Consider the following 72,089-nt stretch of genomic DNA (forward strand, 5'->3'; position numbering starts at 1 on the left):
ATTTTTAACACTATTTTTTCCCCCTATGATGAGGTTCTCTTCTGTACTTATTTTACCTTTGTGTCATCTTTCAATCCCTTACCCATCTGCTTTTTTCTTTTAAGAGATGAACTCCCACTGAACCCCTCAAGCATAGACTAACCTCCAAGGGCTGTTTCCATTATGTATAGTATTAACATCTTCAAATTAACAAAGCAAGCACATGCCATGTTCATAACTCCACCCTGCACAAATCTCATCATGTACAAACACCGTATTTTATGGCATATACTAAAGACATTAACAATTCTGCACACAAAGGAGATAATATAACATTGATTATAGATTTTACAGTTCTTATAGGAGATACTTTTTAATTCTTGTATATTTAAAACATAGGCACAGTTGAGAAAATGTGACACATGCAGAAAGAAAGAAAAGGAAATGAATGCTGTGGTGATACTTGTTCCTCTGGCAAGTACCTCCTAGGAGGTAAGTCATTAAAAGTAGAACATAAAGAAGGTCTCACTGATACAACATCCATGGAGTCTGCTTTTTTACAAATGACAAATAAACCTGTAAGTTGTATCTGCAACCACTGTCTTGGAAAATAACTTGGCTATATTCATCCTGTCAGTTCCAACACTGTACTTTTTTTAAAGGTAGGAGGGGAATGGATGTTTTTATAAGCTGGAGCTGTTTTGTTGAAGTCAGACCTCCACAGAAGAGTAACAAAATGCTCTCATTAGCTTTTTGCTCTAAATTATTATGAATCATTGATATTTACTACTATGCAATGGCTAACATCTGGATTCCAGATCCTCTGATGGTTCATCCACTTTGACAGGGTTTCCTGTCAGCATAATTTCTTGCTTTGGAGTGGAAACTATAATTCTGTAGCTGAAAAAAATTATTCAGAAACATCTGACATTTGTAGATTTCTTTTTATTAGATAAACATAAAAATCTACAGTTTTTCATTGAACAGTTCTCATTTGTTACAAATATAAACAGTTCTAATAAAAATTAATGTTATGAATAGCCTTAGTTCTGTGGTGGGCTTTGTGCAGGAACTTAAGTTATAATGTTTTCCTATTCTAGTGTGAGGCTATTTATCACTCTATCAGAAGAAAATAAAGTTTTCTTCTGCCTGTATTTTGAAGTAATATGCACTGGTCATGAACTTCATTTTGTGCACAGTTTTGTCAGTTTAAAAAAATATTTACTCATAGTAGTCTTCATGTATCACTCTCAATAAATGACTGAAGTACTTATCCTCCAAATCCTCAGTTGTACAAATATTCCTCAGTAATACTCACAGACCAGTTGACTTCAGTTAGCATTGTAGGTGGAAGCCTGCTAACTTGCTGCTTGCATTGAACCAGCAAAAACCACACACTTATGGAACGAAAATGTCCACAGAATAAGTCAGGAAATGTAATTCTCAGGAAAAGGGAGGTTTCTCATCTTGGAAAAATCTGCTAATACAGAAATCTTAATATGATGGAGGTATTTATCCACATACCAGACACAGGAGAGAATTTGTGAGTTTTGAAATAATGTCTGATACAACTTTTTAGAATATGCTTTGTTTTACACATAGCATTTTTAGTCTCCAAGAGAGTTTGTATCTGTTGAAGTGTTTTTATTCTAGCAGATGATAAATTAGAGGAGTAGACAAGAGGTAAGGAGAGATTGATTCTTTGTATAACACTGGCCACTTAATATCTACATGTCTGATTCTCCCTCAAGGGAACTTCATTTCTTGGTTTTGTGTCCACTCCATTTTCTTTAGGGAAGAAATAATCTTAGTTATTGTCCACTTTGAAATGCTTATCCCAAGACTTCTAGAAAAGCTCATCTTTCCCACCTCCTTCCCTAGTCCCATCCTTAATTGCTAAACTTAGGTTGATTAAGGTGGAATAAAGCAATTCAGCCACATAAACTGTGGGTAAAGCAGCAGTATGATCCACATGTGAAGTGAACGTGGTCCAGCCTATGTGATTAATAGCTTGATTCAGCCAGGGCAAGACACCTATGTGAGGTAGAGATAATTCTGATAATTTTAAACTGCCTTTCCTAGGTTGACAGCCGGCTTACTCCATTATTTCTAATCATCTTCCATACTGTAGCTATGCTGTGCATTTTAAGTTAAACAGCAACAACATGCCAATTAAGTTTCTGCAGACTGTATGATCTGAACACCCTACAGATCCTTAGCTTTTTCAAAGTAGGTCCGTGTATACAGGTTTTGTTTGATCTCTGGTTCATGTCAACCTGGTTTTGAAACACACCTTAACTAGAAAGGTATTTCTTTATGATATCTTAGTTTTCAGGAATGCAGTCTATAATGGGGGAAGGGAAGTTCATGCAGTGATCTTCCTTCAGATATATTTATTCTTGCATTAAGGTAGAAAGCATACATTCCTCAGTTGTATTTTCTCCCATACCTATCTATTTTAACTTTTATGATCATAAAGAACATTGCCTTGAGCCTTACTTTAAATTTAGTATTTTTATGCCTGATTATATATTATACATAATAGTATTTACTGATTGCATCATAAAAAGGTGATGTGCAAAACTACACCTCTTGTACACAGCTAAGAAAGAGTGATCTAGTCCTGAGGAAAGCTTTAGGGTAGTGCAGTGCAAGTAATAAGCAATAGGAAGTATGAGTGCAGAACTATTACATATCCTTGCAGATAATGGAAGGGGATATAAGCCAACCCTCCTGTCTCCATATCAGATACCAGGACCCAAGTACACTCATACTTAAGAAATTGTCCATCAGATGGGTTTGTTCCTAGCAAACTGTGGACTCCACAATGCAGAGAATGTCAGGAGTAGGCATTGTATTAGGTTGAACATGTCCTGGGAATCTTCCAAACCAGGAAGTAAACACAGTGACTGAAGTCTGGGGACTTCTCACCATCACAAAAACATTTGAGCTCAAAATCCCACTGCATTTTGGCACAAAACACTGAAGATAGCTTACACAGGCTTAACTTGCCCTCAGAGTAGCACAACTGCTTTGATGACAGTGGAGAACCTGAGATACCAACTTGTTGTGAAGAAAGAGGAAAACTTGTCACACAATTTCTGATAAAGATGGAAGACGCGGCAAGGAACACAGCTGAAAAATGCAGTGTGTCAACACGCAACCAAAAGAAACAGAGTTAGATATGAAACACTTTTATAACAAGCTGACTACTGACAACGATACAGAAAGTAGGTGACAGCATTTCAAAGTCAAGACATTCTACATACTTGTTGATGTGTTTACAACATAGATGAAAGAGCAGTTTCAAGATTGCGCAGAGAAATGCAGGCTGACACATTGACACTGATAAAGTTTTTAAAACATCTTCTCATATAAAGGCACAAAGAAAACTTTATAATTTGCATATTTAGTCCAGCTATTCACTAATCAGCCCTTTCACATATTAATTCAGATCATATAAACTTACTGGTTAATTTTTTGTAGGATACTCAGGATATATAAATTCAAATATATGAAGAAAATATGGATTAGGCAGTGGACTGTATCCACAGAAGAACTCAGGATGCCACCGTGCTTTATATGTCCTTTTTTTGGAAGGTGGTGATGTGTTTTCTACTGGAATGTCCCGTGGAAAATTGAAAGTCTTGGTTTCCTGTAGAATTCTGGGGAAGACTTGGGAACATACAGAGTCTAGCAAGTCACTACAAAATATACAGTGTGCTTTGTTCTTCCTTCATACATTTCAGACAGCATTATACCATTCATTCAAGACCCCTTCCTTTTTTATGAAGGGATTTCAATCCATATAAAGAGGGCCCAAAAGAAAGCTGGAGAGGGACTTTTCACAAGGGTATGTAGTGATAGGACAAGGGGCAAACACCTTTAAGCTGACAGAGGGGAGATTTAGATTAGATATTAGACAGAAGTTCTTCTTTGTGAGGGTGGTGAGGCCCTGGCACAGGATGCCCAGAGAGGCTGTGGCTGCCCCATTCCTGGCAGTGTTCAAGGCCAGGTTGAACAGGGCTTGGAGCAATCTGGTCTAGTGGAAGGTGTCCCTGCCCATGGCAGGGGTTGGAACTGGTTGAGCTTCAAGGTCCTGTCCAACACCCATTGTGGAAGCATTCTATGATCTCCCACCTTCTGAGTGAAAATTCCAATTACTCAGTCACTGGGTTTTGTGGGCCAGGATTCTCAGCTTTATCAGGGTAAAAGCATTTGAAATGGTATGGAATAATTAAGCCTTATATAGAAAAGGTACATATATGCCAACACTATCATAGGGCTCCCAAAAAATCACCTGAGTTGGAAGACACCCTCAGCCCCCAACCAAATCACGACGTTCCCCAGGGCTACAGGAGAATATAGTCATGTGCACTCTTGGCCAGTTATTCAATTCATGAAAAGGAACCCAACCAAATACCCACTATGAGCAAGCAAAGCATTTTTAGTAACATCAGTGATGTATGGATAACATTTGCAAGGAGACCCTAAAGGTCAAATCAATATTTAAAAGTGGAAAATGTAATTTGTTCACATTCTGGTAACACTGGGTTGCAGGAGTGGATTTTATATAACTTTTAAAACTCTTTTAGTATGAAAAAAAAAGATTAAGAACTGATACTTTTAACAGAAGTCACAAGTACAAAACAGATCTTTTGCAAATCATAACTTAAAAAGTTAGTATGGTCAGTTTTAACCTAAACTGTTGCTGTAGCATCACAAAGTGTTAGAAGGTGTGGGGTGTGGGTGTTTACTAGCATTCATTACTTCAAACTCATTTAAGCAACTATTTTCCTGTAAAGCTAGAATTGCAACCTCTAGGCAAATAACTTTAACATTTGGTCTTCATGAGCTAGCTACAGAATACCTAGTGAGAAAAAAGATGCATTTCTTTGTGAAGAGAAGTGTTACTTTATCGCTTGAGAAGTTGCTGATAGCACTGTCTTGATAGTCAGATAGTATTTTAATTAAACAGATATAAAAATAAATTTCACTCTTGTCACTTTATTTTAGTTCTTGCTTTTCTTTTGGCTTTACCTCTACAGAGGCAGAGTTGTAAGACCAGGGAGGTCCTAAAAATCTCCAACATGAGCTCCTTCATGTAAAAAGCCATTAAATTTTACCTCATCACCCCTGTTTTGAGACCTGTAACTTTTCTCTCCACCCTTTTGTTTCTTCCAAAGTGTGACCTTTGGCCTTTATTCACAGTCTGTGCATAGACTGTGAAAGCAGAGGGATTTGAGGCAGAAATACTTCCTTGGGCAATAGAAGTGGCAACAGCAGGAGTCCCAAGGAAAACAAAGTGTTAGGATAAATCTCCTCAAAAAGAAATCACAGTGCCAAGCTATTCCTCCCAGCTATACATACATATAGGGAAGAATCTTAACCACCAGCACATGAAGCACAGAATATGGATCTACAGAACTTTAGAATTAAACACACAGTATTCACTAAAAATAACAGTAATTTTTTTCTAATGGGTGAAATGTTCTGGAGTGTTAAGACATAAGCCCAGTGTTCATGCAATTTTAGAGCACATTTATTGTGTTGCCAGTCAGCACACTGTATCTGAGAGCTCTGCTAGGCAGGTCTAACCACTGCTTTCCAGATGCCAAGGAGAGCAAGAAACACAAGGCAGTTATAATGCAGCTATCATAGAACAGTTTGTGTTGGAAAGGCCCTTAGAATCATCCAGTTCCAACCCCCTGCCACAGGCAGGCAAGCCTCAACTAAACTGTGTTCCCAAGGCTCTGTCCAACCTGACCTTGAACACTGCCAGGGATGGGGCATTTACTACTTTTTTTTGGCAACCTGTGCCAGTGCCTCACCACCCTCAGAGTAAAGAACTTCTTCCTTATATCTAACCTGAACTTCCTCTGTTTCAGTTTGAGCCCATCACCCCTTCTCCTGTCACTGCAGCCCCGATGAAGAGTCCTTCTCCAGCATCCTTGTAGCCCCCTTCAGATACTGGAAGCTGCTCTGAGGTGTCCATGTAGCTTCTCCAGGCCGAACAGCCCCAATTTTCTCAGCCTGTCTTCATATGGGAGGTGCTTTAGTCCCTGATCATCCTTATGGCCTCCTCTGGCCTTGCTCCAACTACCACCACAATACAAACCATACAATGAAACAGTAGGTATTAGTTCAGTGGGGGAGGTTTACTCAGTAACGAAAAAACATGCAAACCACCAAACGAAAGAAAAATAAAAAATCCCTTACAAACCTACCCAAACCAGTAACAACAACAGCCACCAAGCAAAAAAGCCCCCAAAACAACAAAGCAGCATAGGGAAAGGCTCTGAGAGTGGCTGAGACTCCTGGAAGAAGGCAACTGAATCTCAACTTTGATAGCACCTGCCTTGGTCAGTTCCTAAAGAAAGATTCGGTCCCATTTACTTGCAGGTATTTTGTGCTTCAGAAGTCCATTCTTATTTCCTCAGATGCATTCCAAGCTTGTCGACAGGGTCATTACTGTTTCATCTGTTCCACGAAGACTAAAGGGAATTCACAGTGGTCTTCCATGGAAACTTTCTGCTTTGTCATTAGCTCATGGGGTGGGCATTGTGTGTATTTTAAGAGTTGAAAATACAGCTTGGGTGTCACCTTGTCTTTCCTATCTGACACTGAAAACAGAAAACATGCCTCCAGTACTAAATACAGAGCAACATATATTGGAAACTAAGAAATACAAAGACACATGCTAGTACACATAGCTCTAAGAGCAAACACTAATCTACAGCAGTAATCTTTGGGAACAAGAGAGCAGCAAAACCCCCTCTTTGGTATCAGCACTGCTGCATGTCCAGACCAAAAAAAGTGTTCAACCATTACCCCTTTCCTGATAATTCAGCAGTTGTACAATGTGTCACTGAAATACAAGGAATTCGAAGAATTCAGACTGAGTTCCCAGTAACTGCCACATCACTTTCTCTGGTAGTAATTTTAACTGTTATAACTGCTGATTCCTTTGATGATTTCTGGGAATCCCACAGGCATTATCACAGAAGTGTGAGATTTAAAGATAAATGATCCTAGCACTGGGAAGTCTGGTTGGCTTTGGTTTTACACTTGAACAATTTGGCACAGATTCAAGGTGATGCTTGAGACATTTACCTTAACATTCTGCTTTACTCTGTTAGAACTGCCATCTTTCTGTTGAAGACCATGTCACTTGATGTGGTGGAATAGGACAGAATCAGCTCTGTTCTCTAGACCAAGAGGACAGCTTTCATGCTGACAGAGAACAGGGAAATAAAAGCTAGTGAAATACCATGATCATCATTAATGTGACACAGGAATTACCTAAACTCTAATAACTCCAACTGCTTTTAAAATAGCCAGTTGTTTTGCGACTTTCCATCAAAACCTTCAGCAAAGGTGGCAGGTATCTCCAAGTGGAATATTCTGATGGTAAAAATTTAGCAGAACATGGCTTTGCTTTAACAACATTTCGGTAATTTCCAATTCATTCATTACAGTCTTATAGAAAAACCACATAAAATGAGATTTTGCAGGTACAGCTTTTTAAATTTCAATTATATTTTTGCATTATCTTCATTTTTTCCTAGTTTTAATTTAATAGCAGAAATCTTGGCAATGTTATTTGCTTATTATCCTTAACATGATGACTTATAGAGCTGGACAGCATGTAGCATATATCTGAAGTCATATAAAGTTGAAATTTACATGAAATAGTATTTTTTAATGTTACATTTTGACATTATGCTAAGAACTGTTGACCATATATTTGGAAAGGATTAAAAAATATTCACTAAATTGGGGGAGAGGGACATGCTGCTTACCAAATTTCTACTGGATAGCCACAGCATTTCAAGTAACTGCTATTTTAAGCATCAAAACCCACAAGAAATATCTATAGGAATATTGAGAAAAGAAAAAACCCTGATGTTAAATACAGAAGATGCTTCTGCATTTTATTAATAATTGTTACATTAAGCCACACTTCTAGGTTAATAATCCACCAGTTCTTGGGAAAAAGAAAATATTTCAATCATATACATTCAGTTTTTCTGGTTTCAAATGAATTCTTTTCAAAGAAGGTAACAGTTAACACTACAGAGGGATTTTTGCCGCTTCGCAATGCTATAGTTCTGAAACACTAGCTAGAAATAGGACTTCAAGGCAGTGGTGGGAAGCATAAGATGAGTTCAGGAGCTTTCTGTGATTCTGCGCCCATTGAATCATTAGTACTTCTGAAACTCAAGAAAACTGGGTATTGTGTAAGATAGCTTGAGGGAACAGCTTCAGAACATTAAAATACAGTCCACAGGCAGTTTTCTAAAAGAACTCCCTTTTCCATAGTTCTGTCCTCCTTTTTAATATTTTAAGCTACATGCCTTAAGTGGTATATGTATTACTTTCCTTTCAGTATACGATTTCTTAAGACTGCTTTGGTCTGGGGGCCTCAGCGCTGCTGTCTGCTCAGTCCATGGGGACCTCAGCACACCTCTGCTACGGCGGCTGCTGCTGTGCAGGGTAGAGCACAGCTTCCTTTGTATGCACTGCTTCCTTCTGCATGGGGTATGGAACACTTCTCTTACAAGCTGTGGGGCTTTGTTCTTGTGTTCATAGCTCTTCAGAGCCAAAAGTATAGTAGGCACATGGAAAATACCAGACAGTACCACTGCTGCTTGTCATTAATTGGTGAACTGAGTGGTTAATTTTACCTCTGTTACACTGTTGTAAACAAGGAGTAAACACAGTCTGGTCTATAATGCTAAACTAAGATAAAATACACATAAAGAAGAGTAGCTAAAGCCTGGAGTTTGGGGCAGGAAGGTAGAAGCTTTTAGAGATTTACAATTTTAATTGTTCTTTTAAGCAGTGGAAGTTGGAGGCAATTTCCTGCTGTTCATGAGTGGGGGCAAAGACTGAAACCATACCAGTCACTTCATCATGGGAGGGGTGGGCTTAGAAAGGCTTGCTGGTTTTGTTTGGCTGTCTGTAAAAATCATCTGTAGGGGGTTTCTGGCAAGCAACAAGAATGAAAGAGCTCAAGTTTAAGCACAAATGTGTCATTTCTTTTGGTTTTAAGGTAGTAAAACCTTGTGTTTTCACATATGCATAAGCTAAATAGCAGACAAGTGGACACAGTTTTACTAGCATGCAAAACCACATTCTCACATCAGTGACAGCTTCAAAAAGTAATATAAATCCTACAAGTATGAAGGTATGATCAGAAAAGTTTCATGCAAAGTCAGTTTTCCTGCTTACTGATTCTGGGACCTGATTCTCCTCTTTATCCCTCCTTTTTACACCACTGATGCCACAATATGGAAAACAAGAATACTAACACTGTAAAAAAAAACCCTAAATATTTTTAAATGAGCATCAGTGGGTAGAATGTAGACAGAGTTCACAGTTTCAAATTGTCATAAAATACTGTACAGTTCAAGCAATAGTGCACAGTATCATGCTTTCCTAGAACGATCTTTTAATTTAACGAATTTAACCTTGCTAAAGCAGAATGCAGATGTGAAACAGGTAAATACTCATAGAACATACACAGGAGAAGTTCAGCAGTATTAAAGGACTGTAATAGTAACAACAGTGGAACAATGAAATTACAATTGCTTAGAAACAGTGTAAGAGTCAAAATCTAGCCTTTTGCATCATTTTAAATGAAAGCCTGCATGTATGTCATTAGATCATATTGAAAGTGACATTAACAGGATTCAGCCAATGAAGTTGTACTGATATATATGGAAGACAGGGCCAAATTCTACCTGAGCTTATATTATACATGCAGTGCTTATTTTGTTTTGCTCTATTCTGACCTACTGGTTGCCTCTGTCATCTGTGATGCTGACTTCATCCTTGACCCCAGCTTTCTTCCACTCCCTGTATCTCCTATTGCTGGATCTTACTGCTCTCATTGCTTTGGCCATCTATTTTGCTACCTTAATTCTATCCTCACTGGAATCTTTCATTAAGAAATCTGATTAAAGTTATAATTGAAGCTATTTGCTTTCCTAATTGAAAATTCTTGTATTTTGACCTTAATGGTTCTCAGTATAAACATCCAGCAGAAACATAAAAATTGATCCACTTAAGCCACATAAGTGTAAAAATAAGACCATTTTCATCATCAGCTATCCCTACCAGCTCTTCATTGATTTAAAAATCTGTTAGAAAGTGCCTTTCCTTTGTTTCTTCCATGGGTTTTCTTGGGACTTCCTTTTCATCTAAAAGCTTGACTTTCCATTCCACTTCTCCTTAGGAAGTAACTTTCATCAGAGCTGTGCGGATACCAAATGCTGTCAGGTAAGAGATAGCATTGCACACAAGTTCATTTGCATTGTGTGTACACAAATGCAGATAAAGTCAGTGGCAGATATGGTCCCATTGGTCAGTGCTATGCAAGAGTACACTGGAATAAACAAACCATCCATGACAATACCCCTGTGTCTAAAGGGTGTATTTCGGATGGAGAAAAAAAAAAAACCCACACAAAAGGAAAATAGGGTTTCAGTTGAGAAGGAGTGGTTAGGACACAAAGCCTGTGGCTACAAGAATGCCGAATTTAATAATATAATAAAGGGATTGTGATGGTATTAATCTCAGCCTTTCTCCTGGCACAAAAAGCAGCATTCATAGGGGAGGGGGCCATTACAGTTGCCTTATTTCTTTTCCCTTACTCATAAATCTCTGAAGGAAGACACCCTGCTAAGTTGTATGCTTCCACAACAGCTTAAAGATCCTTGTGACTTGGACAAACATGAGGACTTCTCAGCTTTCCCCAGCAATTCCAAATTAAAGCTATAATGTTCCTGGGAGTTTCCCCCACATTCCCGATTAGCACCATTCTCCATTCTATCCTTTACCAACATTGTTTATGGAAACTGCTCCTAAGCTGCTTCTGCTATGAAAAAAATCACCTCACTTTTTGCAGTCCTTCCATCGTGTCCTACTTCTTTCGCAGTTGTCTTCAAGCTTCATACAATAATACCTGTTTCTGAGCAACTCTTTGTATTTTGCTACAAATCCCAGTTAACAGAGACACAAAAGAGAATAAGACTGCTGTGACAGTGAGCAACATCTGAAGAGTGCCATGGACTTGCACAAATGTCAGCTTGCTACCACATTTGTAGGGAAACCAGTGACATCTCAGCACCTCATGTTTGTTGAGTACATAAGCTAGTCACTAGGTAGCTGCAGCTCATATGGACAAAGGGTGAACAGCCACCATTGTCTCCCTTACTGCCCTTTCAGGGATGCTAGTAGCAAGTCCATTTCCAGCTAGGCAGAAGAACTCAAATACCTCCCTGTGTTATTCATAAATTCATTTCAGTTGTGTTCTTAACATTAGGTATTTTAGAAATGCCTGTTGGACAACAGTATCCCAGCTTTCTTGGGGCTTGCTGTTTTCTTAAACAGTGACATTACTTTTGATCTATTTAATCATTTCCATGTTTTGTGGCTATAACAGGGAGCAGTTTGCACATTGCATGTTCAGCTCACACATTGCTGGAGCAGGTTTGCATTCCACAGAGTGAAGAACAAAACTAAAAATCAGAATGTAATCCTAAAAATCCTACCATGGAAAGGTCATGTGCAGCCAAACCCTCCACTTGGAGCATGACCACACCAAGGTACAGCACTGAAGTGTTCCCTCACAGAAGATATGATCCACAAACTCCAAAAATGATGTGTGGGAGGACTTCTGGAAAAACTAACATACTACACACCACCCTGCAGAAACATCCTGATGACAGAAAGCAGGCAAGCAGATTCAGGCAAGGCAACATAACACAGTAAGGTTTTCTCAGTTAGTTTCTATACTTAGAGGGATGTTAGAAACTGTGGCATTTGAGACTCAAAAGAGTTAATTTTTCATTTAAAAATGACCATCCTGCCTATTTAACATGCAGCCATATGTGCTGCTTCTTATCTGTCTGGAGAGGGCTAGTCTCATACACCCAAGCATGTAACTTGACAGTAAGGGAAGCGTGGCTCCCATTTATTTGCCAGGGGCCACAGTAGACTAAAAAGATGGCATGCTTTTCCATGCAGGGAGGAGAAGAAAGAGCAGCCTCCCCTCATATCACATCTGTGCTAGAACCCACACAGGGCCTTCTGTATTTTGACACAGAGCTTCACCTGGATGGAAGCCACAGTAAACTTTAACATTTTCCTCTACCAGTCCATAGATGTTGCCATCTTTTCACACAATTAGAAAGTCAGCTCATTATAGTTTTTCATATCATAACAATAAGCTTGTAGCTGAAAGTAAAGAAAAAGGAAAAAAATCTCAGACAATTCTCTTTAAAAATAAATGAATCAGTCAAGTAATAGGAAACTACTCACAAGAGAATGCATCCTTGGAGTTTAATACAGAACAAGCTCTGCAGTGCACCAGTACACACCTAAGTAATGCCTTTCCAAGGCATGCTATCCTCTCACTGAAGGAAAGAAAAGGCTACAATATCCAAGCTCAATAACTGTTATCCCTACAGTAGCTGATAGGCACTGCAGTAGTATTGGAGACAGCTAAGTTAGAGGTATGACTACTGTTAGCACAAGCAGACTGCAGGAAATTAGTTGCCCCAGGGAAAAACTGAAGTGGCAACAGAGGCAAGCTACAAGTATATCACAACCCTGACTAATTGTTCTTATTTACTGCTGAGCTGGTAAAGCCTAAAAATCATGTTACTTAGCTGCCTATGCCAGGATATACAGTTCCTAATTTAAATTCCTGCATTTTTAGCCCTTGGCCAACTGACCTGGGAGTTTGAACCAGAAATACACAGTTACATGCAAAGAGAGAGGTGCGAGGCTGGAAACATGCAGGTCAAGACCTACCTGTCCAGAAGGTTTTCATGGTGAATCTCTGCTGTACATCTCTGTAATGAAGGAGAGAAGTGATGGAGAGAGGAGTACTGGATTTTTAATTCACTAAAATCCAGCTATAGTAATAGTCTTGTGAGGGCACATCAAAAAGTGGCAGCTGTCTTCATGCTGGGAGGGATCCCCAGTGTAAGCAGAACCTCACCAGCCCCAACCAGGGGCAGCCCTCAGGACCTATCTGAGGCCTCCCTGGGCACAGGACACCCAAGGCATCAACCTGTAGGTTGTCACATGTCCAGGCAAGGCTGTGGAGAGCAGGAAACCAGCACTGTTCCAGCATCACCAAAGCAGAGTAATGGTCCTGATCTGGGCTTAAATAGGGTCCTGGGCAGGGTGGGAAGAGGTCCCAGGTGGGGCTGATCAGGGCTGATGAGGCCCATCAGTGCCTCCAGGGCCCTGGCAAGTCCAAATGCACGCAGCCGCTTCCAACAAAAATGGAGGGTGAAAAATCAACATTTCCCTGGTTTCCTCCCTTTGCAGAGCTAGGAATAAGATTCCCATTCATTTCAGTAGTCAGAATTAGCATCTGTCCTCTCCCAGAGGTGGCAAGTTAGGAACTGCTTATGAATTTTTGGACCAGTATCTTATCCCTTCCATTCAGGCCCACAAAATGATGTAATGTGCAGGTTAACAACTCGTGTCTCAACATTCAGTATGTACTGAATTCCATAGGTGAAACTGTACTTGAAGAATACTGCGTGCACATTTTCAGAACTCACTCTACATTTAATTCTGGCCCTACTAGAATACTGCACATAGTCTGCATTATTTTCTAGATGACATACAAGCTGGTTTAATTTTCAGTTTGAAATGGGGGCATCAGACATACCAAAATTCACATTGCACTGCAAGCTTTTTTTTCTGCTCCTTTTGCTACCTTTTTCTTTGTAAATAAAGCTTCCTAACATGTCCTAGGGGTTAGAATTGGAGTCTACTTTCAAAGAGAATTTTGGTTTTGGCATATCAAATGTCTGTAGCCTTAAAAATTTGCTATTCTTGGCTATAATGCTGTTACAGACACCTCAGCAAACCAGACATTTATACTTGTTTTACTTCTTGTTTTGCCTCTGCTTATTGTGAATAATTGTGAACAATACCATGAACAGGCAGCAAATAGATACTGTTAAAGGAACAACAGTATTACACTGTTGTCTAGAAGTTTTAGTTCTGTATTCCACATGCAGAAGATTAAAGAGTCTGCAGAAAAATGTTTACTGTAATGCCTGTTTTTTAAATCAACTCCTGAAGTGAGAGTGCTTCAGTGTTGATTCTTCTTCAGAAATGAATGCAGTGAGTACTTTAGGGTTAGTGCTTTCAGGACTTAATTTTATCAACGAAATCTGTGGTTTTCCAAGATGTCATAAACAGTGGTTATTTTAGGCCTTTTGTAATGCTAACCATTGTGTGAACATGTGTAAAGTAGCACAGAATTAACATACATGATTAAACCTTGCTCTATCCAGCATTAGGTTCATGATGACTATGCAGAGTTGAACATTTTTGGCACATCCTTTGCCTTCCTGATTCTGTTGACCAAACAAGGATCCTAAGGTGCCACAGCACCGGGTATCTCATGACTGTATTGCTCTGTAGGTCTCATGTTTCAACTCCACAGGGAGAATTCAGAGCCAGTATTTCAAAAAGTGCCTATTTTAACTGCAGTATAGGGACCTAACTTGGACAAAGCAATTTACACAAACTTAAGCACTTCAGTCTCTATGGCTTGCTGAAGAAAATCCCTAGGTCCCTAAATTCCCCTTGCTGCATACATGAAGAGGCTGATGCCTTGACTAAGCAGGGCATCAGGGCATCCCTGTTCTGCTGACCCCATTCAGAGATTACAGACCTGGCTGTCCCAAACCAGGGTTCAGTGCCAGGGCTCAGCCTCTTTCACAGCACAGGTAGAACTGAGTTCACCACAGGAGCACACTGACTATGGTCTGTACCTGAAGGGAATATCAAGTGCTGGACACTTAGTGGTGGTTTCGAGGCCAGGCCGTTTCAGGCTGTGAATTGTACTGACACACACACAGTTAATCCTCAGTCTGCAGAGCAGCTGCTCTGCCATTTTCCAGAAAGTGCCTCTACCAAGGAGAAATACATAAGGAAAGAGTATTTCATCTGGATAACCCAATGTTTCCATTACAATCACATAACATCTAATTATGTACTCCATAAATCTTCATATTTTGTTATGAAGCTCATAATAACAAAGTCTGATAAATAGATTCTTTCCCCTGGCCACTACCAATTGAGTAGAAAAAGTACTTATTTATGAAGCTTTATTAATAAAATCTGAATAATTCAAACAGCTTCTTCAGTGAAGAAACAGCAGTAGAGTATATTCTTATTTGCATATAAATGAAATGATGCTTTAGTGTCAGAGTGAAGAATTAAATAATAGGAATTTTTACAGTGCAGTCCTGACAGCCTCATAAATATTATGGTCATAAGTTGCAGTTTCCTAAAAATCTCATTTTATCTTTTATTACAAAAATATGACCAAAGGGCCAAGTCCTGCTCATTTTACATGTGTGAGTATTCCCAGTGACAACACAATTATTCAGTAAGTGAGGTTACCAGAGTCAGCCTTATGTCAGGTAGATGGAGCAAAAGCACAGTGTTGTCTACAGATCTATTAGGAGAACAGAACCTCTTATTTAACCATGAGAAAAATCTCATGTGTTGATAAAATACAGAGAACAACAAAGAAAACTGTACCTCTGCATTCAAACAGATGCTCAAAGTAAACAGGCAACATAGGGAAAGGGAAGGGAAAAGCACTTGGCTCATAGCCGTAAGATGCCAGTTTGTCTCCTTAGTTACCCAGGTACCAGTTTAGCCAAACCTAATGTTCCTGTTAGACTGTGAACAAAACCTGCAGCAACTCTAAGAACATTCAAGTGACTCTGAATGGCTTGTCACTGCTGAATATAGCTTTGGTTTTGTCTATTCTGATTTGTTCTAAAGGCTGAAGAAGTCTCCGAAGTGCAGCTCTGACCGGCTGGAGAGAGCTACGCTGGATGAAGTGCGTTCTCCTCGAGGATAAATAAAGGTGAGGGCTGGGGACACCGCGTCAGAAACTCCTCTGAGGGCTGCTGAGCAGCTCAGCAGCTGGGACAAGAAGTCCCCGTTACCTGCCAGTGATGTTTTCCTGGCCACAGTGCTGTGCAAGTGGGTCAGGATAGTCAAATATGGAAAAGGTGCACATGGAAAGGAAAGCTAAACCTGGGATGGTTGGTGGAACATAATTATTTATAGAGATTTTGAAGAGTTTATAAAGTATAGAAATTTATATATGAAGCCTGGAAGAGAGGGACTATGGGAGCATGTAGTCTGATCTCCTGTAAATTACAAGCAGCTGTATCTAACCCTAAACTGGGCCTGCGACACTCAAACACAAAACAGCCTGCATTTGGCTGGCCTGTTTTCCAGGGAGGCATGAAGCCTCAGTCTGAAGCCATCAAGAGCCAAGGAACCAACCACAGCTCTTGACTGTTCCGAGGATTTATTTATCGTCAGTGGTTCTGAATCAGGTACTGAAGACTATTCTATTTTCATTTGCTTGATTCCAGTCACTAGGCATTACCCCTTCATATTGCACTCTTTGATAGGTTCAGGTGGCCCTTATATTCAGTATTTTTTCCTGTGCATTAATGTATACACTGTTACCAACTTTGATCCAGTGAATAGGTTAATATTTTAGTATCTTCAATTACATGGCATTTTCTCTGACTCCAGATCATACTGTAGCTCTTCTCCACACTCAGTATCCATCTTGCAATGTGAGCATCAGGACTGTGCACACCATGCCCTAGTCACCCTCAGAATTTGCACAGGCAGGTAAAAACTGCCACCATAAACACCTGCACTCTGGCTATAAGCTAAGGTTTGCATGAGCCCTTTTTGCTACAGTAAACTCATCAGTCCTTTTCAAACTTTGCATTGTGGAGGAGAGCCTGCATTCTTTATTCCCACGTATGTCTTCTATTGATTTTATTACAGCATACTTTGTTTGAATGAGGCACAGTTTAGAAAAGGTCAAGAATTCCTCTGCATCTTTGCCTGCGGCCATTTTTCTATCTATTTTTTAACCCCTTTAAATAGGCTGTATTCTAGTATGTTTCCTGACACCACAGTAATTCTTGACATTTCAGATACAAGTGATCAAAAAACACTGGCAGAGATAGTCACTGCCACATCCCAGTGCATTACTGTAGGGCTGCAGAGCTCTGGGAAGTGCTCATCTGCATATGAGAGCAAAGCTGGCAATCTCAGCTTCCTGCAAAGTGGTTAAGGTATGAAAATGGAAAATGAGAAACAGAAAAAAGGACTTTAGTCCCATGGTTTTCAAATCAATCTCTTCATGTTAGTGCAAGACTCATGATTCCTGAGTGATTGAATTTGACAGGATTCCTAAAGGGCACAATAGCATGAAGAGATTTGTCTCAACCTGGTGCTAAAGAGAACAAAGTTGTGCTGCAGACTCATGTTGCCTAACAAAAAGAGGAATTAAAAGTTGGAAAGCATGTGGCATTTAGGCTAATGAAGACTGAATAATACATGTAACAGTCTATACTATCACTAAAATTGAATTTTTATATACACGTGTATATGTGTGTATATATATATATAGTGTTAGTGCTGCCACGGCAAGAACCACTTTTTATTTGCTCATTTCTAAATAGATTGATTTCTAATTCTAGGTGTCTTCTACTGGTTTAACTGACCCAGGAAAGGTTAATAGATGTGCTCTAGTGTCAGCAGGGATGCTTTTAGATCTGTCAGCAGATAGAAAAAGTTGGATTGAGATGTAGATTCTGGCAGCAGTGGATGCAATTCACAGCAATATTTGGATCCTCTCCTGGCAAGCTCCCAGAGGTAGGCTTTGGCAATGGCTTGTCAGCAGTAAGGAATGTTCTGCATGGGCCTGGCTTGTCATTTGGCTTCTCATTCTTCAGATCCAACCAAGATAAATTGAAGTATTGCAGGGACAGAAACCACAGCTAGGCAGGGTTTAGATCAGAAGACATAATGAAATGGCTTTCTCCCTGTGTATGAATGCAACCTAAGTGATGGGGAGAAAGGTGGTATGGATATGACCAACAGAGCAGTGCCAGTAATGGAGCTGTACAGAAATGCTGACAGTTCCATATTGCACAGGATGGGATGGTTCAGTACAGGACTCAGAAATCACTGTGGGTCAAATTGTCCCAAGAGGTTAATTCAGAGTGACCATACCTGTCACCAGCACTAGGACAAGCACTCACAAATGTTTATGCTGCCCTTCCAACTTCTGTAAGATTACCTGGATAAAAGCAAGAGGGGAATTTGGCCTGCATTATTTTGTCATGATCCTTCATTTAATTCATATTTGCTACAATCTGCTTCTAAATACTGTCACCCTTAACTGGAATTCTGAGAGTACTTCAGTAAGTCCCAGCTGCTGCATGGGGCCTATTAGAGGTCTAAATAAGCGCAAATTACAGCAACTGTTGGAAAAAAGCCCCCACACATCACAACCCCACAAAACCCACCAGAGCAGCTCATAGCTCCGTCCTGCACCCTCCTTCTGAGCTGTGTCATGGGAAACAACACAAGTTAGCAAAAGTGGTGGAACTTGTTTCTGCTTTTAACATCTTCGTTAACCTGAGCACAGTTATTGTAAGGAAATAGCCAGGCTCCAGCATTGCTTTGGGAACTCTGGCAACCCCTGCTGCTTGTTACTTACCAAGGGGTGCATTTAGATACCTCTACATGAAGCATGCATTAAACAAGAGCATTATATTCTAGTGAACAAGAGATTTATTCATTATCAAATGCCAGAGAGTGAGTCTCTAACAAGAGCAGTGCTATTTTACCTTAATTAAGAAGAAACAATGACCAAAATCGGATAGACAGAAAGTGCTGTTCTTTTATTTACAAACGTGCAACTGCATCAGCTTCATTAAAATCCAACAACTTTGAACAAGAGCAAACCATTATTCCAACAGTCACTTTTCCTACTCGTGCTCATTGTTGGTCAGTGGCTATAGCACAGGTCAAAATAAGATATTGTTGTATTCTGTGCCTTCGTGTCTCATGGACCCTCGACTATTTCACAGCGTAATTTATGGCAGAGCTAAAGCGACCAAGCTCTTGCCCAGGGACTGCAATCACTTCACAACGATCCCATGCAGAAAAGCGAGCACTCCGAGGGCTGGGTTCTGCTGTTCAGAGCACGAGTATTCCGACCAGCTGTTCCCGCACAGCTCCAAGTTACCGGTGCCACCGGTCGCGTCCTCCCACCGGGACGCTGAGGGCGGAGGATCCCCTGGCCTCCGGTTGCGGCGACCGCGGTCCACAGCGGGCCCAAGGGACCCACTCAGGGCGCGCACCACGCCGGGACTGCTGAGGTCCCACCGCACGGTGCTGGGTACGAGGCCAGGCAGCCAGGCCTGGCTGTGCGAGGATGCACCCCCAGCCCAGCTTCTCCTCCGCCGCACCTCTTTGGGCGGGCGTCTGCGAGCGGGCCAGCCAATAGCAGCGCGCGTTCCTGCGATCGGCGCTCCCATTGGCCGAGGCCGCGGCTTCCGGCGAGGGCCGGGATTGGTGGCGGAGGGGCGGTCGGCAAAAGGCGGCAGCAGGCAAAAACCTCGGCGCGCGCCGCGACAGCAGTCCGCGCTCCGCGTGAGTCCCGGCGCGAGACCCCGCACCCGCCCCGCGGGCTGCGCCATGGCGGCCGCGCCGCGGCTGTCGGGCTGCGATGGGGACGGGGGGCGTGGGAGGGATCCGGCCCGGTCTGAGCCGACCCGGCTCGCCCCGCGCGGCGCGGCCTGCTCGGCTGTGGGGAGGCCCCGCTCTGCCCCCCTCGGGCCCGGCGATCTCCGCGGCGCCGGTCGGAGCCCCACGCCCGCTGGGGATCCCCCGCGGTTTCCTCTCTCCGTCACTCCCGCCCCTCCTGCCCCCGTTATAAGCGCTCGCACTCCCAAACCGCTCTTTGGTGCCCGAGTCCTGCCCGTTTGCGGTTCGCGCCCCCTCAGAGTGCAGCTCGGAGAATGAGGATCTCGCTGCCAGGACTGCCCTGTTGAGCCAGCTGCGGCGACGGGCTACACATGTTCCCCTTCCGCCTGGCGGTAGTGGCATCGTTTTGGCAAACTGAAGTTCTGATGTGCGGCTTTCTGCCGCTTGTCTTGTAATAAACGGGTTTATTGTGCATATGTGCAAAACATCAGCTCATTGCAAGGCTTAATCCAGCCGCAATGTTTGCTTTTTTGTGGCTGCCCCGTCCCTGGCAGTGTTCAAGGCCAGGTTGGACGCAGAGGCTTGGAGCAACCTGCTCTAGTGGAAGGTGTCCCTACCCATGGCAGGGGTTGGAACTGGGTGAGCTTTAAGGGCCTTTCCAACCCAAACCACTCTAGGATTCAACAAAGCAGAGATCTCAACTTTTATTTTGGTGACACTTACGTTTCTCTCAGGGCTGTCCATGTGTGAGTTCCCACTTAAAGGAGCTCTGCATTTTAGTAGCAGCATTGCTTTAGCCGAGGATTCAGGAGCAGGATCACCAGTTTCTGTGTACAAGGTTCAGATACCTGACTCAGAAACCCCTGAAGCTGTGTGGGCTGTTTGAGTCTGTCACTATCTGTTGTTTGTGGGGTTTATGGTGTATTTCGTTGGAGATGTGATTTAACTGCAGGAAGGTTCTTTGAGCTGAAACTTTGGATCTTTTTGTCTTAATTTTTTATGTCTAATGATGTCGTTTAAGTGGGGTTTTTTAATATAAAACTAAATGCCCGACTGAATCAGATTTCATGTTCCATTTTATACCTGTTAAGCCCACTTCCAAATCAGTAAACATTTTTTGATGTACACACGTACTCAAGGTATTCGGTTCTGCACTCTGTAGCTTGCGTGTTTACCATAAAGGAATAGAAATGATACATGGGGTTTTGAGCCCCCTCCACCCTCTCATGGCCAGGAAGCCCTGAGTGCGTTCCCATGGCAGTTTGCAGGCAGAAGCGTTCACGTGTTTTTCCCAAACAAGGTGTTTGCAGCCAGCCTTGAACTGGAAGAGCTGGGGCTGGCATAGAGCAAGGAGGCTGTGGGGATGTCTGTGTTAATTTGCACTCCTTATTCTGCTAATGAGGCCGTGCTACTTCAGGGTTGGAACAGGCTTACCTGCCTACTCAGCAGTAGCAGAGGGAGTGTCTACCCGTGAGAGACCAGAAATCCTTCTAATCTCATTCCTTTAGTTTCCAAGTCCCACTCTCCAGCAAAGCTCCTTCAAAAGAAGAGGCTATTCCCTGTCCCTGTTCTGTTGCACGGGGATGACTGACTAAAGGTAGAGCTCAAATTCTTCAGGGATAAAATACATTTCTAGCTCCATAGCTCAAACAGATGAATCCTTTGATTTGAAGTTTTTCAGGATATGTTTCCCCCTTGTGGAAAAGTTCAGCCAGAACTTGGAAGGTTTGGCAAAGTGACGAGCAAGGAAGGTCTTTGGATGGAACTAGGGTTGGGCAGCCGTGAGAGGTGGTGCTCCCAGGCACACTGATCACACGTTATCCTGCCCTGAGGCTCTCTGCCTTTCCTAATGAAATAGGATTATCAGTGGTTTTTGATTGTACACTATGAGTACACTTTACTAATTTACAGTTTTATTACAGTGTTTCCCAGATTTGGAAAGAAGCAGTTCAAAATAAGCATATTCTATGATTTCTTGTTATTGAGGAGAACAACACCTAATTATGCCCTTTGTTAATCTTACCTAGAAGAGGGAAATCTCTCCTGTTGAGAAGATACTTTGGTCTTCTCTTACAGTTTCTTTCAGCATGTCTGTCTTTGTGTGTTGGCGGAACGCAGTGCAGCTATTTCTTTGCGCCTCAGTTCTTTGCCTTTCAAAGCAACCTTCAGGGAAAAGATAAAGCTTTTATATGAATGAGGAAACACACAAGAGATGAAAGAAGATCACTTGTGTCTAAGTTTATCCTGCAGTCTTCCCTCCCTTCCCCCTTTTTCACCTCTTACTAGAGATGAGTGGATTTACTGGTTTGTCTCTGGGATGATGGGTGATGCTCTGTTGTTTTAGGTAGCAGAGAAGAACTCCTCAGATTCACTAAATCTCATCTCAGGGACTGAGTGTGGGGCTAGGAAGCATCTTACCTCATCTGCTGCTTTGCATGCTTCCCAAGGTGTCCCAAAGTGGTCCTCACAGTCTTGGGTTTTTCACTTCAGGTTTGTTGTGTCATGGAGGCAGTGTTGAGATCTCACTGTGATGAACAGCACCCTCATCAGGCTGAAGACTTCCATGGAAAGCACGAGGAGAACGGCAGGCTCTCAGGTACATGCTAAAGCAGAGATTGCTAACACTACATTTTGTTGCTGACATGCTTCTTCATCTCTTCAGGAAGTTTCAGCATCGATTGTAAGCCTCTCTGTATGTGACCCTGTTGTATAAAGCAGTAATGGAATGTAAACATTTGAGGTGGTTCTTGATTTTAAGTTTATTCCTGCATATTTTGTATGTTACAGAACGTCAGCAGCAGCAGCTTGTCACGATTTGCTCACCCTATGCTCATTTATTCCAGAATGTTCTAAGAGAATACCAGAACTCAAAAAAGACAGCCCTTGAGAATAAAATTGTATATATAATGACTGTTGATTTTCCTAGAAATAGGTAGTCGTGTCATTCCTCGTCACATCCATGTCTGGAATTACAGAGTGATGCTGAATAACATTTAATTGTCTCACTTCTTGCAAATGCTTTTAATTACTGGAAGTAAAGGAAATTACTGTAAAATCTTCTCACAGGAAATGTTGGATATTATTTATTCTTACACTCTGATGGAATAATGACTATATGTTCTGTATACCCAGCTGGGGATTCAGGCCCTGGAAGAGAATAGGCGATGAGTGTACTGAGAGCCTGTTAGAATTGTGTTGCTGTTGAACAGCCTCTGTCCTGTAGCTGCTGACCTTTTGGGATGAAGATTGTGTAGGATGTTTCAGAGCTCAGCAACAGGATTATCTTCCTGAGGGGAAAGGCCTATGTCTTTGAGTGATGCAATAACATTTCAATGTGAAGTTCTTTATAGTTCTGGTAGATGGTTTCATCTCTTGATGTCTTTGAGTATTTGTGAGGAAAATGGAGCATGGTGCAAATCTCAGCCTTTCTTCTTCCTTTCTGAAGGTTTCAGAAAGCTTTTGTGAGTGTCTCATACTTGCCAAGTAGCACATGAGCATTTGTGTAAAAAATGGAAATTACTGCACAAACTACCTGGAAAATACCACTTTTTAAATGATAAAACTTTTTATCAACAATTCCTTTCTAGTGACGAAGCTACAAGAATTACAGCAATACTAGATACATTTCTTTATAATAGAGTTTTGAGCACATGGGCAATGTGAATACCATCAAGTCAAAAAATGTTATGTAGTAGCTTCCTGAATTTTCAGTGTTACTTTCAATAGTATTTTTTACTACATTGACAGGAAAATGAAGTGATTCCTCTCTGTAAAACTGAGGAATGCCCATAATAGCTGTCCAGCTGACCTTAGACTTTTCCTTCAGGGATTATTGGACAGAGGGCCCTGTAGGTCTTGTACTAACAATCAAGTCTGGTCATTCTTATCCCAGGATAGTTTTGCAGTTTTTAGATACAATTCCTGACATAACTGATTATCTTTTTACTTGTATTTGTTGATCAAAAGTATCCTAAATGACTGTTAGAGGTTCTGATGTGTAGCATAGAGGTTTGGTTTTTTCTTCCATTCCTGAAATATCTCCCCTGAAATGACTTAAAACAACCTGGAGAAGCAGAGGGAACACATTAAAGGAAAACAATAAGTAACTGGATGTAGCAGGAGAGGCAGCAGGCTCCAGTTCTCAGAAGTATTTTAAGTATGTTGGGTTTTATGAATTGTTGAAATAAGAAAAATTACAGTCAGAAGTTACCTGTAACTTGAATTACCAACTGATTTGTTGTGCTTTTACCAAGAAGAAAGGGTTCTTTAGGCATCCTTCAGCTTTTGTTGCTGTATGAAGTGAGCTAACACCGGAGGTTGTGGTTTCATGCTAACCCATACTTTGTTTTTAGCATATCAGTGATATTTTAAAAATCATTCTCATTGCTGATGGTTTCCTGCCCTGGTAAAGCAGCACATTTTAATGGATACAATACGATTTATGTATTTATGTTAAACTTCATTTATCATTTATTTTTTGGGTGAGAAAATCTATACACTTTTTTTTCCTTCCATTTGATGGACTTTCCAAATACCAGTTTGTGCTTAGTTCTGTATAATCAAATATTCCCCACCCTTGCTTTACAGAAATGAGTCACAGCCTCTTCATACCTCATAGCTTCAAAAGAAGTGAGTTGTTATGGAGGGGACAGAGAACACTTAAAACTACAAGGATTTGTAAACTGAATGGAAAACTACCTCATTTTTTGCAATACTACAGTACAACGTCCTTGTCCTGCCATCTAGTGATCGCAGCACGAAGTGCAGCAACTTCAATGCAGGGCAAACATGGGGTTTGGTGTTTGCTATTTTAAGTAACAATGTGAAGGCTTGTATTCTTGGGCTTAAAAAAGGGAATTTCCTACATTTTGCATTTGCATCCGATGGATGTGCTCCGGTACTCACAGAAGCAGCTGTTGTAGTTTTGTCTATTAATGTAATTGACATTGCAAATCTCATGAAAACATTTATCAGTGAGCTGTAATGTGATGTTTTACTAACCAGGAGCATTTTGCCCCCTCAGGGCAGATAATGGCAATGTCAGCACGGACAGGTACCTGTCTCTGCTGGTTTTTTCTCTGTGTATGTAAATTCACTGTCCTATGAACTCAAGTTATGATTTATGATCTCAAATAGAAATTTAATATTGAATCAAGCAATAAAATTCCTATTTTCCCCATTCTTTCCAAAGCAGGAATCAAAAAAGATATTGAAAAGCTTTATGAAGCAGTGCCACAGCTTGTGAATGTGTTCAAAATCAAGGAGAAAATTGGAGAAGGTAAATGTTTTATTTTAGCTACCTTAAACTTAGATTTGTTTTCATATTTCCAACTTAAAAAATATAAATCTAGGATGCCCGTATATGCAATTTAAACATTTACTTAAATTTACTTGATTTACTTCTTAGTTTCTGTATACATGTTGCTGCCGGTATATGTGTGTTACATAGGGATATTTGCAAGGTATTTTCTTGAAAATCTGGGGTATTAAAGCCTTTCAAAAAACCAGCATTCCAGTTTTGACAACTGCAAAGTTTTGAGGTAGACTCAAGTAAATGCCTCAGCACTCCATTCTTTATGTCTTTTACATGAGGAATCTGTTTGTATGCAGCTGAGTTTTGACATATTAAACTGCTGTTCCTTAAGGTGGCCTTGTTTCTCCCAAAACTCTATAGGCAGAACTAGAGGAGACTGAAAGATTATAGCTGCTTTATTTAAACCACCAAAAACTTACTTTCTCTTTTAAAGACACGTGGTATCAAATTTTAGAACACTTGTGTACACCTTGCCTTCAACAGACACTATTGCAGATACCTTCAATTAATGTTAGGCAGGACTGTAAGTAGATGCTTAGGGATTTCAGCACTTTTTGGAACTTTACCCACTTGATCTCTGAAATGCTTTATGACACTCCACACTTTAAACAAAGATGTTGATGAGAAGCTGGATTGTTCCATGGCTGTTTCATGATAGAATACCTGTGATGGCAGGCTACATGGCTAAAAGTTCTTGTCTCAAATCCTCTCAAAAAAAACCCTCCCAAACCCAGCTCTGTTCACCTCAGCAATAACAATTTCAAAACCAAAACAGTCTCAAAAGGAGTTCTGCCTATCATAAAAAAAGACAGTATAATTAAAGTCTCCGCTTAAGGACAGTACTCTTGCTTTTGCTCTTGGGAGCAAACAGTGGGTTTTTTTGCAGTTTGCAGCATTATGGGAAAACAACTTAGGATTCCACTCTGGAGTCACTTTCATTTTAGCAGTTCTCACCACCAAAAATGTCTTAGGCCAACTTGGTTATAATCAGTGATACTGAATGTAGGGAACTCCGGGGGTTTTGTCACAGCAAGAAGCATTTAGAGGTTTTGCTGGCATTTTTGCATGTATGCATGCACTTAGAGACTGTTGAACTGGCATGATGCAAATGTAATACTTAATCAATGTAATTTGTAGTGTTTATTCATGTGGAAGAATGCTTCAACTTGTGTATTCAGATCATTAGGATAAATTAACTTTCCAAGAGGTATATTAGGATATACTTAAAAGGAAATGGGTGAGTCTGAATAGTTCCTTTCTCAAGTGAGTCTGTCACATTCTGTCTATGCAGCAATGCTCTGAGCAAACAAGTAGTAAAGTTACTCATCATGTGAGAAGTCTTACTTTATAGGTAAGGTAACAGAATTAAGAAAAATGTAGCAATTTTAGAGGTGCTTTGAATAGTAAAGGCAATGCTTTCCAGATTAGCATTATATAGCCCACTTACATTGTAAGGAGAGAAGTTAGATGTCAGATGAAAGTAAGCTACCCAAACAAGAAAGCAAATCAAAGATAGGAAATTTACATTCAAAGAGCTCTGTGTCCCAGGCAAGTTAGACAGTGTTACATTTGCATTTTTACTGACATAAAAAACTTGTATACAAGATCACTGAATTCAGGAGTAGAAAAAAGGAACTGCATTTTTCTCTTCTTGAATTGGCTTTTGATGTAGCATCAAATATACAGCAGCAGGATTGTGAACAGTTAGATCACTTCTGTAGAAATCTGAATTGACCTAATTAAAAATACTGAAGACAGGGGTTTTCTCCTTTCCCTACAGGTACTTTTAGTTCTGTTTACTTGGCCACAGCTCAACTACAAACTGGACATGAGGAAAAAATGGCTCTGAAACACTTGATTCCAACCAGCCACCCTCTGCGAATTGCTGCTGAACTTCAGTGCCTCACAGTAGCAGGGTACATAAACAAAGAAACAGTGGTTGTTTCAGCTGCTGGACATTGTCTCACTGTTCTTTAAGTTTGGCATTTCACTTGCCTTTTTGTTTAAGTACAGAAATGTATATTCCTTTTATCAAGAGCAAATAAGAAATGGAGTATCTTACCTGTAATTGATGCCCTTTCTTGCTAGTCTCAGTTTGCAGATGTGTTTTCCATCTGAGAAGTTCTGTGATGTATCTCTGATAAGAAAAATTCCAGGTCTGAAATGCTTGGAAAAAAAATGTCTTCATCAAAAAATGTGGTTTCAAGTATTAATAATTGTCACCAGAGTGTGCTGAATGACACCTTCTTAAAGGAGCTGGTATCACAAAGGTTAGGTACTATGTTTAATTACAGTGGTAACTACAAACCACAGCCCCAGAAGTAATCTGTGGAGCCTTTACTACAAATAGCAAATGGAACATAGCAATGAGTGGCACCAGGATGGCAACTGACTGCTGTCAAATATATAAACTAGATTATAAAAGAAAGCCTAGCTGAAGTTTTTAAGAAATAAAGGGAAATAAAGATCCATCTTCTGGTCTTTATTCAGTGACATTACTTATCTTCTAGGGGACAAGATAATGTTATGGGAGTTAAATACTGCTTTAGGAAGAATGATCATGTGGTTATTGTTATGCCATACCTGGAACATGAATCCTTCTTGGTGAGTCCCAGACTTTTTACATGTAGTAAAACCTTTTAATTGAAAGCAGTTGCATAATTACAGTATCGTATAATCTTTCAGGACATTTTGAATTCTCTTTCCTTTGAAGAAGTGAGGGAATACATGTTTAATCTGTTCAAAGCGCTGAGGCGCATTCACCACTTTGGGATTGTTCACCGTGATGTCAAGCCCAGTAACTTCCTCTACAACAGGCAGCTAAAGCAGTAAGTCTGTCCAGATACCCACTTTGTGATCTCAGGTGGGGATGTGTGCCTTGGCAGAACACAATTAAGCTTTTGGGTTTTTTTTCCTTTCCAGCTGCATAAAATGTGCTTAAGTAATAAAGCTAAAAAATACTCATTTGTAAAGCTTTTCTTTCTGTGTTTAGGGATTTGAGGGTAATGATTCTATAATTCTATGTAGTAAAAGTTTGTAAGGGAGATTTGATTATACTTTGCCAAACCATAAGCTTAAAAACTGGAGAAGTACTGATTATTTGTTTATTTATTCAGTCTGCCAAAATGAATTTGTAGTGGTGTTTTGCTCTTCCAGCATTTATTTGACCCTTAATCTCTACTTCAGGTGTGGAGGCCATGGAGTTTAGTTTGAGACCCAGAGACAAGGGTTTTGTATCTGTACTACTTGTAATAGAAAATAATTCTTTTAAAGACAGATCTGAAGTGTGAGCTAATGTGGTCTTACCTGTTTGAAGACTGAAGTTAATTCCAGTAGTAGTGGGTGAAGTCTGACAAAACTCTCAGCATTTTTAGCCTTGTCTTTGCATCTTTTCTTGCATCTTTCCTGCATTTGTCCTCTGACCATGGGAATCCTGCACGGGTCAAGTCACGTCACTTGGCTGCAGGCTTGGAGCTGTAGGATTAGAAGAATCCCATAAAGGAGTTGCTGGGAATATTTTTTTTAACACCACTGGAGAAAGTGGAGCAGATTTTGAGGCAAAAACCAGTGAAATAAAATGGGTATAGGGTGAAAACATTGAGGGGATAGCTAAGAAAGGACAAGAGGAAGAGGAGGAAAATCAGGCAGCAGTATAGATAAGCAAAATGTTGAGTAAAGCTTGAAAGAAAGATAAGTAAACAAGTAATGAATAGTAAATTGAACTTACTGATGGGTACTTTGTGACTTCTAATTGTAAATTTATGTCTTTCAGGTATGCCTTGGTTGATTTTGGCTTGGCACAAGGAACCCCTGATACAAAAATTGAACTTCTCAAAACTGTCCACTCTGAAGATCAGCAGGGAAGTTGTTTGCAAAATAATCCCACCACAGCCTTGGGAAATGGGGTTTCTGTCAGTGTCACAGCACCTACGCAGATAGCTCAACAGTCAGCCTCAAAAGCAGCTGATAAAAGGTCCATCTCACTATCAAAAATACAGATTAAACAAGGAAGAGGAGGAAAGGTTCTCAGACTTTTTCATTAATATTGTTGTATGCTTAATGTATTACTTCATCCATCAGGGGGAGATGTAATACTAGAATAAAAGCTGTACATGCATGTCTTGCAGGTCCTAATGCGAGGCACAGAACTACAGCTGTCACATCAAAGTGACTGGTTTTACTGGCATCATTCATTACCTGTTAGATATAATACAGTGCCAGAGGCTGTGTAAAAAAACCCTAGCATGGGTTTCTATTTAGACAGCCTTAACTTTTCAGTGATGTGCTTTGGAACTCCTCTCCAAGCCAGTAATTATTCATCTGTGCTTGATTTCTAAGTTGCATAACAAATACAGCACAGATGACATTCAGATTGTCTTGGGGCACTTCTGAGGTGTGATTGGTTTTGTAAGCATGTTTGCTGTTCTGTCTAGACCATGTTTTCCTCATTCCCAGTAAAGTGATGTCTGAAAATGACTTACCGTGCTGCTGTTCTTGTTTTATGTCACTTCACACTTTGTTTTTCTGAACTGTCAGTATCCAGCTGTGTTAGATAGGATCCTCATTGTCCTTTCTGTTGGTATTGCAGGAGGATTCTGTGCACCATTCTGTCCAGCGCTCTGTCTTTGGAGAGAGGAATTTCAATGTCTATAGTTCCACATACCAAGAGAACTCAAATACAAAAGTAAGAAGTATGACTTACGAGTAAGAGCAATCTGTTAGGTGTCTGAAAAACTACAGAACTGGTTGTTCTGTAAGATCGGACACTACTCCAGGATGCTGTGAAACTACAAGTTTTGGAGCAGATTATTAAAATGTGTCTTGGGTGAAAGGCCTGAATAGTTTTTCATGTCTGTTTCAGCCCCTTTTGAAACTCTTCAAGAGCTAGTTATGTAGCTGTCCCCCAAGCTGATCTTGTCTTTTCTGCTACACGTGTATCTGTACAACTATGATACACTTTTCAGACTTCTTTTTTCATTTATTTTGCAGTTGAAGCTGGAGATAAAACTTGTAGTAAATATTTTTCTGCACTTTTTGTAGTTAGTATTTAATATGACAGGGGGAAACCCCAACTGAATTAGAAGGTTTGGCCAACAGTGATGATCTTACTCTAAATTAGAGGCTCTGCCTGCATATTGCTGTGGCATTTCATATACTTTGTTATTTTATTCTTCTGTTGAGCCAAAGGAATTCTTGAAGCACTATACTAACCTGAGAGATACCTGTGTTGTAGCTTCAGAATATCTAATGTATATTGGTTTTTGGTGAACACTGGAAAATGTTTTCTGAAGGGAAATAGGAGGAAACCAGGATATGTAGAAAGCTCCAGTGTCTGTTTTATAGATGTTGTGATATTACTGAAAAGGTTTGCTGTTTTCTGTTCTAAAATTGCAGCTTCTTGCTCATGAGCATCTCTTCAGTCTTAGTATTTTAGGAACTGGCCTATCTGTATGTAAAAGGGAAGTTTCTTAAATATGTCACCTTCTCTAAAATATCTACATTGCAGCTCATAAAACAATCCAAGATGATAGATGTTTCATCTAGGAAATTAGTAACAAAGAAGAAGACTATTTCTACCAAAGCAGTGAGCAATGGGGCAGCCAGGAAAGCTGCCAGTGCCTGTCCCTCAAACCTGACCTGTGACTGTTACGCAACAGACAGAGTTTGCAGTGTTTGCCTTTCAAGGTAATTTGCTTTGATAATGTTGTAAAATTGCCTGTGTGCTGTCAAGCAAAGTCAGAAACGTGAATTTCTGGACAGCTGATTAAGTAGGTAAAAGATAGCATTTGATCTGTGCAACCCTTAAAACGCTGAGCATTCTCTTTTTAAACAAGAAGCGTTCATGGGATTCATGGAGTAATTGGTTCACTGTATGCAGCAAGAAGGATTCACTGCTAATGATTTTGTTGCATTTAATTATCCACCTTCATGTGTTGTAGAAAATTGCTTGAATTAATTACAACAGTTAAAGGAGACAATACATCCATCTGTCATTAGTACTTATCTGTTTAATAGGCCTTAATCACGCCAACGGTTTGGATTCTGGAAATCATGAAACGTAAAAAGGAAATCTGACTGTTCATTTAAAAATAATGCTTTTTTATAATAATTTTAATAATAGGTTAGAGAATCTTAGTAACTCAGCTCAGCTCTATCCCTCTGCAGTTAGCTTTGGTTATGATCTACTACTGCCTTTTATCTACACATTAAGGCACACAGATTAAGGCAGAGAATTCTGCTTACTAGGCATAGCCATGGAATTGTGGGGTCCCCTCTTCCCAGACTGTCAAAATATGGTGTTATCAACTTCAAACTTGAGGAATTTGCCCAGCTCAAAAGAGAAGTGGCCCGAGAAGGAGGTCATACTCTGAAAACCCTAGAAAGTATTTTTGGGTTTTTTAAATACTGATAATCTCACACCTTTTAGGTAATCTAATGAAAAGTGAATTCTTGTCAGCACTCGGAAATAGTGAACATCAGTTTGCTGTGGACTAATACAAAGCCAGAGCAGCCTTATTCAAGAACCTAGTGCATATTTTTGCCTTTGGTTAATCAGTATCAAGTATAAAGTTTCCTATGGAGAGAAGCCTTTAGCAAAAACAGTGGTACTGTTGAATGAAACTGAAAAAGGTCATTGTGAGTGAAGTATGCAATAAGTATTTCTGTGGCATTACCTTATGGTAGATAATACTATAAAAATAATAGAATAAGGCTTATAATTATCTTATGCAACATAATTTTATACTCTGTAATTATAAGACACTTCAAACTCCTATACAACTGGAGTAAGACTGGGTTAGGCTGTTTGCACATATTACACGAGTAATACTTAGCGTTATTATAGTTAGAACTAATTTATCAACTTGATATTCTAAACATGTTTATCTCTTATTACAAGGTGTCAGCAAGTTGCTCCCAGGGCAGGAACACCCGGATTCAGAGCACCAGAAGTGTTAACAAAGTGCCCCACTCAGACCACAGGTACTGCACCACAGACTGAAGCCAGTGCCATTTTCAGCTTTTGATCGTTGTTACTTATGCATATTATGTTGTCTTTTTTACGGGAGGATTTTTGTTTACCTATGAGATTCATTTTATCATCCCTTCCAACACTCATGAAGCATTTCCTGATTTTAATTAAAAGTATTATTCAGAGTAAGAACAAGTTAGGAATGTTTTTCCTGTGTTTGAAACCTGAACGTGTTGTTATTCACTTCAAGGGCAGTGCCGTGTGCAGGAATTGAACACAGCGCGTTTTAAAAGAAAACTGAGCTGTAATTTTTATCCAGTTTCTTGGCTTATGGGCTTATTTATTCAAAAATCATTAATAAATCTGAAGAAGAGTTGGTAACTTTAGACTTCTCTAGTCAGATTGTCACATGTAGTTTGCTGTCACAGCAGGCAGCTAATGGTGTAATTACAAATGTGTTTTAGAAAGCATTGGTTAATACTTTTTATCAGATTTTTTTCCTTTTTGCTGTTGCTTTAAATAGCTGGTCTGTAAAGGGCACATTCTTTTCTTACTGCATTTTTAATTTCTCAGGGTTAAAAACTAGCAAGTGAAGTTTCAATAGGCTGGGGAAATACCAGTGCAAGAGCAGAGGGATGCTTTAATGCATTAACTGATACAAGTAGGATGGGGGAGATTGTGCCTACCTGAAGAATGGAGGACAAAGAAAAGCAAAGTTACCTGTTAAACATTTGGTGTACAACAGGAGCTTTCACTCCTGGGGAATAAATACAAACATTGTAAAAAATTTGATTTAAAATAAAATTAGCCACTGTTTTGCTGAATACCTTTTGGCAAAATTGTCAATTTGCAGTACTTAAAGTGTGTTAAGTCTCTTCTGAGTGTGCATACAATGTCTTTGATCAGCTTATCCCCAGATAGCTTGATGTTATTTGAAACAACATCTGTGCTGGGGGCATGACTGGGCTTTCGAGAGGCACGGCAGGCTGTTTGGAGTCAGTATGCCTGTGCTGTAACAGCCAGCTTTATGGGCCAGAAGACATCCAGAAATCCAGGACAAGTTTAGACAATCTCTGAGTCTGTCTAGACAGAATTTAGGCAGAAAGAAGACATACCTAGGAAATCTTGGACGCATGCTGGTGCTAAATACGCTTTCAGACCGCTTTCTATTCTCTAACGGAGCGCAGGATTACAGAGAATATGGATAAATCTGGAAAGCCTTGGGTGTGGCGCAGACGGCCCTGAAAGTACTGACTCACTGGTCCCAAGCTCTTGTATGTCAACAAAAGCCTTCATTAGAGCTGGGTAGACTAATACTAATATTTATGAGATGATGTTGTATTTGAACTAACAAATTTTCTTGTCCACTTCCATCTGGGGCTGTTGCAGTCACCTCCTTGTATTTTTGCCAGTCTTACTATTAGTTTTGGTCTCTGTGCTGAGACCAAGTTACCAGATGGATCCAGCTGACTCTATCCAGAGTGCATCTGACCCAGGCTCACAGTGCAGAGAATACAACCTAAACCCCAAAACTGACATTATACAGCGCCAGTGACGCTTTAACTTGGCTTGTCCCTCTATTCCCCCTTCCTCAGTCTGCCTCACTGGTTCTCACTAGACAAAAGCATAGAGAGGACTCATGACTTTGATGTCATTGCACAGGATCTTGCAGTGTGCCCATGATCCCAGCTCTACCACAACTGTAAGGCCAGGATTTGCCAGCCATTCAGAGATCCAAGGGCTATTAATTTCACCATGAGTAATTAAGCTTCTTTAAAGATCCTGGCCTACCACACAGTTGGGGTGATGTACACCACCTCAGACAGAGGGTATGGCCTTTTCAACAGTGATACAGTAATACTATAACTTTTTTTTTTACAGGAACTATGAAGATGCAACTTTTTTCCACTGTAAATTATGCCAAATTATTAACTTGGGGGTTATTTTTTCCTTAAAAGACTTAGAATCTGGTTTTGCAACTGAAGTCAGCTTAATACTCTTTTTTCCCCCCAAGTCCTGTGCTAATAGTATGTCTAACTAAAGCATTCAAATTAATTACTGCCTATTTTACTAGTTATTTTTTGAAGAGGAGAATAACTATGACTTTATTTCTCAATTGTTAGTTTTTTCTCTTCAGGGTTTGAGAACCTTTCAAACTCTCGCCTGCATTTTCCTTGCCATCTCACAAACTGTGCACCTCAGTGAGCCAAAAACTTATGGCAGACAGGTATTCTCATAACTTTCAGTATTAAAGTTTCCATCATGCTTTGGCGTCCATCCCCAGAGCACTCTCTGTACTCTTCATAACACAATGAAAGTGATGAATAACTTCTACTATTACAGTTCTTAAACTGGCTATCTTGTCAAATGATTTCATATTCAAGAGGAACAGAGTTCATAGCAAGATAAATTTCTTTAGTACTGCCTAACTGTGGCAGTCGCAGCACCAGAAAAAAGTCAGATTTGCATTCATTTGTGAGTTACTTTTTATTTATGATCTTTGGATAAGGTTTTCTTCATATCAAAACTAGTCATTTTTTTGCCCCCTCTCATCACCATAGGTAAAACAACCTCAAACACTGTTTTGGCACGTTATAAATTTAGCAAGTTAATGGAATTACTCACATGAATTCTATGGAAAACCTCAAAACACTCCTTCTGTATCTTCAATCTTAATGATAGCTATTTCCACTGCTGAAGTGTTATCTATGTAACCAAAGTCAGTACTTCAGAACAGAGCCTTCTCCTGACAGAAGCTCTTCAGGTCATAGTATCTTTTTACAGGAAGTTGTGATTTTGTTTGTGATGAAACTCTGCATTTAGTTATCACTAAGTTTGCTTTCAATTCCAGCTATTGACATGTGGTCTGCAGGAATAGTATTCCTTTCTCTGCTAAGTGGACGGTATCCATTTTACAAAGCAAGTGATGATTTAACTGCTTTGGCACAAATCATGACAGTTCGTGGATCCAGAGAAACCATTCAAGCTGCTAAAACTTTTGGTATGCAAACCTTCATTATGGGGAAGAGGGGAAAACGTGTGCTTGGTCTGCAGTTTAGTGCAGTGACTTACAATCTATGAGGTTTTTTAATACATACATAAATACATTTATAGGTTTGCAAGTCATCTCGGAGGTAAATCACACTTTTTGCATGTAAAACGCTAAAAGCACTGGTCTGTATGTACAGAGTTTTAAGAAAGCTTTGTATTTTGCTATATTTTATAATTCCCATACGGGGCACTTCATGCCATAGGTTTCCCAACCTTTCGACTGCTTTTCACTAAGCCAAGGCCACTCGAGGTGAAACATGCCAACTAAATGTTTTCTGCTGGCATTTAGTTAGAATTCTTGAGGGAAACGTTTCTATTCCTGCAAAATTTGCCCTGGAGGCTTATGTCAATATGACTTAATATTCAGATGATGTAAACCTTGCTTCCTGCCCACCTCCCTTCCCCAGAGGGCTAGGAAAAGAAAACACAAAACCAAACCCCAGCAGATGGCCTGTTAAAAAACAACCCCAAACAACAAAACCTCCACCAAACACACAAAGAACTGAAATAATCATTCCCCTAATTGTTTGCAGGCCAAATGCTGCAGCACTTGCTACCTGGCAGTGTAACACAGCATGGAATTTCATTCTCCAGAGGTATAAGACATGAAGTTTCTCTGAAACAAACTTAGAATTCTGTTACAGTTGCATAGAAAATATAACATTGCTTCCTGTAATTTTATTTCTAGGCAAATCAGTTCTGTGTACTCAAGTTGTCCCAGCACAAAACTTAAGAACCCTCTGTGAGAAGCTGAGAGGATCACATAGCAGCTGTATGAGATCCCAGGATGAAGTGCCCAGCAAGGCTGGAAATGACTCAGCTTTGCCAGACAAACTGTGTGCTCCTGAGCCAGTTGGAAAGCAACTTCAACAGTTAAAGAGTTTTCAGGAAGGTGATGGTGCTTTAGAAATGAAGGTAACAGACATGAAAGGATGGGATCAGGTTCCTGATGAAGCATATGACCTACTTGACAAGCTACTAGACTTAAACCCTGCAACAAGAATAACTGCAAAAGAGGCTTTGCTGCATCCTTTTTTTAAAGACATGAAACTCTGAGAAGATCCCGTGTTCTGTTCTTCCTTTCATGCATTTTATGTGGAAATGGGATACCGAGATAGTTTTGCCTCGTTGCTCTCAACATTTACACTCAGTGAAATGCCATCACACTGTGCACAGAACTACTGAAGTTGCCTTGTACAATTGGACTGCAAATGTCAGTTTAAGAAATACTTGCAGATGTAAAAATGATGTTAAACATCACTAACATGGTCTTATCCTAAGACACTTGTGAGGGGTTATTGCTGTGCTTACCTGCTCTCTGAGAAAGTTAACTTTGATCAAAAACTACAGAGAAAAAGGATTTCACAAGCTCTGTGCTTAATTCTCAAGATATTCCCTTAAAATTTGCAAACTTGCCTTAAGGTACAACTGAAATATGAAAGTGCTTGAGAGACTTTTTGCCGTACTTACATCTCTCTGCCTTGTTCTCCGTTAGTACGCGGGGGACTGACAATGGAACAAAGCGTGTTCATTTTGACTGTTTTCAGAGAGCAGGGTTTCTTTGGGAGGGTTGCTGGAGGAGGGGCCAGGTGCTGGGGGTTGTATCATCAAAAGGAAAGCATAACTGTTTTAAAAGTGCAGTTTTTGTTCCTGTCTGGGCTTTCCTATGCAGGCAATAGCAATAAACGCAGTTACTAATGTTGCATAGCCCATGTTTCCTCAGTGCCATGGGTAACTGTCAATATTCAACAACTCCTGCCTTCAGAATGTCTCATGTGATGTGCATAGGCTTGATTTGTGTTATGGGAACTGATATTTTGAAAAGAGTATCTTTTAAATAAAGGATTTGTTTTTATAACTTCAGAAGATTGTCTAGAGATGTTCTATAAAGGTCAGTCAGGTAAGGGTCTTCCTGTGGGATGGTGCTGTTCAGGAAGAATCGTGCACATTTGTTTCCTGCATAAATTCCTCAGTGATAGAAATGCTTTTCAGATAGCTCTAGTGTATATAATTGTTCAAGTGGAAGTATCTTATTTATCGAGGAAGTCTTACCACAGAGTTAGGAGCTATTTTCTGGTCCTAAATAGGAAAACCAACCAATAACCCCATACATTCAATGTGCAAAGTAAGTTACATTATGCTCAGCAAAAGTTACTCTAAACCCCTTGATAATTCTGGAGACTGAAACTTTATACAGTGTTTTTCCATGTGCATTTCTTGAAATGCTTAATGGAGTTGCTATAAGAGGTTACAAACCATTGCTTTGATAACTCCTATATAAGTCCTCTCATATGAGCTGATGGTTCTCATAGTGCAAAGGTCCTGACCAGGGCTGGGGCTGCAGAGACATCATTTCAGTCTATTCAGACCCTTCAACACACACAAAGCAGGGGTAACATTGTTCTGTTCCTGGCATCAGCTGTTGGAGAAAAATCTTTGCAGATGTCAGACTATTGATTGCAGAAACTCTTGAAGCCCACAAGCCCCAGGGGCCCAGGTCTTGGTCATTTTTGCTGTTTATGTAATTTAAACACAGCACGTCACTGAGAAATTATTTGTCTAAAGGAACTGTGGCCAAATTTGGCAAGCAATGCTGTCTTGCCAGTGTCTCCAGATGTATTGTTTCCTCCTACGTTCGCTCACACTGTCTATGGTTGAATGAGAGCACTAGCTGACAAGAAACAAAAATATGTTAACTATCTATTGTTGAGCTTTCTAAAGGGCTTCAGCTCTTCAAGCTTCACTGCCAGGCGCAGCACTGAGCAGCTCCTTGCAGCCGGCACTGCAAACATTACCGTTGCTACAGTTTAACAGCCAAACAGGGAAAAATCGTTGCTGATGGTGTGTTTATCAAAACTTTAGGGGTAAACAGAATCCTGTAAGGAACAATTCTAAGCTTTGTATGTTCCATAATGTGCTAGAAGAACACATTGTTATTCCTGCTTCCATATAACCTATTAAATAGGCTAAATAATAAATAGGTTAAAACCCTGAGAGGTTTGTTGTTTTTTTTTTTTTTTTCTAGGAGAAGGATAAAGTGAAAATAGTATGTTTGAACAAGCATATGCTTATGAAATACTTAGTGTAGCACTCTACAAAAGACTGAAAGCCAGAAGTAAAATGCAATGGACTCTCAATGGAGAGAGAGAATTAAGGAGACATTAGAGGCGAGCAGTGGTTGTCACTGAGTTTCTGCTGCTCTCCCCTGTGGTTCTAAGAATCCCTCAAAGCCATAAGAAAGAGCTAAGTACCATATTCCTTCAAAGTTTAATTACACTATTTGAGATGTTTATAAACTGGATGTGAATCTCCTACCATGAGAGCTGCATTTAGAAGAAACTGCATAGAAATGCCATTGCTGCAACACATGTTCAGTGGTGGTGAGGCCGCAGCTGGGTTACTGTTATGTGCTGGCCACCGTGCTATGACAATGTTATTAATGAATTGGAAAGAAAGCAAAAATGGCAGCAAAAAGCAGCATGGACTTGGAAAGACAAAGAGAAACTGATACCTAAAATCCTGAGAACAGAATGCTGGGAGCAAATCTAAATCCATCTGTGTATCTACCTGAGAGAACACTAGATTAGTCTCAGTGCTAAGCCAGACCAGGTTAAGAAACTGTGGCATGCATTAAGTTTCTGGTATTTTTCCTAGTTGTAAATGAAAACTAGCAAACAGGAGGGCATCCTATTAAAGAGGGCCCGAGGAAACACCTGCATGACAACAATGAAGTTTTTCTGGCTAATACTGATAATAGTGGATAAATGAAATTCTATTGAGTTTGTAGTCAGATCACTTTTGAGATTGGACTCAAGTGTTTATTTAAAGCAAAGTACTATGTGGATGAAAAAAAAATAAATGGGGCATCCCTGTTCTGTCTGGAAATAATCAGTATGCTCCTTATTTCATGTATTGGCCACAGGCAGAGTTTAGATACTCTGCTCTCCAGAAAGTAAAAGCAATGTGGAACCATTATGCAGCTGAGACTTCCTGTGCAGGTGCAAAAGGCTCCCCTTTATCCTTAAGTAGCCTCTTGAGGCCACCAGGTGTGATGGGATCCTAAAGTGCCCAATATCCAGCCAAGTTCAGGAGCTATGTTGGACCTTAAGGTAGAACACGAAGGAGATTTTCATTGCAGAGCGCCTCTGACATGAGTAATCTAGCAATTGGTATGGTGTGGTTTTGCAGGAATAAAACACACATCGAACTCACAGTGGACTCTCTAATCTGTTCTGGCTACCGTCCAACAGCTCATTTTGGATATGACTGCCAAGCAAGGAAATATTTCCTTTACGAAGATGCGTTATTTTCTTAGCATCTTTGACCATTACTTTCGACCAGGCTGCAAAATACACAGAAAAAGACAAAATTTTTAGAGCTTGCCTCGACTGTTTGTTGGTGATGAAGAGGTACGTTCTTCTGAACTAGTTAACACATGGAAAAGAAAGTTTGCATTTAGCAGGCACACCTGAAATTTTCCTACCATCTGAAAGCAGAGCACACAAGAGAAGCGAAAAACCAAGCCAGTTTTCTCTCATTTGTTCAGTTTATCATCGCATTTCAAAGCTGCTTCAGCTGCAGGGGGAAAATTACCAACTTGAGTGTACCTCATAGAACAACAGTGTTTGAAAGGAAATTACTTAATGGCTTCATGAATTCCTTCTCTATAACGAAACAATAGATCTCAATTGTTAGGCTTATAGCAAGGACAGTTCTCCGAGGCATTACTCAGGCAGGCAGTGTTCTTACTGCAGCAGAGTTGTAAATGGGGCTTAATTTCTTTGGGTTTGTATGTTTGGGGTTTTCTTAAAGCGCACAGTGAGTTTTTCTACTAACGTAGCCACAGAACGTTCACTTCAAATTCCTCTTGTCCCTTTACCAAAGAGCAGAACATGTACCAGGCCAGTGGCAGCACATACGTGGTTCATACTCCTCTCTGCTGCTGCGTTCCTGGCTGGCCAGCTCAAGGGGTAGTAAATATTTAAATTGGCAGCCTGCACACAGTGGGTGGAAATTGGATAGTCCCTTTGATCATATGCTTCTGAAGGCCAGCATATAGAGTCCTGCTACCCTGGGAACAAAAGTATTCCAGTACCACTGAGGTGAGGGTCCAGTAAATTGGGTATTTTGCATCAGGAAGGCACAGCATAACCCAGATAACAGAGGGGTTTTAAATGGGCCTGTTGTATACTTAATTCTGCCTCTCCATGACTCAGCCCTTTTCACTTTCATGTCCTTTGACTCTGCAGGAATTTTATCCCTATACAATGCTTTAGTGTATCATGTTAAAAACTAACCACTAATAACATTCCTGAGTATCCCCAGAGTATTGTTTATTCCATTTCTGGAAAGACTTATATCCTCCTGTGGGGCTATGGCAGGGAAGAAGGTGGTTTTATTGCATGTTATTTGCTTTCTCACAGAAAATTCCTCCATGGTTGTCAGAAGAGTCAGATTTTAATCTAAGTCCTGATTACACCTTTGTTCCAAAAGTACTAGTGCTAAGAAGTGCTTTACCCAAGGTGACCATTCAATCCATTTCTTTTATATGGCACGAACAAACTACTTGTAACAAATAATACATAATTACTGTTACTTCTTCATGTGAAGAGACAGGATGTAGCCTGGAAATGGGAATATTTTAAGGAAATTTCCTTTCTATGAGGAAAGGTTATGTAATCTGGTTTAATGAATGCTATGGGTCACGTCTAGCAGGAGGCAGCTCATTGATTAAATCTCTTGTACTTTCCATTCCTGTGGGCTCAGATCAGGAATCTTTTTGTTCCTTTGGTACTTTCTGGTTCAATGGGTTGAACCAGAGTAGTTTACCACAGTAAATCCACCACAGCACAGAACTGTCCTGCACACGGTGGCTGTCGCCTGCTGGGATCCTTCACATGTGTAACCTGGCATACGTTTTCCATTGTAGGTCTGCTTGCAACTAACTCTGTAACTTGAGTCACATTCATTACAGTTGCTTCATGAAAAAACAGTGTGTAGTTTGGATTTATAGGTACTTACCCCAGTTGCCTTTGTTAAAAAGAATCACAGTTTTGTGGAATTTTAACTTACGGGCAGCCTATTCTGGGAAGGGAGAGAGGTTTGGGTTACCTCCTGATTGCTATGCTTTTTGTTTGCTAAGTATCAGTGATTTGATTAATTTGATGCATTATGACTGATGTACAGTAAGTCTCCCAACAGCCAGCAAAATCAGGACTGCAGAATCCCTGTTAAATTATTTTGGACGTTTATGCAAATACATTGGACCAATAGTGCTCCAGAACTGCATTCCCTGGCCTCGTGTCAGAGTTTATAAAATGAGACCTAATCTAGCGCTTTTCCTTGAAACAGTCCCATGAAGATCCATCACCTACAAATTTCATAGAACACATTAAGCTGTTTAATAAAACTATTTCTGCCCATTTTGAATCCTCATGAATTTGGTAGGACATCACTGTGCTACTTCAGCTGACTGCTGCTGAACCATACAGGTCCTGGTCTTACACCCCCTTTAGGACTACATACTGATCCTTGAAGATGAGAGTATCCTCTGGACATGCTTGAGTCTGCCTACAGCCTCACAGTAAAAGTTGAGGTGAAAACTTAAAATTCCTTTACCAAACCAATTCTTTTTCACATGCTGACTGACCGTAATCACAGTTTGTGAGGTGGTATTTGAATAAGTACAAATACATACTCATTCAAAAGAGGAAACTGTACCGTCATGAAATGCTTATAACTCACTAGTTTTACCTCTAAGACTTGTGTATCAGGGTCATGAAATGCTGAGATATACCACACACTTAAATTGTAGCTACAACATCCATATGTCAGTTTTAAGTGCCTCAGTACATGCTAAGCTTTGGCATGCAAACCTGAAAATTAGATTTGCCACATAACTTTCAAACGTTAACGTCACTCATCCCCTATTGCTAGTATCGGTGTAAGTGAAATGCTAATTTGCAGTGTTCAAAGAAGCCTCAGAATATCCAGAGGAGAAATTCAGTGCTGTGTTTCAGCCAAGTGCGTGTTGTTTGGGTTAATCCCAGCAGGTCTGTTTTGTATCTTCCAGTGCAACAAACTGGAGTTTGGAAAATAATTCCTCCTCATGATTTTTCTGGGAATTATGAGAAAGGATTTTGTAAAAGCTTCTGTAAAAAAAGGACTACATTAAATAAGAGGTCAAAAGAAGATTCAGGTAACACAACACCTGCAATCATTACAAACAGTGGCAGAGGAGTGCTCACCTTTTGGAGAGCAGGACAGCACTGATCAGCAGTGCCCTGAGGTGGCTTCACGGCCTCGTTCTTGTGTGTATGTATGTTTCATAAAGCACTGTCAGATGCCAAGGCTGGAGTAGGTCAGCGCTAGATGGCTGTGGTTGTTCTCCAGCTTTATGTGCTTGGATGGCAGGCATCCCATGCCCATCACTTTCTGGAAGCCTGCTGAGGAAGAGATGAAGGAAAGGAGGACATAGTGCTAAGCTACCTCTGCTAGTTTCAGTGTCTGGGGGCACAGGCAACTCATGGTCCCAAAAGCACTGGAGCTGGCACAGTTTTAAAGCAACCTGTATGACTGAATAAGGGAGCTGTGGGTGCAGAGGAGCTCTGGTGGCCGCAGGCTCTTGAGGCGGTGGTTACCAAGAGGGCAGCTTTTCCAGGGCACTGCTTATGGGCAGCAGAAGAAATCGTTCTTCAACAGTTAACGCCGGTTGAGATAATCAGCAATCCTCTCTTTCTGTTCCCACTAATCTTTTCCAGTTTATAAAACTGACAAACAGAGGGTAATAGATGGCTTTTAAAGATATGCAGCTTACTTATCAGGAGGAACAGAGCTGGATACGGCAGCACAGGATTTTTTCCTTATCAAAACAGATGAAGAACTGAAGGATGGATGCTACGAGATACCACAATGAATTCCAACTCCCATCAAACAAGCTGTAATGAGTCATTAACATCCCCCACACAGATAGAGGAAGATCTTCCTGTTGGTCTGTTCACAGAAACATGCCATTTGTTGTTAAGCCATAGTTCCCTTGGTTCAGAATGAAGTCTTTCTAAGCAATAAGCAAAAGGTGTTTCCACCCCGGCACCCTTCCTTTCACTTCTACATTCATCTTCCCAAAAATGAGTTTATCAAATAGATAATGCATAATTAAGTATACCAGACGTAAGGACAAGAGGAATATTTAACATTTCCAAACTTGCTGGTGACCAAAGTCAGAAGAGGCCTCCAAATTGAGTTCTTTCATTTGAGTGGAACAAAGCAACGGTTTCCACTGTCCGGGAGAACAGAGCTCAACCAAAAGTGTTCAACAGACTATTGCTATTTTGTCAGTAGTTTTTCAGGTATCACATTGGTGTCAGGGCAAGAATATCATCTCCTCCGAACATATTCAGCCATAGTTCTTCTCAAAAGGTTCCCTATGACCCTGCTGGGACAACTGAGATTTTAATTCAGACCTTTATTATAAATAATATATAGAATATTTCTACACAGACTATTCCAGCTAATAATCAGCATGAGTACAGGAAGAGTCTGGACAGGCAAAAACCAGAAGAAAATAGATGAGAGAGAAACACACAGGAGGAGCAGCAACAAAATGAAATGGGAATGGAATTCAATCCAAAAGGAAGAGCAATTTGTTTTCATAGCTTGGAGGAGTAGAAGGAACAAGCCCACTGCAAGTTTTCACAGCCAGATACCTCAGATAATTGCAGGAATACTGGTCAGCCTACGCACTGAAGTATTACTGAGCACACCACCCTATCTCAATGTGAAATGAGAACACTCAGAGCATTTTGTAGTTTATTTGTATGCTGGGGCAGGTGGGCACACAGCAGTCCTGCAGTCCCCATCCCTTGACTGTCCAGATTGGAGACTTACATGAACAAGCTACAGCTCTCTTTTAGGCTGGGGCACCCAAGGTTCCCCCCCTCTGCAAACCTAACATATGGAGAGACAGAAAAGGGAAAGAAAAGGAAGAGAGAAATTTTGGCACTGCATGCCTATGTCTTGCCACACTATGAAAAGACAGTCTGAAGGTAGGGAACAAACTCCATCCTGCTTGAAAAGTGCTTCGCCAGCACAACCTTATGAAGTAAAGCACTCAGTACAGTGATTACAAACAAACCCACCCTCCCCTTTACTTAGCAGGTCACGTGAGAGAAGCTTAAAGCACATGCCTAAAGTTAAACAGATGTTTAGGTTTCTGCTCGAGTGGGGCCTGTGCTGACTGTGCAGTATTGCAGATCTACAGGACTGACTAGCAGCAACTGCAGGCTCTGAATTTTGCTGGTACCTCTACTTTGCTGATATGAGCTCCTTGGTATGCACATACTGCAAACCCTGACCCCAATGCCAGATCTCTGTAACATACACAAAGCCATAAAAGTATCTCTCAAACTCTAGCACTCTACCTGATTCAAATAAAGCACATACATTTCTTGAAAATGAAATAGGTATTTGTGTGCTACATAGGTACAAAATACTTTCATAATCTGATTGTTGACCCAAATATCCTATAATGCCGTATTAAAACAACAGTGGGAAAGGATGAAATACAAGAGAAAGTAAAAAATATAGAGTCAAGATTGCTACAGGACACTCTTCTCAAGTAGTGACATTAAAAGGGTATTGTATCCACAGGGGCTGGAAACAAGTCAGTGTGTTACACATACTTGAGTTTAATCTCTAAACCGTTCTTCAAAACTCTGCCCTTTTTTAGCCTTAAACATCAGGTTATTCCAAATGGACGTTATCTGTTTTAGAGACAAACTCCATTGTGGGGGGAAGCTCTAGTTGCCAAGTACTTGGCAAGACAGATTTGCAATTAGGTACTTCCCTCTACCCTGGGGAACCTGGGCTATAAAAAGAGAGCAGGAGACAGACCCAGATTTAACTAAATGAACTGCACCCACTCCAAAAGCATTATGCCAAGTTTCAGAATATTCTGGCTTGCAATAAAGCTTTACAGATAAGTTTCCAACAGCCATCTCAGTACACACACGCATGCTAGGATTTCATACAGAAATATAGTTCATAGGGAGGCCTGGGCAATGCAACTTTTGCCAGAATTAGGGCATATATATAGAGAGAACATGCTCATGCATTGCCTATAAAACTCAGTCCATTAATTATGGTTGGCAAGCAACACATATAAGAGAAAAGAGTGGTTGTGAAATAGATTTCAAGATCTGCTGGTTAAAGAAAGTGTCTGTGCCAGAGGTACATAAGGAGTGTGAATAAATGAACGTATTCCTGCAAAGTGTTACTGACTATGAAGACAAACTGGCACACAGATCCTTCACTAGTGCTACAGACACACAGCAACTGACTTGCAAATCAAGTTACACTGAGCATACCTCTTTCTTACAGTTTTATTGTCTCCAAAGCCTCAGATGCGCATGTCATGTGGAAGGAAGAAGTAAAATGATCACAAATGCTCAAGTCTTGCCACAGCCAAAAAAGAATAAAAAAGGAATTATTTCCTTATTCTTCCTAGTTTTTGAAGCATACAGTGCAGAAGCAAGATGAATGATCCATTGAAGAAAGCCTAAGTCTTTCTCTTAAAAGGTTAAATGAATTTAATCCCTTTACATGTGAGAGTTGCAGTGATATTCACAGATTCTTCTTTTCCTACCTGGTTGAGTTTGCTGAAACAGACTGGTCCCCCAAAAACCTCAGCTGTCGTGGTGATGAATGCACACACAAGTGCAGGCAATCAGAAATATGCCCTAGACAGAAACAAATGCAATGTGAAGCATATAAATGTATTAGGAAATATTTTCATTTACAATTTTTAAACAATCTCAACAACAAAAGATTATAAGATTTATGAAAGATTACTTTTATAACATTTATGAAACTCATTCTACTAAATACTCTACACATGATTTTGAAATCTGATCTAAAGATGATCAATAGCCTGTGTAAGTCTTTGCTGTACTTTGCTGGCCAGGCCAGCAGAAAGGACGAAAGCCCTGCTTGGATTTTCACATAATTTCCACTACCTCCATACAGACAGAGCCCACAGCAAGCACACAGAAAGGGACAGCAGATCCATAGCAGAAAGGATTAAAATTCCTTATAAAAATGCTGGATTTCTAGTAGCACAGATCTACATAATATCTTTTCCAAACCTGATTTTCCCATTAGCTTTCATAATAACAAACAGCACTAGAAGTGTATAAGATACTTCTTCTCTTCCCTAGAGAGCCATAGTTTTTAAGTGATCTCTCAGCTGAGGCGGTTCTGGAGGCACCAGAATTCTGCAGCATTGGGTTAAAGATCCTTTCAGAGGAACCAGAGAATATACCCCAAAAGATACGGGCAGTACTTCATGACCTTCAAAATTTCATACATCTATTTTAGCCTGGGTTTGTCATTATAAAGCTGTAATACAAGAAAAGTTTACAAAGTGTCTTGCTTCGGGTGTTGATGATGATAGAAGTATGCAATTTCAAAACAAAAACAAGTTTAGTTCATCTCTAAAGAATGCAGTACCCTGATAATAGCCATCTCCCAAGTAAACTGAGGAACCACTGGGAACCACAGCAACGTGAAATTCATTCTCTGAAATACACAGGAACTGTTTATTTCTTCATGCGCTCAGCCATGATCTGGGTTTTCATTTAGTTATTACTGTAGCACAGTGAAATGAGATCTATAGCATCCTGGTAGATTAATTATGGCACAATTCCCCTCCCTCTTTTTTGTATTTTGATTCTAATGCTATAGACAGGCACACAGTTTCCCTCCCCCTCCTATTTCTAGTTAATCTTCAGAAAGGACCATCCCACACCCCAGTTCAGAATTTGCTGATTTTTAGCAAGACTTTACTATACATTCCTTTCAAAACACAGGTTTGCTTTTAGATAGTGCTTGGTTGTTTCCAGTCATTGCAGTGCTGCTGGAGCTGCAGGTCCTGCTTCAGGTTGGGTTAGCCTTTGATACATGAGCACAGCCTTGGCAGGTAAGCAGAGAGGTACCAAGGCTCAGGTGGGCTCTACCAGGGGAGGTTTCACCCTCTGGGGGAGAGCCATTTAGGGCCAGCCAGGATGAGGGAAGGAGAGAAGGGAACATGCACGTAACACTAGGTTTTAGTAAGGTACAGCCTGCTCTTCAGCACCCACACCACCAACCTCATCCTCCACTGCAGCAGCGGGGGAGGCAGGATCCCAGTGTCTCCTGATTGCTTGCTTGCCAGGCTTTTTTATTTATTTTGTTTTAGGTTGTTCATACCAGAAAAAGTAGGCAGGAACCGTCTTTTTGCATTCTAGCAGGGGAGATCACAACTGTTCCAACCCTACCAATCAGACATCAAGCATCATTCACACCTGGTATAGAGGGGAAAAAAGACGTTGCCTCCTTATATCATCTCCTCATCTTGCTCAAGAGTTCTGTTTGCTCCAGTCTAAGATATCTGCACTATAGCTATTGAGCTCTGAAGGGCTCCAAATATCACCACAGGCTGTAAAACACTTCTCAAAAAACATTGGAAAGGTTCAGAGTTGCAGCAAGAGCCCCAGAGCCTAGTGGCACACTGTAGGAAGAACACTGACGAAACTGAGTGTCGTTCCTGCTCTGATCTCCACAACAACAGGAAATTTCGTTAAACAAAAGTCTGATCTCATCCCAAGAAGCAATCAATGCCCCCAGTACACAGGAAAAAGATAGGACCTGGAAAGAGAGGTCAGGAAACATGCTGGCAGTCAGCTCAGTCTCAGTACATGCACAGCCACTTGAGAAGTTTTGATACCCCTTGAGATGTATAAATGGCACAGTCCTGCTCAGGATGAAGTTGGTTTCCATCAGCTTCTGTAGTCTGGTGAAGCACAGGAGAGTTCAGCAGGCACATGACTGCACAATTGGTATGTATTGCTACGTGCCAGCCGCTTGGTACCTCCCAGCATCAGCATCGTCTGCAATTCAGCAGCAAGCAAATGCCTACTGAAGGCCAGTAAAAAGTAGGAGCAGTAGGAGCAGTGCTGATCCATGAGAGGATGAGAGGCAAGAGCAGAGGTGACCACAGTGCAAACAGCCCCCTCACCAACATGCCACAATCTCGCAGCATGGGAACAGGACAGGCAGAGCTGGGTGCTGGCACATGGGCAGTCCCCAGTGAAGCAAAAGGGATATAAACTGGGTCCAGTGTCTATGTAGAGGGTCCAGTCAATAGTAAAAAGAGATAGAATTGGAGACAAGGCCACAACACAGTCCCAAGACCTATTCAGGAGTCAGGGCCAGGACTGGAGACAGGAGCACTAATAAACTTGACCTGAAGCACAGTGTCAGGGCAGGCTGGTCAGGGCTGGTGCTGCACTGGGGACCCCAGCAGAATGGCTCACATCTTAACTGCTTGCCTCCTTGCAGGAGGAGGTCACTATTGTAACCCTATTGCTTTTACTGTCATGTTCTCAAAACAGAAAGGCAGCCGCCTCAATACTTTTTCTCTCTATTAAGAGAACAGGTTTTGAACCAGCTGTTTGGGTAATTTAAGCTTATGCTGTCAAATAAATTGACCATGCAATGTTTTGAGGTTTACTTCATTTATACCTTTTAAAGCCAGCCTCAGGGACCCCAGAGTTGCTGTTCAAGTGAGTATTTCATTGCTTTAACTTAGTATTGAAAACATATTACTGTCATCTTTCAATCTCTGTGCCTTTCATACAAGCTGCTTCCTGCCACATCACAACTAATTCATTTCTGGTTTTCCGCATAAAAAAACAGAAGTCAGAGGCCCAGCATGCTCCTGTTACGTAAACCCCTGCTAACAGGAGCAGGAATTTGGGATGCCGAGCGGCCGCGGATGAGCGAACACTCTTGGCAAGCTCAGATTTTACTTCCTGTGGAACTGGAATGCAGAGCAGTTTGCTGGGCTTTCGCGTCTGTACAGTAATTATTCCACTAAAGAGTTACTCTGGGAAAGGAAAATGAGGCAGGCGTTGAAGCCAGCCTAGTGCTAGGTCTGCAGAGCGGAACTCAGCTGGAATCAAGGGTTTTAAAGTAGGTCAGCGCACCACATTGCACAGATGAGTAAGTGGTCACTCTGGTCAAATCGCCTGTGGGTCACTGGGCTGCAGCAGAACATACAAGAGCAGGACTCCAACTCAACATGACTCAGAAGAGTGAACCAGCTCTGTTGTTCCTTCTCGTCTCGTAACTCCTATCCCAGCTTCTCCATGCCCAAATATTTCCAAGCTGCTTCATTTCTAACCAGATGGCTGCTCTGAGTAATGAAAGGAGAGTGAGTTTACCTTTGTGAGGGCTGGATCTACAGAGGGGTGTCGTGTTCTCAGGCTTTGGTACCCTGCACCCCAAATGTTTCCAGTCTCCAGGAGATGCTGCTGCAGGACAGGCTGCCCAGCCCTGGAGTCCCAGAGCAGATCCACTGACCTGGGAATGATACCAGCTTTCTCCCAGTACTCAGGAGCACTGTGGAAATGGAGCACATTAAGCTAAGAGAGACAATATGCTAAATTCGGATAGCTCAAATATTTGCAAATCCCCTGGAACTGGGCTGAACTGCTGCACCAAAACATGAACAGCTACGTTTCTCAGTGCAAACACAGACACACACATCCTCTCCCCCACCCCACGTGGTTCACGTTTTCCATGAAAGCTTAAGTATAACAGAGATAGTAAGTTTCATCCTGGTCATTTAGGGCAGTGTTATCACCACCCTTGGGAACTCTGGAAAAGGAAGGCTAGTTGGATAGTTTTGACCAATTTGTATGTGCAAAGTTGCGAGAAGAGTAAGTTCTTATAAGTTCAGCTAGTACAGGAGGCAGAACCGAAGTGTCCAATCCATAGAAATGTCCCTGCAAAGGGATAGTGTTGGTGCCAGAATCCCCACACCTGCTGTTCCCAGGAGACTTGACCTCCCGAATCCCACTGCTCTTTGAATTTCATCCCATCTCATACCCAAGCAAGTGCCTGAGTTACCACCAGTGTTGCTTGTCACAAACTTATTTAGTAAGCATGCATTAGTGACCCTCTTCATTTCTGCCTCTCCCAGCTGAGGTGACTTTCCCTAAGAACTAGAACCCAAACCAGCTCTTCCCAATTGAAGTGTTTGTATCAGGATCAAAGTATGATCATTTCTCCACTGTCTGGGGGTTCCACCACTCTGTGCCACCCAGAATGTTACTGGTAGACACAGCACCTCTGCTCAGCACTGACAATGAGTCAATGATTAACAATTAACATTGGTATATTCTCCCATTTTTTTAAGGAGTTCACCATTTTCTGTAAGCAAAATGTAGCACTCTGACCCTTTAGCTCACATCCACTCCTCTGCTGCTTCCCTCTAACTTGGCACAGGGGCCACCATCGTGGGACTCCCACTGACTGAGCTCCTCCCAGTGCTAAGGTGGTGGAAAGTGAAATACCAGCAGGACCCCTCCTCCCCATGCGTGTTACTCATTTAAAAACCCATAAGAAATAGCTACATCTGTTATGATAAATTCAGAAATCAAATCCTCTCAGATTTTTGACAGATCATTTTTCCTTTGTTTTTTAACAAGTTGTTTTTGTGAAGGATCCAAGTAACTCCTATATTCTCCAGAATTCAGCATTTTCTCCATTTTCTTTTTTCCTTCCTGAATCAGGATTATAAATACATCACCAGTTAAGGACACAATCTAGCAACAGTTAAATAGTCCTCATTCCCCTGAAGATAATGGGATTGCACACATGAGACCGTTTTGAAGCACAACAGATTTTTTTTAAACATTTCTTTTGGCTTCAAATATTTAGAATAAGATCTCCCAGTTTTCCAGCAGCAGCTGTTCTATGTCTGGCTTTTCACCCAAATCTGTTTGTACCGCACCAAGATTCCCAGTGAATAGCTGCAAAACCTCAGGGCTGATTTTCCCTAGCACTGGCAATTTATCCCTTAATCAAGGAATTTTTTTAATGGACTACTTCAGTTAAATTTCCTTCATTTCATTTTATAGCATTCCTTTGAGGATGCATTCTGTCAAATAGCTATAAGATTAGGGATAGCTCAAGGTCCTAAACCAAAACCTGGAAGTGAGAAGTTTTGGCCAATACCTCAGTAAGAAGTTTTCAATTCAGGAAGAAAAAAAAATAAATAATCCTGATTTATTGAAAATTTCTCATAAGGAAGAGCTGGTTTTGAAAAATGTCCAAAAAATCCCAAAAAGCAATAAAGAAACAAACGCCCAAACCCAAAGCCTTTGACATGTCTGAATCAGATATGTCTAACTCAGAAAGAAGAGTTTGGGTCCAACATTATATTACTTAATCTATTTAAAAGGCCCAAATGTATACTTTCATTGACTGAATTTATTTTTATAATCAACATTCAAAAAAAATTAAATTCTACGTAAAATTAGATTTTTATTGTTAGAATATTATTAATATTAGAATATCTACATCTAATGTCTCACAGAGACAAACAAATCAAAGAGGGGAAAGTTTGACTTCTCTAGACCTTTCCTTGTGCTTCTGAAGCTGGAATCAAATACAGTTTAACTTTTCAGAGTTTAACAAGTCTATTTATTTCTTTGACATACCAATGAAATGGAGGAAACCCCCAAACTCCCTCAGTAACCTGCTGCCATTTGTGTGCAGGCTGAATCAAATTTATCCAATCACCTTCTGACCGGCTGGAGGCAGTGAGAAATAGTTGGCCATAGTGATTTTTTTGTTCCTGACAGTGGTTGCCCTGACGGAAAGTGATGTTACACTACACAGAGGACTGTGGGTGGTTTTGTGGAGGAACACACCACAGAAATCTAATATTTTTCAGTACTTGGTGTTTCTAAATCTAAATTAAATAACAACAATAATAATAATCTAGATACTAAGAACTAGAATCTGGGCTTGTAAAGTTTTGAGTATTTTGAGCACTGAGGCAAACACAGAACAAGCTTTTATTGCTCATTTAACTTTAACAACCACTTAAAGTTAGATTTCGAAGCACAGTATATTTCAGTATCACAGTATCACACAGTATGTTAGAGATTGGAAGGGACCTCAAAAGATCATCTAGTCCAATCCCCCTGCCAGAGCAGGAACACCTAAATAAGGTTACACAGGAATGTGTCCAGGTGGGTTTTGAATGTCTCCAGAGAAGGAGACTCCACAACCTCCCTGGGCAGCCTGTTCCAGTGTTCCGTCACCCTCACTGAGAAGAAGTTTCTTCTCAAGTTTAAGTGGAACCTCTTGTGTTCCAGTTTGTACCCATTACCCCTTGTCTTACCATTGTTTGCCATTGAGAAGAGCCTGGCTCCATCCTCATGACACTCCCCCTTTATATATTTATATACACTAATAAGGTCCCCCCGCAGTCTCCTCTTCTCCAAACTATAGAGACCCAGCTCCCTCAGCCTTTCCTCATAAGGGAGATGCTCCACTCCCTTAATCATCTTTGTCGCCCTGCGCTACAAGTCCAGGAAATATGTGGAGATATTCAGACCAGGGAAGGAGCTTCACAGATTATCCGTCTCCTTCACCAGTGTAATTGAAAATATTTTGATCTGTATTAAATAAGATACCAGCATACATTAGGCAACCTATTTTGCCAACTTCTACATGCTAGCAGCTACCACAGGAAGAACAGTCTCTTTTCCTCCATTCCCCTCACAGTGAACTAGGCTACTTTACCCCACTATGGGATGTATGTAACACCACATGCACATTTGTCACAGAAGCCTCATCTCTCTGATGGTCATGTACGTGGTTATGTACAACCAGAAGACTTCAGAGATGCGAAAAGCCAGGACCACTGTCTAAACTCTGCCCTGCACTGGCTCATCTCCAGGCTCAGGCCACTAAACCTGCAGTTCAGTCCAGGTATCCTGGGCTGGGTACAATCTCCTATATGCAAACCACTTCCTCTTAGATGATAAAAAGGAGTAATAAACATTTTTCTGAATAAAAACCTTTCTCTGAACAAGCCATTCACTTTGGGTATTTCAGACCGTGTTGCGATCCAGCCACGACAGAACAGTTTTGATCCAAAGTACAAAGCAACAACATAGTCTTTCAGCTATGAGCTCCTGGCTTTGTGGAGCAGTGCTGACTCCAACATTGACTCACTTGTGCCTTGTGCTGTTGCTGCTATTAATGCTATAAGTGTGCACAGTTTCATAGTTCAGAAGTTCCCCTTCACAATTTCTGTATTACATATAAGGCAATAGCCTTCTGGCAAGCTGGCGTGACTAATCTCTTAATTTCTTTTCTCTGAGACTCTTTGCAGAATAGACTAGACTGAGCTATTTGTGGTCCCCAATAACAGTTCAGTTTCAAGTTAAAACCTAAATAAAGTAGGAATTGACAGATAATCTCCATGTCCCAAGGAGAAATGCCACAGGCCCTTATGGCCAGAATACAGCACATAGCTTTTGGTGAGTTTCCTCAAATCACTGGTAGGATCACTTAAAAATAATAGTATGAGCAATTGCTGGTTTCACTACATTTACCTTCTAGATTGTGATAGGAATCTACAGACTTCAAACACTTGGAATGCAATGGGGGAAGAATGCAGCAATAACACCTTTCTTCCCAAAACACATTTGGTTTAAGAGGACCCCTCCTGCAGAGGAGCATCCTCTACCCTCCTTCTCCTCCTTTCTCTCACACTGGCACAGCTTCTTTTTTGTCCTCGCTGCAAAGTGAACCACTGAAACAAAGGAGCCCCCACTGTTTGAGAGACTTTGGTGCACCACTTGAGAGGCAGAATCAGTGCACAACTGCATCAACACTTGCAAGAATTCAACCAAAGGGATAGTAAACTGTAAGAAAAGCACAGGGGCATGAAATGACTAGGGTGTGGGAAAGCCAGTATCAAGCTATAATTTCAAGTTCATTTAATCCAAATTCATGGCTAACACAGCTGTTGAAATGGGCACATCAAAATCCCAACCCAAGCATCTATATAGCACGTATATCTACCGCAGCCATGTTTATAGGTTTTTAAAACACAAATGATCTCTTTGGCTCTGCTCAACGCTTTTGAAGTAATGTCTGCTGGAAATTTTTCTTTTGCTGGTACTACAGCTTCAACTGTGTTGGTGCTGAAGTTCAGAGCAGAAATACTTGATTAATAGTTTGATTTTTGGAAAAGTGACAACACTGCCAAGGTGGTTTAAAGGCAGCTCCAGAGAACATAGGTTTTAGGATACTGCTTTGGTGTGTTTCTACTTGTTTCTACTTTTTTTTTGGTCAAAACATATTGTGTGTCCATCAAATACTTGGATTTGTGTCCTGTGGCACAGGGGGGTGCAGAACACTAATAGAAGACAGGAATTGATGCTGCTCAAATAGTTTATTTATAGTGAATATTCTGGAATATGCCTCATCAAATAGTATTCGTTGGAGCAAATCTAGATGAAAGTCATTTGGCTGATGCTATTCTTCCCACTATTTCATTCAAGTCAGCAGATGAACATGCTCTCTTGAGAATTTCTCTGCTTTGTAGAAATCCTGACGCTATTGTCTGGCACTTTGAGTGTTACAATCAAATGAGTCCCAGCCGTTCATTCCTCCATCCAACATATTCTTTCACTCAACTCAACACACCCTTCACTTACAGAACTGATACATTCCCCCTTGCATTCATTCGTAGGCCTAGCTTTCTAGTCTGGTCTCCTACAGTAAGGATGATTTAGTGATTGTACTGTTTGTATATCTATCACTTGTTTACCCCCTCCACAAAACCACTTTTGACCTCTTCTACAAAATCTGCTAAAGTGGAGAAATCTCTAAGATTTGTTAATAGCTGGCCCATAGATAGAAGAGAGACCCAGATTTGTTGCCCACAAGGGGACCATCTGTAGCATGTATGGCAGTACAGTATAAAACAGCAAGAAATCCACCCACAAGCATGCTAGGAAACCCATGAGCACAAAGCCTGAAGCATTACATAAGCGCCCAGCTGGATTTCCACATGCACAACCTCAGCTTTTCAAGAATACCTACAGGTATAAGGCACGTTCATGCTTTAAAATCTGCTGAAGTAGAGCCATATAGTACATAGTACTGGCAAACTCCCAAGCCCTTAAAATACATTTACAGAATTGCACAATCCTGCTGTTCACTTTCTTTCCTGTTGCCTATTTTCAGGGTTGGTTTTTTTCCCTAATTTTTCAAGTGTTGTAAGTTTGCTACTATTGCTTGTCTTTCCTTTCTCCTACTTTGCCATTATATTTCACATGGCTTTAGTGCAGGAATTGCCTTTCGCATAAACAGTGTCACTGGTTAAAAAATGGCATTTAATCGTGATTGATTGTTCTGCAGGCTCTTGCACAGGAAAGAGCCTGTGCAATCTGCTCACACCAGCAGGATTTTCCCTGTTAAGCACAAACTGCTAAAGCTTTGAATTCTCTTTCTCTGAAGAGTTTTAAATGCAAAATGCATTTAATTCACAGAATTATCTATTGCCATCTTCTTACATTGCTTGTTTGAACTGCACTGCTTTCTGCTGTATTCTTCCCTAAATGGCACAGTTTACAACAGAAAATACTGAAACAGCCTTTATCTTTTATTCTCCAACCCCTTACATTACTTAGTTCTATTTTCAGTTAATACAAGCTTATTGTAGCCAGCAACACTGACTGTTGCTATGGTTTTGTACCCCTTAACGTTTGTTTCAATTTCTACTGGTCCTTTGTCAGTTTGACATGTTTTTAGTTGCTTCAACTACGGTTAATCTCTCTATTGCCTCACTTGCTTAGGTATCATTTGGACTCAAAGCATGTGATCACATATCTGGAATATATCCAGACTTTTAAAACAATATTGCAAGAGATTATGCTCTGAGTTAGATGGCAGTCTAGCTCTTAGCTACCTTCAGTTTTCTATTGGGTGACTGCAAGACTTTTTAGGAACGTAACATACTCCACATTTTTATGGCCACATCAATGATCTTTTTTGTTTTCAACTGAAAGTAATTTTATATCCTATTACTCTTTATGATGTGCGGACAGGCAGAACCTCAGGATGGAGCTTCTGCAGCCACCATTTTATTCCATGGATCTAGCTTCTGGTGGCTTCCCACTGGGATTCTGGTTGGTTTTCTGACCTTGCCTGAAGAGCAGCAGGCTCTATCCTTTCTTGGATTAAGTTACTTCCAATAGTTCCGGCACTTCCTATGAAGTCCTGTGTGAAAATCCCTTTGAAGCAGGCCATTTTCTTATCAAGAAAGAAATTAACGTCTCTATACTTGCAATCAGTGCTTTAGTACAAGATGCACCTACTTCCTATAGATGCTTTGAGCAAGGTTGGACAGAAATAGGAAAATTAGGAAGTAGAAGTTGGTAGTGTTGTAAATCTTACTCCCATGACCACTCCACCAGGGCCAAAGAAATGACCCACACAAACGTTCACCGTCACAACTACAGATTACACAATCAAGAATCCTAAAATAGCAGCAAAACTTACACAAACATAGTACTATTCTCAAATCTTCACCCAGACAGTTCAGACTTCAAGATTTCAGGCCAAATCACTTTTCACACACAGATTGGCTGAAAAAAATCACTGAGTCTCTGTTTTAATCTCTCTCCAACACAACCCAACCTTTTTTACGTGACATTTTTATAACCTGAGTAATCTTCCATTCAGCTAAAATGGACCATGGCCTTACAGTTGCTGAATCTTGAGATATACTAGACAGAAGATGACCAAGAAGATGATCCAGGTTAGCCTTCTGGTGAACAATCACTGCCTAATTTATTCATCAGAGATGCTTCCAAAACCCCACGTGTTCATATTTGGCAATGTTTACCACTTTCCCATCCACATCCCATTTGCAGTTACACTGGGTACGGGGTGTTAATATCTATGCCAACAAAACCTAACCAAACAATTCTGCTCTCTCCCACATATTAAAAAGTGTCTAAGCTGTAATTACACTTGACTTGTCACAAGTGCTTATATTCCTTATGCAGGACTGTGAAAGAGTAATTTGTGTTTTCTAACTCCTGTGAGAAGTACACAGCTGGTACACAAGTACAGCTGGTGGTCCATGCATAGTGGAGGTCAAAAGGATTAGATCCTGTTTAGATCTGCAAGATCAAGGATACTGAAAATGTGCATGTTTGCTTTCAATATTCATGTTGCATTGTCTTATACCTATTCTCTAATACTGCTTTTTAAAAAAATCTGTCTTTTCTGTTCTGGATATGTTTTGTTCTGCAAAATACAAGCCTGCACAAAGAACATGCTTGGGCAAAAGACTGCAAGCCTTCTCTTCCAGAATATTCCCCCTCCTCCCTGCATTTCTAAGTCCTTTCTTATCAGGGATTCAGAACTTGCTGATTACAAGTTGCTGTGCAGAAACAAAATATCTACTCAAATCCCACAGACGGCAACATCCTTTATGATTAAATATTTATTTAGTGGTAAAGTTCATGTATGGAGTGTTTATAATATATCATTTACTAAGTTGTATGCTTTCTATCAAAATTTTATAGGGAAAACCTACTTTGCCAGGGGAAAAAGTGACTTTTTTTTACTAGTGAAAAATCACAATGGAAATCCTGCTATTAAAAAAGCCCTCATAAACACTATCAAAGAATCATACCAAATAAGGTTTGTAAGAATCTTTTATTTAAATAACTAACAAACTATTTATACTTTTACAAGAGCCTGTCCTATTTTAGTAAATATTTGGCAAAGTCATTTGATTAAGAGAGCAACCTGACCCTCATTTAACATGTCTTTCTGTCAGAACTTGATCTTCCATCATTTTGGTTTAACTACACAAATGATTTTTTGATATCTTTAGGTTAAGTAATACTTTTTCCTAGCTTGGTTAAGACTGGATTTGCCAAGTTAAGTGACCAAAGAGCTTTGAAAAAGCTTTTATAGAGACATCTTAAGGCTGAAATCACTCTTAGCAACTTAGCACTAAGTGCTACATGGAGAACAGTATGGTCACTTCTTGTTTGATCACCAGATGCATCTTTGACTTCCATACCAAGGCTTGCTTTAGAGGCTATTTTTTGATCTCTGAAAGAAGCTGTGATCTCTGTTATCTGCTCAGACACTGAAAGAGCCCACATCCCCCTGGCATGCTACCTGATGTAGTGTCTCCAAGTGACTTGTATGTATCAAAATCAATAGAGAGCTTGGCATTAGTGCTGCAGAGGTGCTAGGCAGCAAGGCACTATCATGCATCCTGAAATCATCTGTGTGCTGTCTTCCGGGATATACCAGCCAGTAGTACCTGTAGGCACACTGTACTCCTCAGACAGCAGCAGCTGTGTGTGCAGCATTTACAGAACATCTCCAGCTCTACCACACAGTACCATTTTGCTCTCAGATACTAGGCTATGGCTACAGTGTACCACTCCACTAATGTTTTTTAGCCTGACTTCTCTGAAGTAATTTTAAAATGATTTCTGTAGAGCACTTCTCTTCGTAAAAGTGGAAACTCACTTTCTCATTCTGTGCATACAAAGATACCAGTTTCGGTACAAATACTGTATGCACAAGAAATGCAGGATTAGTTTTACAACTGATTTTTGGTTTGTAATGTCTAGTAACTTCAGATAAGTAACGCTGGTAATAAAAATCAAGTGCTCCACATATGACACATCTGGAAGAACTTGGTCAGAGAGCATTGAACTCCAACAAGAGCCTAAGCCAGTTCATCAGTTGAAATGCGTTTTGCTGTACTTCATGGTAGCAAGGTACCAGTGTGGCTTCTATTTCAGAGTGTGCAGGGGCTACCATACGACAAAATAATTTCATAAACCCATGCTAGGGTAATGATTGATTCATATTACAAACACAGTGTAATCAAGAAGCTCTGCTGCAACACAGTTCATGTGGACAAGCTTTAGCCTTATCAAGATCCTGTTGTGATGGATTGGAGCTGCTCTGCATTATTTATGAATACTCAATGGTTACACAGTTACTGGGGTGTTTATTTTATAACTAGATGAGGGGAGGGCAGGGTATGGTTTTCTCTGCAAACACTTGGGTGCTGATAAGAGACAAGTACAGCTGATGGTCCATGGGTATTGAAGGTCAAAAGGATTAGAGTAACTTGAAATGGACTTTCTCAAAGGAAGAAACAAATAAAAGAGCATTTGGAAAGAAGAACAAGTAAACTGACACATGACTGTTTGGATGTCTATGGAAGTTAGGTCTACCATGCTACAACAGACTAAGAAGCCTTCATATAAATAATGGTGTCTTTAGACTTCAGTAACCAGTTACCTCCACATCCCAAGCACTTTCCTCCTCCTGATGAACTGAACTACCTGATTTTAGGAAGCTCATTGCAACTTCCAGAAAGAGATGTATTTTCAGGACCCATTCATGTTGCAACAATCAGGCTCTTGTTAGTATCTGTTTACAATTTCACCTCTAGGGAAGTAAAGGAGCAGGGCTGTAAAAGCCACACTCAGTAAGTAATTAACTACCATTTGTAGCATCTTATTTGTGGCATTTTATGGATTTTGTGGACATATTCTAATCAGAATACAGCTACGCCCTCAGAGCATGTTAGGCCCTTTGGAGATCTGAGGCTGTTTCGAATATCAATAATTTGCATTAATTCCATAACACATGCTCTTCATAGTTACAAGCAACGACAAGACAACTTTTCATTCGCTGCTTTTGACTAAGCCAGATGCTTAAAACAGCAAACCAAAAGCTGTGGAGAACCATGCTTCTGATTCTCCTGCCAAATGTGAGAGCTGTACAAACCAGGATTTGAGCAACCACTTGTTTTCCACTTTCCTTATTCTGACAAAAGCATGGGCTGCTGTTAGAAGAACCAGTTGTACTTTCTCCTTTTCCTTTATGAGTAGCAACAACAGTGAAACCATGAGACAAATAATGGTGATTATCTGGCTAAAAATTAACTTTTTCCTCCTCACCTTTCTTCCCTCCCAAACTTAGCTCTCATTTGTGCAGGTTTGCCTCAGTCACAGCAGCAGTCTTTCATCTGATGGAAGCATCAGTATCACCATGACCCAAGCTCCACAGGAACTGATCCAGAGACCATTTTCTGCAACTCATGACTTCCAAGAAGTGAGCAAAGAGGATCATGGTTTAGACTATGAAATCTGGCCATTGCTATTATTTTTCCTGACAGAAACACAGTTAGTCTCTTTAGACTAACCATCTTTCTTGTCAAGAGGACACAATGTGTCACATAAAGATACAAAAACCACGATGTGGCACATACTTGTTTAGCTGCCGACAGAAGCAGCCTCGCTGTGTACATACAAATGTCTATTTTATCATAGTGAAAACTCCTGAAATAGGAGGCAAGATGTGAAATTCTGTTCAAACCCTGAGCTGGTCTAATCCAGAGTGTATATTCAATTGCTCTACAAAGGGCTGTGTCAGAAGAAAGTTGGTTTAGATGACACTTCTCTCCAATATGTGAACTAATAAGATGCTAGTAAGATGAAGAAAAAGGAAACTCAAAATCCTGATGGAGATAAGCCATCTTCATTGAATAGGCTATTTGTCTCTTGTTGCTTGTGTCTAGCAAAACCTTTTGTAGTTGCAGTTCTTTCTGGATACCCTGTTAACTGCTGTGAAGAGGACTATTTATCAGGACATTACACCAAACTATTGCTGCCATCTGTAAATATTTGTACATGTTACCAGAGCTCTGACTGTGTAAATTTCTGACAACTGAAATAAATCAAGCCATTTAAGTAAAAAGACTCAAATGTCAACCATAACAGCTGAAGAATATATCAACTCTCACCCTCCCTCAGCAGAGGCTTAAAAGGAGAATGTTCTTGTTTCTGAAAATGAGCTTGTCATTAATTTAGTGAAGTTTTCCACTCCAGCACTGAAAAAGCATGCAAAGAGGTTTTAAAGAGACCAACTTGTCAGTGGGTATCTCCAGCACTGGGGAGAAAGGTCTTAGAAGATCAGCAGCATGTAGAAGGAAAATAAGTCTCAAGCAAGTGGATATCACAGCTAATAAGCAAGAAAAAGCTTAGTTCCTGCTGTAAGAACAGGACTGCTGCTGCTGCCCCTCTGCCTCCTTCTGCCTCTTAGCTGATGGAATCATTAGGATAACCTTAACAGGTTCAAAAGATATTTCTAATGATGACTGATAACATTATTCTAACAAGGATTTCATGAGCTTCTAGTCACAGGCATCTTACTACACGGAATCTCAGTGTCATGGGTCTGAAATAATGTTGAAGATACTAGGAAAAAAAGATATTTAAAGCATGAGGCACCCTGTTTTAAAGAGTGAAGGAGAAGTGAAGCACCAGACCAGTTGCTGTTTACCTTTCTTAGCCACTAAATAAAAACCTACCCCCTACTTCACTCCACACGAAAAGCAATATCCATTTGAGAAAGTTTGTGATTATTTAAATTAATCTTAAACTGCCCATAGACAACATGGACAAGAGTTTTTCTGGTACTTGGCCCCACTTCAAAATTAATTGCATTTTTGCATATACGTGTGTGCATACACACACATGCTATAAAACCAATACATGGAAACACTGCAATACTGCTATGGCATTTTTGCACCACTGCTGGAAAAGCACAGATTTATTAAGAGTTTTAAGCTTACTGACAAAGTGCTTATTCTTGAGAGCTAGTCAGGAATAGATAAAGCTAAATCCTGTGCCAATGAGTAGTAACATCCACTCACTAACATTAGCAGGAGACAGATACCTGTGTAGTGAAACCTCTTGTCAGTAGAGATGACCTGAGCTTCAGAACACTAAAGCAAGCAAGTCTATGAAGCAATTGTAATCCATTTGCTAATATACCTGTTCTTTCCAAACACAGTGCTCCACAGGTTCCCTGAGGATGCTTTATTACAGCAGGAAATTCTGTTTTCTTTTAGTGTCACAAAACTCCTTTGGACTGTTTTTCGACTCCAGTTTCCACACAGTAAGAGAGTGTTTCTTCAAAGCAGACTTTCAGGATTCGCCTTCAATAATTCAGTCCTCCAGATGGATTTTTTTTTGTGTATGTTTGGTTTTGTTTTGGGGGTCTGTTTGTGTTTGGTTTTTATTTTATTTTTACTTTCTTTCTTTTTTAAGGATTTCACCATATTCTGGTACTTACAGGGAAGATTTTATAGATTCTACAAAACTCATGAACTGCACTGCACAGTTTTAGTACCTTCTACAGCATGTTATTCATGTATATTCACAGGTGACTAGGACAGATGTGATGTCTTACCTGATTCAGTGCACACTGAAGGAAGCTGAAGAGAGGTTTGCACAAGGTTATTATGAGAGGCTTTCAAGGAGAGAAATGTTGTACTCTGTCAGTTCTCATTAGCAACATTAAACTGTGAACCCAGTAATACTTTGGTAACCTCAGTATAGCCAAGGGGAGCAGAGAATATGAAGTCCCATGTTGGATATCCCTGAAATCAGAGTTTGATTCTGCTTTGGAAGATCAATTTGCTTTCCATTAAAATGAAGGGAGAAAGTGTTCTTTATGTTTTAATTTTTGCTCCATGCACTCTGCTGATCTCATACTGTCAAACACACTCTTGCCCAAGAAGCAGTCAAAAACACAGTTAAGCAAACACGACATTCCCCAAGAGAGCTGCCTTGCATGCACAGTGGTGGCACTTGTTTGCTCTGCTTAAAACTCACTGCAGCCCTTCCAAGTGAGCAGCTCTTGTACTTAACATGCACAAGTCTTGTTTATAAAAAAGGCTTTAATTAACATCCCAGACAAAAAATCCAGGCCTGTAAAGATACTATAAAACTACACAGGAGAATACTGAATAAAGAAGAAATAGTAACATGCAACAGGAAACAACTTTTCCAGCTCTGTGCAACATCCACAGGGAACTGAGAGCACGCAGAAACTATTAGATTTAAGCCATGGATAATTCTTTCTTCCTGTTCATTTCAAATTAAACTTCCAGCGTGAATCATTATGCAGAATACATGAATCAGATCCACATGATTATTTACACAAAGTTCACACTTTCCTGCAAACTCCACATCTTTGCACCTACCGTGCACAACTCCTCCATGTCTGTTGGACTCCTGAGAGCCAGGAGCCCCTCATAACAAGCTGGCTTGTTATGAGTGTTCCCAGTGCAAGAATTAAGAACTACAGCATGAACATGTCCACCTCGGCACATGCCCTCCAAAAGTCTATGTGGAAAAGGGAGAAGGTAGCCTTTGCAGGGCACCCAGGGAACTAATATGTCCAGCACCCGGCAGGCTCCTAGAGCAGTGTGCTCCCAACGACACCATCTCGTGTGGAGTATAAGTCCCCACCAGCAGCTCCCTCCCACTTCTCTGGGGCATTCCAGCTCAACCACTGCTGCCAGCCTCCAGGGAGGCAGCACTTTCTCTGCAAACAGCATCCCAAAGCATTTCAAGTTTTACAACATAAAACTGCTTATAACTACAGAACAAGTTGCTGTAACTGCAAGTTATTATAATTGCCTATTCAACTACAGTATAAACTGCAAAAAGTTTATATTATAAACATTCCTCATAGCATTCTTGGGAAGACTGAAACAGCTAATTGGGCAGAGGCTGAAGGTGCGCATCCCAGGAAGCTCTGTCCTAGTGGGCAGGCTGCACCATCCTGCACTGGTCTTGTCTTCCATATCACAGAACTGTTCCTTCCCTCAGACTTTGAAAACAACATTTTCTATCCTGAAAAGCTGATTAACCATATTCAGAAAAGCTGATTTTGCTCTCAAGACTTAAAAAGGCTGCGTGTTTCTGTGGAGGTAATATATATCACACAGAATTTTAAATCTTGTTTTTCATAATGCATCATCATCTAGATCTTTCTCAACCTAACCCTGCTTTTCTGAAGGACTCCTGAAACGTGAAAGTTTGTGTCTTCACTCCATTTCATCTGTTGTTTGTTTGCTCTCCTTCAGTTTTTCCATCTACTGCACTTACTTTAGGACTCTGCATTTCAAGGAAGCCAGGAAAGATTATAGTTCCTGGTATCTGGAAAATATGTCTTCAGACAAACCCTGGAAGTCTGCTCAGTCTCAGCTTTCTCCCAAACAGCATCTGCAGCCAGGCAGGGCATCCTGCAGCATCATCCAACTGGCACACTGTGGATCAGGCCAAGGGATTTGAAAATCATTTGCTGCTTCTTGTGGACCAAAAATTCACTCCAAGAAATAACCCAGGTAGCTTCTTTCACAACCAAATGCTTAGTTTAAATAAGTTTTATTCTAGAAGCAGACAGCTCCACTGTACTTCCCTCTGCCTTCCCATTCCTCTAAATATGGTGGCAGTGTTTAAACCGTCCCTACATGCCACACTGACATAACGTGGCTGGTCTGTGAGTTTTCTTGTGTGAACTAATCATCTAATAAAGGTCAGAAATGTAGTAATGACTGAAATATGTACAATAACTATTGTAATCCTTCCTAAGAACTGCTGTTGTCTGCTCATGTATTTGACAGGCTTTTGCTAATGGCAGCTTATATCAGCAGAAGGCATCTACAGTGTTTTCTTCAGCACTGAATAACACAGACCTTTGTGAACAATGAACAGGCAGAAAAAGCCCTAAACATTTAAAGATCCATCATCTTTGAAGAAAGGCATCACCTAAATATGGACTAGTTCTCATGAACACAAAGTTGACAATTGCCAACCAAAACCTCCCACAAAAGAGGAGATGACAACAGCCTTCAAGTACCTATGTGTATGGGCAAAAGAAGAGATTCAGAGCAGCCCTGCAGAGAAGGACTTGGGGGTGTTGGTTGATGAGAAAATGAACATGAGCCAGCTTCAGTGTGCGCTCGCAGCCCAGAAAGCCAACCGTATCCTGGGCTGCACCAGAAGGAGCGTGACCAGCAGGTCGAAGGAGGTGATCCTGCCCCTCTGCTCTGCTCTCGTGAGACCTCATTTAGAGTATTGTGTGCAGTTCTGGTGTCCTCAACATAAAAAGGACATGGAACTGTTGGAACAAGTCCAGAGGAGGGCCACGAGGATGATCAGGGGACTGGAGCACCTCCTGTGTGAAGACAGGCTGAGAAAGTTGGGGCTGTTCAGCCTGGAGAAGAGAAGGCTGCGTGGAGACCTCCTAGCAGCCTTCCAGTATCTGAAGGGGGCCTACAAGGATGCTGGGGATGGACTATTCATCAGGGACTGTAGTGACAGGACAAGGGGTAACGGGTTCAAACTTAAACAGGGGGAGTTTAGATTGGATATAAGGAAGAAATTCTTTACTGAGAGGGTGGTGAGGCACTGGAATGGGTTCCCCAAGGAGGTTGTGAATGCTCCATCCCTGCCGATGTTCAAGGCCAGGTTGGACAAAGCCTTGGGTGGCACAGTTTAGTGTGAGGTGTCCCTGCCCATGGCAGGGGGGTTGGAACTAGATGATCTTAAGGTCCTTTCCAACCCTAACTATTCTATGATTCTGTATGACACCAGAAAACTGCATTCAAGCTAAATAAAACAGCAATTTAATAGCTCTGCATTTCAGAGAAACAGAACCAGAAGCCACTGCTCAGGATAAGGGATGATAGAGGGCAAGGGCTTGGGCTATTTGAATCTCAACTATGTGGCTTCAGCTATTCCCTCAGAGATGGAGCACAGACACGAGCTTGAGCACTGAGGGGGTTGCAGCAGTGGGAGCTGCAGAGCGAGACAAAGCCCCAGCCCAGGCAGTGGCCCGCAGAGGTGGGGTACAGGACCCAGGCATGGCACTCACTGGAAGGCAGGCTTGAATAACCAGCATTCTGCTCATTTCCAGTGTCTGAGGAACAAGGACACTGTGTACTATTTTTTTGTGAATAGAGCAGTTGCATTTCTGCCAAGGAAACACACACTCCTGCCAGTGTCTGCTGACAGAGCAAGCCCTGGCTGGTCTCCTGGGCAAAAACAAGAGCAAACAAATGGAGGAGGCCCAGTAACCTTCTCCTCTTCCCCAGCTAGTGACATTTGTGAGCATAATTATCCCCATCAGTTCTGGTTTCACCAGAAGCAGGAAAAACCACCTAGGTGCTTAAATCCACTAAGTACATCAAGTGCAGAGGCTAATAAAGCCTTTTATTGCAGACTAAAGTTAGATTTCAGTCTGAGTGGTTAATGTGCTTTGGTCAGCTGTTTGTTTTTCTCGTCAGTTTGCTCCTGACCACTTTGTTTGCTGTGAGGTATTTGTGTCTTTTTATTACTTTTATTATTTATATGAGACACAAACCAAACACACTTTCCACCCTAACTAGCAAAACAGTCCAGTGCTCTGTTTCTCTTAGACAGGAATGGTCTGGAGGTGTGACAGCTATCTTTCCTCTCATTAGGTTAGCCCTTAAACAGACAAGACTTTCTCCTAGGCCAACTGTCTGGATCCGTCAATGCAGACTGTGTCAGCAAGCTCATACAACCATATCAACATGATGAAATACCAGTTCCTGCCTAACTTGTACTGCTTCCCAGCATTGTTAATGGTTCAACAGCCTCAGTAACACAAGAGATTAGTGACAACCAGCAGTCTGCCACTCAATTTTTGTACAAGCCATTATTCACTCAAGTAGGATATAAGTCATCAAAAGCAACAAATTAGTGACTGTCATAAAAAGAGTTTATGTATTAAATTGTGTGCTACCCTGGAGATTTGACTTCTGAATTAGAGTACCATGGACTATTCACATCTAAAACTGCTTTGAAAGAACAAGCAGGAAAGATCTCCTCTCATAAAGCTTTCTGACGGACAGACCTCTCCTAGAGCAGAAATGACATGAACTTGAATTTCTGCTCTATAAAGAGGAGAGAGGAGGGAAGAGACTGACTGAGAGTTTAATTCCATGTTGGCAGCTATTGTGATTTTATTGCCACTCTTCAATTTTGTCCTGGGGACCTACTTAATAAACCCCTCAGATTTCTTTAAAAATAATACATTTGTAGCTGTCCTTGCAGAGAAGCCTTCTTTAATTCTATAGTAACTGCTATGCAGGTAAGAGACCAGAAATCCACACCAAGTTTTAGCCACTGAACATGGCTTGCAGTGACTTCTCTCCTAGTATATGGCTCGGCATAGGCTTCAAAACCTACTAGAGAAGCAGGATACGACTAGATGTAGCTTGCCGTCTCTGAACTTTGTGCTCCAAATGCTGCACCACAAAGCTTCAGCAACCTTGAGAGCGTGGGCCCCAACTTAACAAGATTTTTACTAGATGTGATTGGAAGGCCTGAAATATAGCATTAACTGCATACCATATCCAATGGGACACGAGGGTAGAAAACAAGAGGGTGTCGTGGGAAGGGAGGAAAAAGAGAAATAAGGAAAAAAACAGGAAAAAAAGACAGGAAGACAGGTGAGCAGAAAATACAGCTGGAAGTATGGGGAACTAAGCTCAGTTAAGAGCAGGAATACCTGAGGGATGCAGCTAGGGACAAGCATATGAGAGGAAGTTGATGCCATCTTATTAATGATGTGACAAATTCTCACAGCAAATTCAAACAAAAGAACTTGCCTTCCCCAGCTATCTGGGCAAATCCATTTCCACTGGTGCTGGTTTTGGCTAATTCATCCATACAGAAGATGACAACTCCTTCCTGGAGCCGCAGCAGGGACAAGTTTTGAATCTCCCCAAAACACCATGGTTTCCTTTCTTTTTAAATTAAAATCCTTTCAGCCTTCCACCCAAACATAGGCAGAGGAAGAGAGAGAGGTTGGGAGGTGCACGGACTATAACAACCCAGCACACGCACAAGTTTCCACACCAAAGGAGGTGAACAGAGTACTGTACAGCATACTCAAGGACCTTTAGACCTTCAGATCCACTTTATTTGCCAAGGCAGAGTAAATTTCGTTGCCAACAAGGATGGTATGAGGATTCAGACACTGCTACTTTAGACACTGTACCTGTGCTTACACCAAACACACCACCAGATTCAGGGGAAGATTCTATATACAGCCAAACACCAATAGTGCAGTAAGTTCCGTGCTAGGGAAAATTGCTGACCAAATTGTATTCATTCACATCAGCATTTGTTCCTAGCAGTTGTTATCGCAGGGACACTACAAAGAGAAGCTGCTGTTAATGACCTTCTATATCTTAATTGATCTTAGCTTCCTTATCCAAGGCCAGACAATGCGGTCTGCTAGTCCTTGAGTTAATGCTGCGTGGACTGTTGAATTCACCCTTATCTGTGTTAATACAGTAGAGACCTAAAAATCTCAGTACATAGCCTTGACTCTCAGCATGCACGAGAAGCTGGCAAATTCCAATTAGATTATAAAATGCAAACCCTCCAATATAAATTACAAAACAGTCTCCTGAGAACAAGCTCAATGGCTTCAGAATCAATATTCCACAGAGGGCTAATTGTGGCAAAAAAACTGTGTTGAAATTCTTGTGTCCCTGATGGGTTTCCAGCTTTCATTTTCAGCTGTAAACAGTCAAGGAAATAATGTTTGAGTTCCCCCTTTCCCTAGAGGGAAGGATACGTAGAGCTTTCCAAAGCCCTGTGAATTCCTTTGGCACCTCCTAATTGAGATCTCCCCTTGCCAAAGAATGAGTATTTTACTTTGTGATTGTTCTCAAAAATGTGCTACGATGTACTAGACATTTGGTCAGCATTACATTTGTTAGTGCATTTCCATGGGCTTGACAGTGAATCTGTCCCTAGCTGCATGGCTTGGGTTAGTACTCAAGGCTACATGTAAAAATGAAGTTTCTGAGCACAGAATCACAGTGATGAAATATTGCAGTTATCCAACCTTTGAAACTGTGGCCTTGGAGAAAGGACATACTGAACTGCCTTACCCAGAGATGCCATTTGCCCTGTGTCTGAGAACAACGTGAACCGTGACCATGAGAGGGAGGTTTTGATAGAGGTTCTGCCAAGTAGATTAACTACGAGCCTCAGCACAGACCCACATAGAAGCTGCATGGCTGCCAAGTAGGATGGGCCTGGAGAAGAGGCATCTTGTCTTACCTTTTCTTTGCGATGTACTTGTCCTCAGGTACACAATGTAATCAGAACTGGATACTCACCACCCAATCTGCTCATTACCTTGGAAGAATAGCTCCAAGTGCTGTGGGATTAAAAAGTGCTGCCTAAGCAAGTGGTGGGCTGCACAAGGATTTCAGCCATGGCCTCTGGACCACGCCTGGAGATCATGGATTAATGTTCAGCCCATACTTACAGTTATGGGAGACACACAGCTCCAAGCAGGGCCAGAATTCAAAGGGGCAGCCAAAAGCATAGGTTACCAAAAATGAACTCCTGGCATATTTGTCTGGGCCGTAACTGGGCGTTATTACATACCGATCAGCCAACACCTGGGGTTAGTGTTACGGCAAGCAAGAACTCCTAGGGTTAGGAGCACCAGGGTTGTGGAGCAGCTAAGGGATGCCAGAGGGAAGGATAGGCTGTGCAAACACTTCATCCCTGGCAGCTTCAGGGCCATAACTGGGAGTCATGGGCTGAGCCCATGACTAGAATTCAGGTTCAGATTTTGAGTCAGTGTTTACCTGGGCTTTTTCTCTCTGTTAACCCTAAGCCCAAGTATAATAAGACATGGACTGAACCTTTCTCCACATCCACCAGTCATCTCCTAAATTGTGAAGGACAAAGTCCTCATGCAGCCCACCCCTTCCTTTGATAACCACTTTTTGCCTCTACACCACCTGGAGCCCTTGGCTTTTTCCACTTACTCTAACTGTAACTCTGGACTTGGTCTTCGCCACATTCCCCAAGACCAACGGAGCTTTATCAACACCTGATTCATATTGCTCTTTTTCACTTTAATAATTAGTCTTGTCAAACCCATGCTAGTCTGCCATTGTGATCATTGTTAATCTTAGGGCAGTTCCACCGACTCTGGGAGTTCACTATCCTGGCCTTGAATATAGCTTATATTTCTTTGGGAAGGAAAGAGACAGACCAGCTTGCAGCGTGCTAGCATTGCAAGCTGTAAGCACAGTGCTGTTGTAAACTGTATTTGTGGCCATTTTCTTGTCTTAGTTTTAGTATTTCATGAAGATAAAGCACAAATATTGCTATACTACCTGAATGCTTTAACTGCTTCTATCCATCATCCCTCATTTTTGAACCCTTGTCTTTGATGCTGGAGTAGGGCTCCAGAGAATAAACAACCCAGGAATGCTACACTGCTTGCTGGAGTCCTAAAATAGGAAAGTGGGTGAAATGGTGTTTCTATGTAACTTCAGACTATTTGCAGAAGAGAAGGGAACAAACAATGCTGTTAACGCTGTCAACAACTTCAGACTCGTAAACACTAAAATAACTAAGGCAGCTGGCAAAAACCTCTTAAAGAAAAACTACGCAAACTTATGACTCCAAAAGCAGAAGTAGAGATCGGTTGGCACAAACAGCATATTGTATGTTGAGAAGCAGTCCTCAAGATTCCTTGGGGGTTAGATGCGTTTTGCAACAAACACCACCTGCAAGAGCACTACAGAGCCAAGGTATTATCAGGGGTAGCACAGGAAAGGCATGATGATAGAAATCTTACTGGCCAAGCTCACCATTTTCAGGAAACATTACAATATCACATACCAAAGTGGCTGGGTTGTTTTCCTTGATTTATCATTTGATTTTCCATATGGTTCAGTAATAAGCCACCTTAGTTCACAGTACCACTTAACATCTTTAGGAAATCCGTCTTCTAAAATGCTTCCTCAAAGCAGTTTGTAAGCAGATAACAGAAACTCCATAACACTGGCTCTGTGCATACAGCAGAGGTAGAATTAACCTATCCCTGGCCATCTGCCATAAAACAATGTCTCTCAGGTCTGCTTAGCAGGCAAGATAGCATGGAAATAGCGACCAAGATGGCATAGTTGTACCAACCTCTTGTAACTCCATAAAAAAAAATTAGTTGGTAGAAACAGAGCACAGGTTGCAAAAAAAATACTCCCAAATATCTATTGCCTTGACAAGCCATTTGCCATTAAGGCAGATGCTGTACCTAGGTTGCTTTCCATTGTACAAGTATTTAGAAGTATTTAGTGAGCTCAGGCCATTGCACAACACTGTCTGCATAGAGAGGGAGGAATTAGTTTTTCCAGACTTGGAGCTGTATCAGAGACAGCTGAGATGCATTCACAGCTGGTTCTTTTTGGATCCAGCACTGACATGAGTGAGCACTGAGCAGCAAGTGATCTGATGCCTGTTTGTCAGTGGAACTTAGAGCAGACCAGGACAATGCAGTCGTATAAAAAGTCCCTCAGACACAGTTACAGACTGGCCTTTAAAAAAGGAAAAAAAAACCCATGAAACAAGCAAAGAAAACCACTGCCAACACACAGATTTGGTCATCTGAAAAAGCTTAAGCAGCAATAAATAAACATAGCAATGGCAATCACTGGCTGATTCCCTATTGGTATCTACAGTTAAATCTGATTTCAGCTCTGACTTTCTGCCAGCACCATATACCAATTCCCCTTGTTTTTATTCAAACCAAGATCATGCTGTAAATTAACTAATGGTGCTCTTGAATCACCCTTTGCCACCATCCTCCTCTTTCAAACACGATGACATTAGACTGCCTTTGCAGGCGTGTGCCAAAACTAACAAATCTTAGGTACTTCCTGAGCATTTTGGTATGGATCAGTATCCTCAATCTTGCTCCATTTAGAAACATGGAGAAATTTAATGAATCCATACATTTTCAGAGTTGCAAAATGAAAGAAGTGTAGATATTATAGCCAAAGCTATTTATATTTGCATGTACTAATTTTTCCTCTATTTACCTTTTCTCTTGAAACCTCATTCAATGACCAGAGTTGCTTAGATAAACAGCTACACATATCCAAAAGAAACAACAGCAGAATTCAAAGAAAACTCTCAGTCAGCAACATTTTAATCATTGTTTCAAACCACCAATATTTTCCACAAGCCGAATTTCTTAGCTCTCAGCTTTAGTAACACACTTGTTCAAAGTTGTGTTTTATCGTCATCAAGTCAGCAATGTATTAAATCTCCTATGTATTAACATTGCCTCTGTTGGAAAGCATCTTTTATGCCTTAATATAAATAAAAATGAATAATCATTGGTCCAGCCTTCCACCACCTGATGTGGATGAGAAACCATTTGCATAGGACCCTGCTCCATATTAATAGATCTACAGGAAAACTCTGTAACTCCAGCCAGCGTTTGTAAGCCTGTTGGAGTCCCGTTGGTTGCTGGAAGGCAGAGCACAGTCAGCACCAGCTGTGCTGCATTGCGTCTGGGCTGTCAATGTGCTCCTGCCTTTCCCCTCCTGAGCAATGACCCTGGGATGTTTGG

At 40.9% G+C, this 72,089-nt stretch overlaps 1 protein-coding gene across 1 annotated transcript; it reads left to right on the top strand.

The window, feature by feature from the left end:
* Positions 1 to 387: 387 nt before the first annotated feature.
* On the top strand, positions 388 to 35,960 carry CDC7 (cell division cycle 7; the record flags this gene model as incomplete). The annotated part of the gene is made up of 13 exons (XM_080623924.1): positions 388 to 471; positions 15,817 to 15,901; positions 22,060 to 22,165; positions 24,761 to 24,847; positions 26,664 to 26,799; positions 27,394 to 27,487; positions 27,569 to 27,711; positions 28,656 to 28,905; positions 29,472 to 29,567; positions 30,390 to 30,568; positions 31,782 to 31,864; positions 34,705 to 34,854; positions 35,593 to 35,960. Exons 3-13 carry the CDS (start codon positions 22,072 to 22,074, stop codon positions 35,958 to 35,960), a joined length of 1,680 nt encoding a protein of 559 aa, XP_080480050.1. The 5' UTR covers positions 388 to 471; positions 15,817 to 15,901; positions 22,060 to 22,071.
* Between the last annotated feature and the right edge of the window lie 36,129 nt (positions 35,961 to 72,089).

The sequence above is a fragment of the Psittacula echo genome, assembly GCF_963264785.1.
Source record: "Psittacula echo genome assembly, chromosome: 7".
Classification (NCBI taxonomy): Eukaryota; Metazoa; Chordata; class Aves; order Psittaciformes; family Psittacidae; genus Psittacula; species Psittacula echo.